A 58,875-nucleotide genomic window follows, 5' to 3' on the forward strand; every position below is an offset into this window, starting at 1 on the left:
TGGTCATGGTATTTCCCCTGGCAACAATATACTATGGAGCCTATTACTCTGCAGTTTATTGCTCCTAGGAAGCTCCTGGATGCATGACTTACAAGGCACACAGTTTACACATGCGCCCAGACCACAGTACACCGAGCCAGGTCACAGTAGCCTTGGCTAACAGGGGCGGGGGGGATCAGCCTACCAGCCCAGGGCTGCTCTGATCAGGTTCAATGTGCTCCAGAGGGGTTGTCTGGGGTATGAGGATGCTTCAGTGCAGTGCTAGCCAGCAGGCATCCCCCCGCACTGAAGCACCGCGGTGCCCCAGCCAGTCAGCTCCAGTGTCTGCACATGCACTAATGTGCATGACAAAACTCCGCAGCAGGGTAGGACTTTTATTTACAAGTCTTACCCTGCTAAGGAGTTTATTAGTTTTGTGTGCCCTAAGAGGGGTGCATGTGTAGATGCTGAGATGTTTACTGTGCAGTTAAATAGTCAACTGCAAAGTAAATGTCTCATGTAGATGTACTTCAGTAGTAATTTAATTTGTGGACTATGGTTCGTCAGTTTGCAGCAATGGAATTTATACTGTGTTCTGCACCCACTTCCACTGAATTGACTAAAAGAACAAAAATGTAACAGAATGTAACACTATCAGCAATGGAATTGTTTAGTATATACTTTCACATCCTGTACATGGTTTATCTACACCAATGTAGCACCATCATTGCAAGCAATTATTATAATTATGCAATTATGATATTGATAAGCATAATTGCTAACAATAGATGGGATAGATTACAGTAAATCAAGAATTTACTATTTTTTCACTGCATGTACCAAAAATAAGTTCTCTCTCTCTTACACACACACACACACACTTTTTAATGACTCTGTTTTGGCAAACAAACAAGTCTAATATTTTATTGGAGTTACCTCAGAATAGCTGCACCTACTGTGGAAAAATTAAACTTAGTAATTAATCCCTAATAGTGAACAAGATTTCAAACAGTGACTTACAATTATAGCAATTTATCTTTCCATTAACCAAATCTGCATAATAGTATAATTAAATATTTAACCATTGCCTGGTATGTTTCATATACACATGCCACAGCATAGATGCTTCTAATAAATAATGATCACGAAAGTTATCCAGCTATTCCTTAACCCCCTCTCCTTGGGGTCCCTAGCCAAATTCCCTCCAATCCCAAGCACAATGTCACAGCCTGCTTCCTTCGTGCTCCATTTTCCAGGCATGATGTGGAGAAATGTAAACTCTCTGAAAAAGCTAGATCTGGAATAGGAGCAAAGCTGCCATGTTAGCATGGTGCTGCATCCTGGCTAATTAACTCCACCTTTCTGTTCCCCATGTTGGAGATAATAGACTTGAAATATTTTTTTTTGTGGGGGTGTTAACTTGTACTTTGGCGGTGAGGGGTGTCAACCAATCCCTCTATACCTGCCTGGGTGGCCCACAGGTTGAGAACCATGGCTTAAACCCACCACTAACATATTAAACACACTTTCTGTACAGATCACTTTGGGAAAAGAATCATAGAAAATGAGGGTTGGAAGGGACCTCAGGAAACCATGTAACCCAACCCCACAAGAGCATGTGAGCAATGTATAACAAAGTCTAACTGTCACTTTTTGCTAGGGCAAAACTTGGGTTTTGTTTTGGTGTAACAGAACCTACCCACACCTAGCCTAAAAACTAAAAGCCTATTTTGTAGCAATGATTCTAGCACTATAAACAGTTACTGCCATTTTAACTCTTGTCCCAAAGCTTTCTTCTAAGATGTTGCCTATACATACCAAGAAATCAGCATCCTGTATAACATCATGTCATCGCACTCTTTATGGTCCCCATGCCAGGCAAGGAGACGTATTACTTTGTGCACTATTATAGACACAATCTGCAGAACTCAGCACTTAAATGAGACATACTTCTTTGCTTCAGTGGACATAACTACCTCCTGTCATAATGTGGAAAGAGTTTTGTTAACTGTCTCTGTCTAATACAGCAACCCCTAACATGGCTGGAGGGCAAACCAATCCTGGAATTCAGGCCTGTAGAACACAACATAGCTTAAGACAACATTGGTTCTTAGCCCTTCTTTACTCTACTATGAACTCTCCTTGTTACCAAACTCCTGCCAGTGGTTATTGTCAGCCCTAGGGAGCAGACTTACAGATGTAATTCAAAACTGATATTACATCTACTAAGACAGCGGTGCCCAATCTTTTGGCTTCATGGGCCAAATACAGACCTTGAGATCAATTTGGCATGTGCCACATCACAGCCACAGCCCTCGCACTAGATTGGGCCTGTCAGCCCAGCCCCAGCCCTGCTTGTGCCAGCTGCCCTGCCCCCAGCCCTGTGCGTGCTAGATCCCGCCTGCCCCTCCCCTGCGGGTCCAGATCCTGCACGGGCTACCGCGACCCGTCACCTGCCCCGCGGGGCTCGGAAATTTGGCGGCGTGGGCTTGTGAATTGCCCTGGCTCCCCCGTAGATGGAACCTTGGGGAGCCCGTCGCGAGCTCCGCGGCCGGATGCGGCCCGGGGGCTTGAGCACCGCTTGCACCAGGAGATGAAGAGAGGTCACGGATCGAGGCAGGGCACGAGGAGAAACCTCCGTCCGGCCAATCCTGCCAGATCCGAGCCGCCAACCTCAGGCCTGAGGCTGGGACAAAGGCGGCGCCGTGACCCGAGGCTGCCCCTCAGCCCAGTCAGCGGCGCTTTCGACCGCAACGAGCTGTCGCGCACTTCCCCTCTACGGGCGGCACTACGTGTCCCGAGCTGCTTCGCGCGCCGGCCAACCAAGCCTGCCGGGAGCGTACGGGGCCGCCCACTCGGCGCGGAACCCGCCAATGGGCGGCGGGGCGGCGCCAGGGGGGTTTGGTTGCGCCGGGTCAGGGATGGCGCGGGCTCATTGAGGAGGAGGAGGAGGGGCCGGGGCCGGGGCCGGGCCAGCGGCGGCGGCGACGGGCGGGGGCACGATGCCGGTCCACTCGCGGGAGAAGAAGGAGAACAACCACGATGAGATGGAGGTGGATTACGGCGAGAACGAGGGCAGCAGCTCGGAGGAGGAGGAGACCGAGAGCTCGTCCGTTTCAGAGGAGGGCGACAGCTCGGGTAGGCGGGCGGCGCCGCGCGCCCCTCCCCCCTGCCCCGCGCGCTGTGGGCGGGGCCGGCCCCTCCAGCCCCAGCACCTCAGCTAGCCGCCCCTCACGGGGGCCCCGCCCCTCCCTGCGCTGGTTTCGGGGCCGTTGACGCTCCTCCCCGTCCTCCCCGAGCCGCTGCGCCGTGCGGGGCCCGCCCCTCCCCGCCTCGCCTCGCCTCGCCTCAGAGTCGGCTGCCGCTGGCTCCTCCCTGACTCGGTGCTTCCGAGGCGGGGACGCGGGGCGAGGGCGGGGTTTCAGCTCGGTTGCCCCGTATGGGGCGCGACCCCGGCTGCTCCGGTGTCCTTCCAGTTGGGTTTGCCTAGTCCCCAGTTAGAAACTATCTCTCTCAGTTTCTGTCCAAGAGGCAGGCAGTTTCTTTCCCTTTTTGCTGGGGCAAAGGGCAGGCTCCAGTCACCTGAGGATGGCTTAGGTGGCCAGTGCTGCTTAACTAAGTTGGGTAGTGAGTTGTTCAGGATGGTGCTGCCTAAATCTCTGGGGCTTGGGAGGTCCAGGGTCTCACCAGTGCAAGATCAGATCCCCAGTCACCAACATCTTAGTGAAAAGTGAGAGCTACTGCAGGACTGGGCACGGGGGTCTGGAGCAGATAGGTAAAGTGATTATTCCTGGCAAGCTCTGTGGAGCAGATATTGTTATAGCCTTGCTACAGTGGGGGATGCAGGTAACAGCCAATTTGCTTGCATGAATGGCAACCCTGGGAAAAGCTGAAGCTATATGATGCTTTCACTGATGTAATACACATTGATGTGGCCTTACTCCAGTTCTTTCAGGGTTAATCATATGCTAGATATTGGGCAAAGTGTACCCTGGGTGTTGAGGTTTCAGCTGTCGTGAAAAAAACAGGAGCAGTTTGTGTAAATAGGTCATTGGTTCAGGTCCTTAAATAACAGCCCCCATCATGGTAGTATTAATACAGTCATTATTGTATTTATCTGCATTACAGTTCTGAGAAATATTGTATATACTTGAATACAAGACAAGGATTTGTTTCCCCAATCAGCATGGGGAAGAAAACACCTCATCTTACATTCATGTACAAAGAAACTGTATTAAGTACATCGCCTACCTTTGAACTGCTACTAAAAGTAGTATGTGCTTTGTACTGGAAACCAACGATGTCATTAATTAAATATAGTCAATACTGAGCATGACTGTAAAACACTTTTTTTTTTTTTTTTTGGTAAAAGTATATGTCTTTATATATACATAAAAGTGTGTGTTTTTGTATGTGTGTACACACACAAACACACACATGTACACATACACACCTTCTAGTCGCTTTTCATCATATACTTGTACCTTCACCTACAAAAGAAAAACCTGTGCACCTATTATATTATGCTTACCTGTGGAACCATGCTCCTGTGCACCCATCCACAAGGCTGCGTCTCCCTTAAACCCACTGTCTCTTAGTCCTCTCCCTGAATATGGGGTTTAAAACTTAGTTCACTCACTCTCACTGGAGGATCAACTGCTGCTGTGCTTGTTGCTGCCTTCCGATCTAGTTGGACAGCGACAGCAAAGAGGATGTCAAGACATTTCCCCACTTGGTGTAAGACTTGGAAGATCCTGTGTCAAGTGTCCCTCTGCCAGGTAGATTTGGCTGTGTCCTCACTGTCCTCTGCTGCCAATTTCTGATAGTAGGACGGGAGTTTGCTTAGGGCCATTTTAACATAGTCTGCCACCTCTAGTTCATGTGTCCGTACATCAGGAGGTTCCTGGATTTCTGCAGGGCGCTCCTGACGCAGGACATAAACTGATCAAAGTAGGCCAATGATCAGGTGCCCATATGACACTGCCTCTCTGGTCAGCTCTCCGACCCCTGTCATTGCTTTGCAGAGCCGCTTTACCTTTTTCCACACCTCCTTGGCATCAGAGCAGAGCCATAGGAGGTGGTCAGTCGTCTCAGTGGCTCCCTGGCAGATTGCCCTTGGGTAGCGGGATCTCCCTGGCTGCCTCTTCCTTTGTGTCCAAACCCTCAGTGGAGGGGCTCGGTGGGATACCAGCCAGTTTGAGGCTCTGTAGTCTTTGCATAGGCCCATGTGGCAGATGCACTCCCACACAGCTTGGCAGGTGTCGCCCAGGAGGAAGTCTACGGTTGACGATATCTCTAAATCTCACCCCCCTCCTGTATCTTCTTGTGGTTGGCCATGGTGGGGCCTGCATTCCGTAGGCCATACATGCTGTGAAGTTCATTCAGGATCTTGTAGAACGGAGGTGGGTCCATGAGCCATAGTCTCCTATTGGTTGGCGCGAGCACCCCACAGTGTCTTGGGAGGTGCTCTGCAAAATATCTCACAAGACAGGCTGTTTTTGACTCTGCCCATTGCCAGTTTACAGATCTGGCTCATGTACTTTGCCCATAGGAACAGGAGGGTGTCTGGCATGGCTGTACCCCTGGCTCGTTTGACCTTATACAGATTCTTTCTGGCTTTCTTTCAGATTCTGTGGGTGATATGCTTAGAAGGGGGAAGACCAGCATAGTGTACAGAAGGAGGAGCAACCCTACCTTCATAAGTGCCATGTGCTCCTCCATAGAGAGGCAGTGAGAGTGCCACAGACCCAACCTGTGTTTTACCTTGGCCTCTGTCTTTTTGCATGCTTTCCTGCTGCTCAGCTTGGGGTTGAATTCCACCCTGAGGATCTTGACCCCCCTCGCAGGGGACCAGAGACACACAGGGATTCCAGGTCACTGAGCTTGCCCACAGGCAGGTGCTCTTGCCCACATTGAGCTTGGCTCCCGCTGCCGCCTTGTAGATATATTTGCCATAGAGTTCTTTTTAATGACCGTTTGCTTCGGCACAGAACGTTCAAATCATTCATATAGACCAGGACCTTCTGTGCTGCTGCCTGGGATGTGAACTCCATAGATCCTGGGGTCCTGCCTGATCCACTGGGCCAGGGGTTCAGTTGCACACACAAATAAGATTGGGGAGAGTGGGCAGGCCTGCCAGACCCCCAGCTCCACTGTGATCTGTGCACTCAGGAACCTGTTGACCTGCACCTTGCTGCTCAGATCCGTGTAGAGGGGTCCTGATTCAATGAACAAAGGTTGGGAAGTTTCCCATCTGCTTCAGCATCTCAAAGAGGAACTGGTGGGATACTCTGTCATAAGCTTTCTCCACGTTCAGTTTCGGGACAGTGACGTTCTGCTTTCTCTCTTTCCAGCTGGAGCGCATCTCTTAGTTGCAGCAGGGCTCTGTGGATCGGGTGCCCCAGATTTTGAAGATGGGTCATGTCTTTACTTGCCCTGGCCTTTCCTGTGAGCCCTGCAGACTACACAATGTGATTCTGCAGGCTGCAAGTTTGATACCCCTGGTCTATGCTATTGGTTTAGGAGAGAGCAGTCAGACCAGCACATTGTATTTTAGGGCAGTGCTGGCAACTTTTTTTTGGTGGCAGGCCACAATAACCTGGCTTGAGTTCAGTGCAGGCCATCGCTGAGACCTTGCCACTTCTCCCCACTACCTTGCTGCAGTATGGGCAAAGCTCTGCCCTACAGAAATGGCATGGAAGTCCCCAAACTCCATGGGTAGGATCCCATAGCTCTGCAGGTTGTAGCTTGCCAATCCCTGCTTTAGAGCACTTCTGCCTAGCCTGGTAAGTTTATGTAGAGCTTGAGTGACATGTATCAAGGTCACACACAAAATTGGACAGAACAGGAAACTGTACTCAAGTCCAAGGCAATTGTCGTAGCTTATGTTGGCTTCTGTCCATGTAAAGGTTCACTTTGGACTTGTTGAATGATGTGGTGCTGATTCTTTAATCAATGGATTGTGTTTTCTTAGATAGAATTGTTTTTAGCTTTAGATCTAAATCAGGGGTGGGCAATTATTTTGGGCAGAGGGCCGCTTACTGAGTTTTGGCAAGCCATTGAGGGCCGCATGACAGGCAACCCAGGGCATATTAATATTAATTTTCTAAGTTTTTTTAGGGGCCCTGTGGGCCAGATAGAATGGCCTGGCAGGCCACATCTGGCCCCCAGGCCACATTTTGTCCACCTCGATCTAAATTTATTGTGTTTATACCCTCTGCTGAGAGCACATCTAAACTGTCCAGAAAATTGTATTTATTGCTACTGCTATGGGCTTAGCAATTCCATTAAATGTTTTGAAATTTTTTTGGGGGGAGGACATAGCCATGTAGTGGTTTGTCAGTTACTTTATCTTCATATTTTTATAAAGAATATAGGAGAGAGCTGGAAGGAGAGGTTGTATGAAATTTATCTGAATGGCTGTTAATTCAGGAGATCATGAATTACTTGATTTGAAGGAGATGAAAGAATGACTATCAAAATATTGAAAACAGAAGTAATTGTGACCTAAAAAACCTGAAATTGCTATATATGAAGAAATGGAGGAGGTGGAAGATAGAATAGGAATAAGATAAATTTTCAGACTGAAAGATTATATAAGGGAAAACACAATTTAAAAAGAATTTAAAGACTGCCCTTAGGCTAAAAATACTTAGCAGACTATGTGTGGCTGTAAGAATGAGAGAATGGGGCTTCAGCAGTTAAATTTGTATTCAGCTGTATATTTGGGGTTTTTTTCAGTGAGGTTCACCTTGACATCAGTACCTTGGTTCAGCATGGCTTAGTTGTGCACATCTCAGATAAGTCCTTGTTCTGCATATCCAGAAATTATTTGCAGCAGTCATCCCATTATCTTTAGTAAAAGGTTTTCCACAAAGGTCTTCCTTCACCTAGGGGAACAGGAAGAAGTGGTAGGGTGCCAAATTTGGGAATAGGACCAAAGATGTGTTTGGTCATTTTGGTCACTAACCTAGAGTAATGCACTGTTTTGGAGAATCGGCACTCCTCAACTCAACTTTCCCTAGGCCCCTGGCAGACCATTAATATAATCACAACATTGGGATATAAGGCATTTTATACCATACCTGATCTAAAAAATTGTGTGTCCTACCATGCCAGATGTACATATTAGGATGTGTGATTTGAGGTACAATACAGATCTGATGTTATAGCTTAAGGTGTTTTAAAAATATTTTCCTAGAATTTATTTTTAAAATTCCAGGTTGTAGTCGTATTGGTCTAGACCAGGTGTCGGCAACCCCTGGCATGCATGCCGAGCATGGCACGCAAGGCCGTTTTGCTTGGCACGCCATGGCCAGCCCCAGCTCTGGGTCGCTGCTGCTGGCGACGGAGCCTGGCTGCTTCCAGCAGGGCTTGCAGCATCCCAGCTGCCTGCTGGGAGCAACCCAGGATCCCGGCTGGCAGTAGCTCCCCAGAGCCGGGGCCGGCTGCATCTGGGAGCCTCCAAACAGCTGGGCTTCGGCATCAGCTCTGCACCGGAGTGTGCAGGTGTGCCTCGGAGCTGGCGGTGGGGGAGGGGGCCTGAGGCAGCACAGCCCTGGTCTCTCCCCTTCCCCTGGCACGGAGGTGATGAGCAGCTGTTTGTAGTCAGCCTGGGCTCTGGGCAGCTGCAGTGGGCAGAGTGCAAACAGCTGTCCTGGGCTGCACAGCTCCGGCATCAGCTCCGCGCTGGCGGTGACTGCATGGGCAGCTTGGGGCAGACAGCAGGGCAGCGAAGCCCGCCCCGAGGTACCCATGCAGTCGCTGCCAGCATGAAGCTGATGCTGGAGCTGTACAGCCGAGCGCAGTTGTTTGTACTCTGCCTGCTGCAGCTGCCCAGAGCCTGGGCTGGCTACAAAGAGCTGTGCCGGGCTCATCACCTCCATGCTGGGAGTGGGGGATAGAGCAGGGCTACACTGCCTCAGGCCCCTCCCCCACCGCCAGCTCTGAGGCACGCCTGCACGCACTGGTGGGGAGCTGATGCCGGAGCCCAGCACAGCGGTTTGGAGGCTCCCGGCTGCAGCCGGCCCCTGCTCTGGGGAGCTGCTGCCAGCTGGGATCCCGGGCTGCTCCCAGCAAGCAGCTGGGATGCTGCAAGCCCTGCTGGGAGTAGCCTGGGCTCCAGCTGCTACCCAGAGCCAGGGTAGCTGCTGGCAGCCACAGAGCCCAGGCTGTGAGGTAGGGGCTTTGGGTGGGGGGAAAGGGGCACAAGCAGGGCATCCTGGCATGTACCCCTTGCCCTCATTTTGTTTTTCTGCCATGCCGGCACTCCGGCACCTTTCGAGGTAGGCATTGTGGTGTTTTTCGGCACTGCAGCCAAAAAACGTTGCCTACCTCTGGTCTACACTCTAGAGGAAAAGACAATCAGGACTCGTAGTAGAGATGATATCTTTTATCAGACTAACAAGATTTTTGCAAAAAAAATGCTTTAATTGCAAGCTTTTGGGCACAAGCCCCCTTCATCAAGCATTGAAGAAAAGATTGTACAGTTTTATAGTTTTTTAAAGATACAGAAGAATCTGGATGATGTCTTAATTTGTACAACCTAAATAATTAACTGCAAAGGGAAAATTTGTGTGATAATCTTCTTCAGTTTTTCATGGCATGTAAAAAAAAAAAGAAAAAAAAAACCTCTTTAAAAATGTGTGTGTGGTTTAAATCTCTCCTGAAATGCTCTGGATAAAGAATTAGGATCATTGTAAACACAAGAGACTGACAGCTGTGAAATTCACAAAGGATTAGGATTTTCTATCATCATTTTTTAAAACTGTTGTTTTTGTTAATATTTGATGAACTTAAATGGCTCTAACTCCTGGAAGAAAGTATATTTCTGTTAGTGTAGTGTCACACATTCAACTTAACACTGTGCAGTTAAAATGTGAGCAAATGCAGATTCGGGCAATTTAATACATGTTAAGTGCCATTGTGCCATTACAAAGTTGCTTTCTTTTAGGGCAGGATTATCTTAACGTACTATATCACAGCATCCCAAAGATTTGCAACTATTGGAAGTGAACTGTGATTATACCCTTAGATTGAGCAGCACTGTCCTTTCCATTTGAGTGGTGAGGACTCATGAAACATTTCTTGGGACACTTTCCTTCTGTCTCCCCAAGTCATCCTCCAATGACTATAGAAAAGATTAATAGAAAGACTCTTGAAGTGGGGAAATTTTTCTTTTTGAGAAACTACTTTTCAGGTTCTGTTGTATATTATGGAAACGATGGGAAGTAAAAACCTCTTTTACTTCAGTCTTCACAAATAGGGACAGCTACCACATGATGGATGCAGTTGACAGCAAAGACAGGGAAGGAGACAGTCTAGAGTAGTAGCAGAAAAGGTTATGGATTACTTAGAGACGCTTGATGCTTTTGAGTTGGTAGGGCCAGATGGGATGCACCCTAGGGTACTGAAGGAATTGGCTGAGGTAATTTTGGAGCCATTGGCTATCGTCTTTGAGAGTTCATGGAGTTTGGGTGAGAACTTGGATGATTGGAAAAGGGGAAATATAGTGCCCATTTTTAAGAAAAGGGAGGAGGAGGATCCAGGGGATTGCAGACCAGTCAGCCTGACTTAAATATCTGGAAAGATCATGGAGCAGGTCCTCAAGGAGTTTATTATGAAGCACCTGGAAGAGAACAAGATGATTAGGAACAGCTGGTGTAGATTCACCAAAAGCAAGTCATGCCTGACCAATTTGTTTTCTGTGATAAGTGGACAGGCTTTGTGGATGTGGGGAGAGCAGTTGATGTGATATAGTTTAACTCAGAGGTTACCAAACTTTTTCTTATTGCATACCCCTTTCCAGATTTACCAGCTGCCCACATACCCCTACCAGCATACGTTTTGTATTTTAACCCCTTAAATGCCAATTATTATTATAATAATGAAAATGAAATCTACCATTAACACAGTTTCCTCTCACCTATCCCCTAGGTATGTCTGGTGTACCCCCAGGGGTATGTGTGTCACAGTTTGGGAACCCCTGCCTTAACTTGAGCAAGGCTTTTGACACTGTCTTCTCCCATGACAGTCTCATTAGCAAGCTTAGGATATACAGATTAGAGGGCTCCTGTAAGGTTGAATCATTGTGCTCACTTCAGTGACTCAGTGTCTAATATCAATGTCTCAGTGTTGGGAGAAGGTATCAAGTAGGGTTGCTCAGGGGTCTGTTCTGGGTTTGGTACTGCTCAACATCTTCATTAATGATATGGATGCTGGGATGAGGACATGCTTAGCAAATTTGTGGATGACACCAAGTTGGGTGGAATTGCAGACACACTGGAGGGCAGAGGGCGGATCTAGAATGACCTGAATAGAATGGAAAAATGGTCTGCAGCCAATCGCATGAGACTTAACAAGGACAAGTGCAAAGCCCTGCACTTTGGACAGAACATTGCATGCAGAAATACAGACCAGGGAATGAATAGCTAGACTTCAGTACTACAGAGAAGGACCTGGGGGTTACAGTAGACCAGTGCTGTCCAACTGGTGGCTTGCAGGCTGCATGTGGCCTGTGAGGGGGTTAGACTGCCACCTTTACTCCCACCCAGCTACTGCTGCCTCAGTTACGACATACTGGAGGAAGCTCTGGGCTCCCCTTCCTTCTGGCTGCTTCTTCTGTAGGCTATGGGCTTTCCCCTCCTCTGGCTCCAGGGGCAGGGTAGGCCAGAGCAGTGTGGCGCAGCTTGTGGTATGGTGGAATCCCATGATATAGGATGCTGGTATGGTGAAACGGAGGAGCCTGTGCCCAAAGAGCTGAAGGTAGGGGTGGGGTGCCTTTGTGCACCTGCATGGTGCTGTGTGGTGGAGGGGGAGGAGTACCCACATGCCCAGTGCAGTGCAGAAAGTAGAAAGTGCCTACGTGCCTGCGCAATAGAGAATGTCCCCGTGCCTGGTGCAATGAGGCATAGGGGGTGCCCACTTGCTTGGTGCAGCAGGGGAGTGCCCAGGGAGCCTGTGTTCTGCCTTGTGTAGCCCCTCCAGTGTGTGGCTTGTGGGATGTGATACCCTGTCCACTAACAGGTTGGGCAGCCCTGCAATAGACCATAAGCTGAATATGAGCCAGTAGTGTGCTCTTGTTTCAAAAAATAGCTAAGAGTATACCGAGTTATATTAAAGGAGTGTCACTTGTAAATCAGGGGAAGTGATTCTTGTGCTCTGGTGAGGCTTCATTTGTAGTACTGTGCTCAGTTTTGGGCCCCACACTTCAAATAGGATGTGAACAGTTTGGAAAGAGTCCAATACAGAGCAACAGAAATTATGAGAGGCCTGGAGAGCAAGACATATGAGGAAAGGCTGAGAGAGAAATGTTATATTTTATTCTGTTACTTTGCAAGGAAATTAACTTTTTTTTATTCATAGAAATGGATGATGAGGACTGTGAAAGAAGAAGAATGGAATGTTTAGATGAAATGTCCAACCTTGAAAAACAGTTTACAGACCTCAAAGATCAGTAAGTAGTTGCGTGTTTTGAAAACGTTTTTCTATTTAAAGATGATTTCAAATGCTGCCATTTTAAGAAGGCTGGTGATTAAAATTAGGAGTAACTTCTTCCTTTGTTTGCTTTATGAGATTTCCAGGTGTAGATCTTCCCCAAATGCCATTAGAGGGGATGGCATGAGTCTGTCTTCCAAAAATGTTGAGGGTATAAAAATATGGAACTGTGTCAAGATCCATTTTATTATTTTCTGAAATAGAATTTGGAGTAGTATACACCAGTATATATTATAACCAAGGCTCCTCTCTGGGGTATTAATTAGATTTATCTAGATGTCTTGCTAGAGCAAAAATCTTTGTACTTCATCTTTAGAAAAGGATAGACAATCCTGGACTTCATATTTGCTTACGCCTTCTAGAAAAAATATGCAAGAGAATTTATTATAAAGCTTGGAAAATTAGTGGCAACAAATACAACTTTATAGGTTTTAATTTTCTGTTATGGAATGATTAGATTAGATATGGGATTGTGCAAAGAATTTTTTCAGAGAAAATTATTTCTGTGATTCTGCTTGTGTTTTTTTCCCCCTTTTACTTAATACTCTCCTTTTACAATTTGAGACTTTACAAAGAGAGATTAAGTCAGGTGGATGCGAAACTGCAGGAAGTCATAGCTGGAAAGGCCCCAGAGTACTTGGAACCGCTGGCAGCTTTGCAAGAAAATATGCAAATCCGAACAAAGGTGGCAGGTAGGAATGTGAAATTATTGCTGCTCTTTAACAGTGTACATTTACTATGTAGATTCCAGGTCAGTATTTCCTTGTTTTAGTGTGGTTCTTACAGATGTGAAGTTTTAGGAAATACTTAACATAGCATAAACCTTTTTAAACAAAAGTTAAAAGTTTATTTGTATCATTTAAAAGAGACTGTGTGGGAGAATTTATTAGAACTCTATATAAGTTAGATGTGCATTTTTTTAAAACTAAGAAATCTCAACTGAACATATAAAACCATAACTAGAAGATACACTATCTACATCTTATTTGCAGTTTTGGGCTCAAACCTGCACTTGTGGGTCACTGGCAGAATAGTAGTGACCTACCTCATGAAAATTGTACTGGTTCTGTTCTGCTGTCTTAGATTCAGAGACGCTTCCATTTCACTATGCAGCCCCCTCCAGTCCCCCCCCAACAAAAAAAAAAAGAGAGAGAGAAATTTGAAATCCAGTTAGAATCCTTTTTCTCAGTACGTCTTCATTTATGCAGCTTGCTTGTTCAGATACTGTTGATTCACAGCAGAGCAGCATTGGATTTTAAACATCTACCATGTAGCTAACTGGATTTCAGGTTTTGTTTTTTAATTATGTGGAGAAGCCAAAGCTGAGGAGATTCTTGTCAATTCCGTGTGCTCTCTTGCTGAAGAATAGTATAGGTCAAGGCTAACTGTATACAGATGGAGCACTGGTATGACAGAAACAGGAAAAAAAAAGATCTGCTTCTCCTGTTCAACCCCCATTGTGAAGTCTGTGGATGGTGACCTCTGCAGCTAAGTTAGTCTGTGGGACTTAAACTGGAAAAGAGCAAAGAATCAGACAATGAGGAGGTCTCTAGCCAGAGGAATGATGCGTACGTCCTCTTAGAATACAAGCGTCAGAAGAAAACTGCTGGAAAAGGATCAAAACTGCCAGTCTTAGCAACATTAGTACTGATGCAGCTGTTCACTCCTTCAGTTACTTCCAAGGAAGGAAGGCAGGTCAGATCCAGAAGCCGAGATCAAAATTACTCAGTACGCTCTTATTCTGGGGTTTGCCCTATTACTCCTTCAACTAAGGATAACTGAGGATTTCTAGGGCTACTAATTCTTAACCTTAGAAGGATTACTTAACAATCTTTTAGTTCTCAATTAGCCTTCTTCTAGTATTGACATAACAGGCTTTTCTGGCTTGTCTGTGGGTTATCTGTTTTAAGTCTTAGATCCTAATGCAGATATTAAGAACAAGATAGTATGAAGAGGCCAAATACCCAATATTCCTCTCACTCACTTAGATCATAAGTGACACTCTCTGAAGGAGAGCACATGTCTAAAGAAGAGAGGCAAAGAGAAGAAAGAGGAACCCTAATTAGGGCAAGTTAAAATAATACACATGATCCAAGTCAGAAAGGCCATCTTTCAAGTTCAGAGAATATTAGTGGTCTTTCCCTCTGAGTGGATTCCAGAGAATTTCAAAAGCTTTCGTTACTTGTTAAAGGAAAGCATCACTTTTTTTTCTTCTAGTCAACAGCTTGATACTTGACCCAAAAATGATAAATTTTGAGAAAGTAGTGGGAGAGAGAAATCATACAAAATCCAACCAGGAGAACTCCTGCTGGGATAAAATTATAGGCTGTTACAACCTAAGAAAGCTTAAAAAAAGACCAATGTTACAAAAATATTTTGAAACCAATGCTGAAGTTCAGGGATGTTCACTGGGTGGTCTGAAGAATGCATGTCACCTACAAGGGGTTAACACACAGCCCTTAGGTTTCTGGCCTGGTCACTGCTCCCCCATTGCTCTCTTGCTGCTACTGTGGTCTTCATGGATCTCTTCTCTCTTCCAGTTTCTGCTGCCTGCCTCCTCCCCTCCCCTCCCTCCCCCCCCTTGAGTTTTATAGTTATTAGGGTCTACCCCCCTTGAGTTTTATAGTTATTAGGGTCTAGAAGGGACCTTACAGATCAAGTCCAGCCCCCCTGCACTTGGGCATGAAAGACTGCTGGGGTCAGATGACCCCAGCAAGGTGGGCATCAAGACACTTGGGCTAGAGTGGAACAGCCTGGGGATTTGGGTGTCTGGGGCTTATGCCCGACACAGTAGGGATTGACCCTTGATTGGGGGAAGGGGGGGCGCTCACCTCACAGGGGGTCTGTGCCATGTGATATATGGCCTGGGGTGGGGGGGGGGATGTGGCTTGTGTGACAGGTGGCCACTTAGATGTTGAACAGTCCTTCTAAAGTAGATAGTAGCAGAACTAAAGTTCCCTCTGATCAAAAGTTCTCTAACTTAGAAGGAAAACTATCAGATTTCTTAAAGCACTCACACCATCCTTAATGAGCTGCTTACAAAAGTGTTTAAAGCCATAGTCATCTTTTTCTCTTGTTACTAGATTTGCTTATCACTTTGGGGTGTGCTCATTTATTAGGGATACATTTTTAGGATCTCTGTAATTCTGTCAACGTGCTGCTTGTGTTACTTGTGTTTGTATATGGAGCTGTATCCGTTCTGCAAGTCTTCACCCCCAGTGGAGCTATCTTGCAGGACTTGGTTTCAGTGGGGCTTGGTTCCTCCAGGCACCACATCAGTCACACACACACACACACACGCACACACACACACACACACACTAATGTGACACGCCTGACCTGGATTGATCAGCATGTACAGGCTGACACCTTCATATGCCAGGAATCAGTTCATTAAGGTAAGAATAAAATGCAGTCAGACACAAACACACAGGTGAACAGAATACCTCTGAATCTGGCTGGGTGTCCAGCTGATACCCTTATGGGCCAGGATTCAGTTCATTAGGGCACGTCTGAGCCAAACTGGGTTAATCAGCCTGTACAAGCTGATCCCCTTATGTGTCTTAAATTCAGCACGTCCCAATCTTTTGCTGTGTCCTAGTAGTGGTAGCCTCTTGATGAGCGGATCCCACAGTATTTTTGGACTTCACAGGGATCTTTTGCTTAGGTAAAAGAAGCGTTTCTGCAGAGCAAGTGGAGAAGGAGCAGGAGAGAAGGAAAATTACACCCAGTTACTACCAGTTTGACTATAAAAGTTAATTATTGCTAAGTATATGAAATTTATAATGGTACTAGTAATAATAGACATGCAAGGGAAAACAGACAAAAATAATTACAATATTATCCTGGTTTCATTGAGTATTTGGGGAAACCTAGTTCAAGCTTAACTAATAAAATTCAGGTTCAGAAAGCTATGCCTGGAGAGAAAAAGAAAGAGAGAGCAAGAGCTGGGACCTCACCGTTCCAAGGTCCTTGGGTGATTTGTTGACAAGCAAGTTCTCAGCACGATCCTTGAAGGGAGATGATCTGTTTTGCCTAGCTTCTTGAGAACAACAGCAGATGGTGTCAGAGAGATTTTTGTCTCTTGAAGCACAGTGTTTGCTGCTTTATAGCTTTCTTATACCTTTAGTCTAGCCTCTTCAAAGCATTTTTTTAATTGTGTAAATCAAGAGGGTCCCAAGCCATAATTAACAAGGAAAATCCTGTTATATAAATTTAAATGAATTACGTTTTTTCAGTGACAAGGGGTTATGTGGTTTGGAACATCTCAAGAAACTGATTAACAACCAGGAAAAACATTAAGTTTTAAGGAGTAACCAGACACCTAGGAGCCAGCTTGAAATTATTATGAATATACTGGAAGGGATTTTCTCAGATGGCCTAGCTATGCTTGCACTGTGAAGTCAGCATCAGTGTTTTGTATTTTATGTGTTGGAAATAAGCCTCAGCTTAGCATGAGTTACAGGTTTTACTGTAGTCTTTTAACAGGTCCGAGGGGATTACTTGGAGTGTTCATAAACTTTGTGGGGAGGACTTCCACCAGTCATCCTGGGGAAAGTATGACATCATTTGTGGTCAGGGCTCCAACAGGCTGGACACTGTGATGAACCCTTAACTATTGTTCAAATGTTGCCTCTACCCCCTCTGACTCGGTGTCTTGCCTCAACATTCCCAACAAGGACCGAGTTTTAGTCAATCAAGTTTAAATAGGCCTCCCGTACTGGGACCAGGGAATGTACGGCCCAAGATGCCTATTAAACTTCTCTTCTGCTTAGTTCTGGTTAGATGAGGGAGGGGGAAGAGGGGGAAATAGAAAAAGTCCTTTGTAAGTCCAGCAAGGTGGGTGCCAGGGCTCCCTCATGAACACAGAGCTGACAGGTAACACACTTCACTTTTGAGTAACTACTTATAGTTTATCAGATTACACATTGATGTAATAAAACAATTTTCAAGTGAAATGTATGTCTGAAAAATGCATCAAGAAGGAAATATCTCAGCTGGGGGCACACGTAGGTACACTGTGGTGTTCCTGGCCGAAGTGTTTCAAAATGTTGAAGGCCTTCTCCAGCATGGACCGGGCAGGGGGGTGTTAAAGTAGGCTGCAGCAACCTGCGGTTGTGCTGTCAGCTGCCTCCTGGCTCTTAGGGGGGGTATGGGAAGGCTATGAGAAATTCTGGCGTGGCTGCAACCCCCCTCCCCCGTAGCCCCCCCCCACAGTGCTGCTGCTGTCTGTCCCAAGTGCAGCCCCGGTCCAGACTTCCTGCAGGGAAGAGCCTGGTGCTGCCTCCAGCCTGCAGCAGCAACCTGCCCTTGCCCTGTGCACAGATCCAGTGTACACACATCCCCCATAGCTCCCCTGGGGTTATACATAGGAGCAGGATCTGCCCTCTGAACAAGCCATGCAACTCTGTCCCATGCCCCACCCCGACTGGGCAGCCCCAGCTCCCTCCCTCCCTCACCACAGGGATCTCAATCTGCTCCTCCCATGCCCCCCCCAACAGACTTACCAGCCAGATGCTGCTCTTCAAGCTGCCAGGCTGCATATTGGCAATCAGATCAGTATTGGCTGATATGACTCATTAATAATTGGCTATCGGTATTGGCACAAAAAAAATCTTTATTGGTGCACCCCTACTTAGATTGTATCTAGAAACATCAACCAAGTTAATCTCCCATTGTATTAGAGCAGGGGTGTCAAAGATACAGCCTCTAGTCCAGTTCTGGCCCATGGACTCCTATCATCTGGCCCTAAGTGCTGCCTGTGGAGCCCTCCATCTAGTCCTGTATGCTGTATGCACTGGCCCCAGCCCCATGCACTGCATGTAGAGTCAGTCTGGAGAACAGGTGAGGTTGTCTGTAGGCCCAATGTATCTCACCAGACCAGTCCCATGCCCTTCAGCTGTCCCATAGGGGCAGATGAGTTTGATGCTTCTCTGTTACTGTATGAACATACAAACCTTGTACTGTGTATGGAGGAGGGCAAGAGTACAGTGTATTAGCTCTTTGTCCATGTGTCCACTCTTAACACTGTGGAAAGTGGAAGTTAAACTTTGCTAGTTAGCCCCCAGGTTAACTTCCATATTCCACGGGAGAAGAGTGAACTCATGGGCATTTATCCTGGGCTAACTGTTGTGGTAAAGCTCTACCCACTGTTATCTTGAGGCCCCATGTATGTTTTTCACACTGTGGTTGTTACTTGAGAAGTCTCTCAGTGCGCCAACCTTGGTCAGCTAGAATTAGGATAGCTGTCGTATAATAGCTTTATCATGTGATGCATTGGTAGAATCTTGTGGGGAGAATAGACTTAAACTTGTTTGCACCCTATATTCATAACAAGAGAAACATTTTATCTTAATAAAAATAGACTGGAACAGAAAATGAAGGGATACTATTTCACCTCCTGAATTTTAAGACAGTTAACTTTCCATAAATTGTTTATACTTGATACTGGCTGAACACTATCCATTTCTAATACAGTATTTCTTTACACATACCTAGTGCTAGGATGAGCAACAGAACTCTGGAAAGAATCCTGAAATTGGTTATCCATCTAAAGAAATAACAAGTCTCTAATTTGTCTGCTTTCAGGTATCTATAGAGAGTTGTGTTTAGAGTCTGTAAAGAACAAATATGAATGTGAAATTCAAGCTTCTCGTCAACACTGTGAGGTACTGCTAACTTGTTAAAACTGACAGTTGATTATCTATCTTTGAACTCTCTTGCATGTTAGTTAATGAGAAGTACATCTTTAGTTGTTGTTATTGCCATCATTTTACTATGGTAAGTAACTTCTAACTGTATTACTGTGAAAGAAACATATTATCAGAAACATCCTGAAAGTACATGTCAGCTTATCATCTTAGCTTTGAATAAGCAAATTTAATATGTTTTCATTAACAGAGTTTGTTAAAGATTAAAAATTATTTTGGAAATTAGAGTTACATACTAGGCATCCAAGGAAATAACTATAGCATTATTCCACCATAAATACAACAATCATACTGCAATTTTTAGAATTGTTTTAATATATAAAGCTTTTAACAACTGATAATACAGCCACTATTCAACAACTAGTACCAGAGGGTTAGACATTTCTCAATTTTTGGATAATTTTTCAATTAATTTATTTAAATCAAAGGTGTCAAATCTCCTTGGGCCTACAGGCTAGATCCAGACTGTGGGGCTCCTCTTGAGCCAGATGTGGACCCACCTGTGGTGGTGTTAATCCACTGGAGGTTTCTGAGCTGCAGGGATTAACATGCTTGTCCCTTGCCCTGATGTAGCTGACACACATCCCCATTGGCTGTCTGTATGCCAGAATTCAATACTGGGCCCTATCCCTGAATTCTCAGCCCCTCTAGAAGCCCTGTGGGCTGGATGATATGGCTCTACTGGCTGGGTTTCATCTAAGTCAAGTAGGAAGTACTTGCATAGACACAGTAATAAAATTGATTCTTTAGGTCTTTGATTGGATGGGGGAAACACATCAAGGCCTACAAATTAAGATATACATTCTACTTGACCAAAAAACCAAGGGGTTTCTCTGAGCTCATGCAGTAATTGAAACATCTGGACAAATATAAATCTATTTATTCTTCAGATAATGTTACCTTTTTATCTAGATGTAATTTGGGTGACCTGGTCCAGTTCCCTGTTGTATGTGACTGGATCCTGTTTCTGAATATGTTCTTTTAAGCTCCTTCCATTCGAGTACTGAAAGTGGTTTTTCAAACTATGTATTTGGCATTTTTGACTGGTGGGACCTTGTTTTCCAACTGTTTAGCCCTCCTCCCATAGTCATCTTAATTACTCAGGTGCTTAGATGTGTTCTTCTGCATCCAAAGACTCACAGGGCTAATTTGTTTTGGTCAGAATCCTTTCATCCAGGGCTATCATGTAGGTTTCAGGGCTTCTTGCGACCTGGAGAACCTAATCCCACAAGCTGGATCTGTCCCATGAGACTTGTTGCTAGAGGTGTTGCATCACAGCAGCTCTAGATCCCAGGGGGATTAATACTCCTGTCAAATTTTGGGAGTTTAGTTGCTCTTGGTGAATGAAATTGGCAGCGGGGGGAAAAGGGAGGGGGTGGTGGCTATGTTAACCCTCTGAGTTCTGGAGCCATGCCTGCAATGTACTGGCACTTGTTGAGATTAATGCCTCTGCTGCTGCTTGCAGATTGTCCAGCTCGTGAGAAGCCCCATGGTCCACATCCAGCCTGTAGGATCAAATGAATTTGACACCACTGCCTTAGGCTGTATCACCATTCTAGCCTTCTTGCCATAAATGGCGTGCTGTGCTTGTAGAGCATTCCTACAACATGGTCTCTTGCTTCCACTGGAAATCTCTTGGGCTTCTATAAAATATCCCAGCCTCATCTGTTTTTGTGAAGATATTTGTTTAAAATCAGCAATAGTGCTGGTGGCAAAACCATTGTTTTGCTGTAATGGGGCCAATCAATAGCCTTGTGTGTGCTATTGAAACTTCTCCATCTAGTCTGTCCTTTTGGTATCAAGTTCTTATTACAAAATTAATTCTCAAAATAATACTAGCTTTTGTATTAAAGAATGAAATGCATTATATTTGTAAAATAAAAATAATTTAATAAATACATTTCTTGTGACATTAGGTTTTCCATGTGACTTATGGAAATTAAAATAGATGTTGGAAAGACATTTCTAACAGGAGTTGTAGGCATTGTGCTCTTCCTCGGAATTTAAATATTTTGTTAGTTTGAAAAAGATGGTAAACATGATAGGATTTAAATACACTCAGTCGCCATTATTGTCTCTTTTCTCCCCCATAAAAATAGGAATGTCCCACCCCCACAAAATTGTAACTAAAGTTTTGGGTTTTTCCCCCCCAGGCTTTTTTGTTTTGTTTTTTTTTTTGTTTTTTTTACACATTAGCACTTTATTCTTAATGAAGACTTGAGTTGTCTTGTTTTCTTTCCTATTTGACTTTCCATAGCTGCTAATCTTGCGTTTCCTTAATACTTTTTCCTTCTTTCCAATTCAGGTATCTCGTAGTATTTGAATCTAATGTACTTTTGTGACTCAGATCAAGCCTCCTTTCTGCATAAAAGAAATACTCCAGTGAAATCTTTAACATGTCTGTTGGAAGCTGACTGGCATAAAATAGTCTCAGGTCATTGAGCTGCCTCAAGTAGTATATAAAATAGGACACAGCTACCAACATAGATCTTAAGTCTTCTTGTAACTGTCTCAGTCCTTCCGGAAATCATTAAATTATCATGCAATTAAAACAAATTAGGCCCCTCCTGAAAACCCAGAAGTTAATTCCCATTTATACTTTGTCTATTTTCAGAAGAAGACTGTCAGCCAGATAAAAGGGTAGCAAATATATTGTTTCAAAGTTCAGATCTCAAAATAATTTACAGTTGAAATACCTGTTCAGTAGGCCATTGTTTCCAGTGCACTTTGTATTCCATATTTGCTTCAGATCTTAAAAACAAGTTAATGGAGTACACCTCTATCCATAGTAGACCTCCTTTACTATTCACCACCGAGTGTTCTGTCACTAGTCATAGCAGAAAAGCATACATTTGTGTCAGAGTAGAGATTGTACTTCTGGAGATCTAGCTTTTTTGCCTTGCATGCTTATCCATCACACTAAGTTATTATCTTTGATCACTGGACATCTTGTATTCAGCCTGATATATCTGTAATAAATATTTGCTTTAAGTACCTAGGCTCTTCCACTGACAAAACCTGTAAATGAGGAACTTAAAGTAAAATGGGAAATGTAGCTCTAAACCATTGATGTAAGTAACATTTAGGTAACATTATACATTCTTGTGTGTTTAATTCTTGCATTTTCCAGAGTGAAAAGCTCTTATTATATGATACTGTACAAAGTGAATTAGAAGAGAAGATCAGAAGACTTGAAGAAGACAGGCATAGTATTGATATTACCTCAGGTAAATAGAATTTGAAAGATTTGTAAGCCCTCGGTTGTAGTCTGTTGTGTAGGTAATCCATCTGTGGACCTTCTTATACTCTAGAATCCTTATTTAGAATTGCATTCTAGATTTAATTCTAAGTCTGACCAAACTTAAACTTATTATATACAATGTTATTTTGGAATGTTCAGCATCCTTTGCCTTTGATTCTGAGGCTGTTAATTTTTCACTGTTGGTAAAAGTGTGTAATGGCCACAAAATTGAGAATACTAGGTCCAAGTCAGAAAGTTATGTCTCCTACTTTTTCTCAGCCAAATAATATTGAAAAAATATTAAAATTTCATGAAAAATATGTACATTATCGCTGGCAAGTTTCCTTTGGGAAATGTGACATCTTTAATTAGACCTACTAAATAGTTGAAAAAATTGTTCTTTGCAAGCTTTTGAGCACAAACACGTGTCTTTAGGCATAGGGAGAGTCTGCTGGTGTTGGTGGGCTCACACAGTCTCCTTCAATGGCCTTTTTGAGCAAGGGCATGTACCCATTATTGTAAAACCCTTGTTCTTGCTGCACAGCCTCCAGCTCATTGTGAAAATTACCTTTGTAGTCCGTTCTTCCTCCACCAGGCTGTATGGAGGATGATGCAGCACAGTCCATCCAAATTATGGGATTGCCTTTGCCTCTGTGTTGTGTAAGCTGCGGTGTGGGCAGGCATTGTGCAGAAACACCATCTCAGACATGTCTCTGTTGGGCTCTTTGCATGCAGTGGTTCAGTTTTTTTTCAAAGTCTTGACAGACCACTGAGTTAACTGTGGCTGTCTTAAATAAGAAAAACACCCTTGATATCCATGGCTTAGAAGATGAAAATCAGGAGGTGTCACTTTGTGGCTCATGAAGCATGACACTGCAGTCTCTGAAGCGTCAAAAAATGATTTGTAGCGTTGTCTCAATTTTTTATTATAAAAACTAAACATGCAAATTCATGGTATCTAAAGAAAAATGTTCAACTAATGGAAGGTTTCTGAATGTATTTCTTTCAGAATTATGGAATGATGAACTACAGTCTAGGAAGAAAAGGAAGGATCCATTTAGTCCAGATAAAAAGAAACCTGTTGTTGTATCAGATATCCTTCCTCTATCATTGTTATTTGATTATACAGTCTTTTTTAAAGCTGATCTTGCCAAACATCATAGTCTATTGCTGTATGACCAGCTGAGGCAATAATACAGTCTTAATGCTATTCACGGTAGGTACATTTTGTTTGATAAGTCACCTTTTATATAATTTTGACAATCCAGAATAAGACTTCTGCTGCCAGAAAACTAGTTCATCTAGTGAAAGTGATTGCCAAAGTTACTGTTTTTAATTCCTTCTAATTTAGCATTTATTTCCAAAAATAGAAGTAGTCATGTATATTAACATTTCAGTTAAGGATATGCTGCCATTTGTTTCAACTGATACATGGTACCAGTTCTAATCAGCAGTTTGGAAAGACATAATTTGGGATCTTGAATTTGACACAGTTGCATATATATTATATAAGATGACAAAGAGTGGATAACATTTTAAAGAGAGTTTGGAGCTATTTTTACGATAATGTTATACATTCTTTTAGTGACTTGACTTTAGAAATGAAGGCTTTAAAAAAATAAATTTAAACTTGTAGGTGATGGTTGCCATGGATACAAAGCTAAGGAAAGAATTAATAGCATGTGGTTGACCTGGTACAGTACTCAGATAGCAAAAGAAGAAAAAGTGAATGATTCATGAGACTGACTTGGGAGACATTTTGATAAAGGGGAAGAAAGAATAAAGGTAGTAGTTTCTTGGTCTTTGCAAATAACGTGAAAGTAAGTAAAGTGATCCAGATAGTGACATGAATAAGAGCAAGTTGATAAGCCTGGAGACTAGAGAAAGAGGCTTCAGAAATGGTTTTCATTTCTGGACCATAGTTTAGAGGTGGGAGTGAAAAGAGACTTGTGCGTGTAAATGTTGCAAACCTGGAACCTTCAAATTGCAAACGTCTGGGACAGACTTGTTCAGTGTTGAGCATACTTTTGATTTCAGACAGAATTTGATATTGAGCTGTACAGGTAGGAAGGCAAGGAATCATAATGTGACAAAAGTTTAATTTAAATGATAGAGGTGAAAGCAGGATAGAAGATTAAAGATGTAACTTTAGGTAGTGTAATTTCTTTATTGTGCTCTTCCTGCATAGGTGTTTTTATGTGGCTTTCAAGTTTCCTCTTCATTTACTTCAGTGTAAGAGTCTTGTGTTACTCTTTAGTTGCATGTTTTAAATTCCTGAAGTCAAGATTGTCAATGTTTAAAATTTAAGGGGTAGGGAAATGTCTTGCTTTTAACTTGGTGGAAGGGCTAAGGGACCTTAGGCATTAGCAAATTGAGCTATAGTTCATGTGTACCCTTTTCCCCCCTTGCATGGAGGAGGTGAGAGGGTCAGGTGACTGAATCCTAAGAGTTAGGCTCAAAGGGCATTTATACACACGCTGTGGGAGTGGGGTGGAGGGAGGAGTGTCTGGAGCATCTCAAGTATCAGCATCCTTGCTCTGAAAAATGGTGAATGAGCTTTAGTTAAAGTGCCCCCACCACCATTTTTCAGAAGGGGATGCTGGTACATGAGATGCTAGAGGCTGCTGGAGCACAGTAATTACCAGGTTCCCACAGACTTGATTAATTGAGTGTGCTCTGCACTGTAATTACAGTGTGTCAGAGCAGCCTCGCTGCTTGTGGATAGGTGCCCAAAGAGTATAAACAGATGTAGGCTGCATGACTAACTGCATATTTCAGATCGAGTCAACATATACCATTATGCACCTGTGTAGCTACCAGGGAAAGGGTTCTATATATTTCTTTCCATTTTTACAAAGCCATGTAAGTAATCACAATTTTTTAGCATTTTCTCCCAGGAGAAAGTCTTCTGTTTTGGGATCCTACAAACATACCAGTCCATTATTCCACTTTAAATACTTGTGGACTATGTGAGAGAGTATGGTGGGGAAGGGGGGAATAATGTTGTGTACCTCTGTTGTTAATAGTGATTTGTTCAAGTTAACTGCCATTCATTTTGGGGACAAGCCTATCAGGCTGTGTGGCCTGCCCCTTTCACTGAACAGCAGTGCCGCTTTGGAAGGGCTACCTGTATGAAGGCCTGTGCCACTTCTCTTTTGTTTCTGGTTTTGACTGAGATCAATCCTGATATAAGATGTTTGTTTACAGTGGTAAGATCCAACAGCAATAATGGTTCTTGGCTTGAAGGCCATCTAACACTGCACCGAACCCAAATGAAAGCCTGACACCAGCAGAGTTCTTTTCCCTGCTTTTGGCTCCCAACTAGTGTTAAAAGAATGTCTGTTTCATTCTTCTGGACATGCTAATCAGTGCTTTAATTGAGGTTCACTGAATTGGGATGGCTGCTTTACTGAAATATTTCCTGGAAAGATGGTTGATCTTAATGATAGTGAATAGCAATGACTGTTCCTAAGTTAAGACAGTATTATAAATGTAACTTAATGGAAATGCTTTCAGCTAGTGGCAGAAAGTTAAATGGCAGACAATCACTTTTTTGAGGTGTAAATTTACTCTGGTCTTTTAATATAGAAATTCCTAAAAGAAATTAAATAGCATGTGAGAAAATATAAGTTTTTTATTCCTCAATGAAGGATGATCAGATGCTGAATGTTTGAGGTGAAAGCTAAATAGTGACAGATTTTGCAGTGAATAAACTACACCGGTGACTTTTGTTTAATATATATTAAAAAAAACTCCATTCAGTAAATTACTAGTGATTTTAATGTTAAGTCTGCACGTGAAGTAGTTGTTTCAGGAAATGAGCAATACCTGAAATTTAATTCAAGACTGAAATATTATTTTAATAATCTCTGGTAGGTCTTCAGGTACCAAAATTGTGTTTACAAAGAGAATGGTAATCAACTAGTCTCTGCATCCATAAATTCTCTCTAGTCGTATATTTGTCAGGTAACACCATTATATGTAATGCTATTTGGAATCTTATACCCTGATTCAGTTGTTCTGTTGATCTTGTCTAGAATAAAAACAAAGTTTTTAAAGAATTAATTAGTAGTGGGTATTAAAAGCATCAGTCCAGATCAGTTTCTTGAACTGTTTTAAAGCTAGTGTGCTTTTAAGCTCAGAAGTAGTTAACTTCAAAATTTAATAATTTTAATATATTTTTTCTTTAAATAGGCATACTTGATAGAACTTTTAGTGACAGAAAGAACTGAAACTTATTGTAAAGTCATCCCAGTAAGGTATTTTTTGCATCATTTGTAGTGTAGTAGGTAAGAATTTATCATCCAAAGCTGATATTTTTTGACACAGCTTTCAGTGTTTAAATCTTTATTTCCTGAGTTTTGGATATTTGTGGGTTTGTTTTTTTTTACCTTACCATTTTTTCTGTAGACTAGTACTTAGGATTAGGGACCTACCTAACTTGTGAATTTTTCAGTTTTTCATGGAAGCTGTGAAATCCAGGTTGTCCAGAATCTGTTAAAACAAAAAATAAGGGGAAGGTGCCAGCTGGTAAGGCAGCACAAAAGGGACAACAGATAGGATGACGACTGCCCCTCCTCCCTCCTCTGATCCCCCCAGGACCTCTCTGCCAATCAGTGCTAAGGGATGGGGCTGGATGAAGGGCAACCAGCAGTCAAGATAGCAACTTCCCCTTCATCCCTCCTGGGACCTCTCCACCAATCAGCATCAAGGGGCGGGGCCTCCACAAAATGCCCATGAAATGGGCTCTTTATGCCAGGACAAATCTGCAAAAATAGTTTTGTCTTGGTAAGAGTTAAATGAATCCCTGTTTATTATGCTTAATGCTGCACTAGGGGCGCTAAGTTAGATTCCTGCTGTCCATTCATCACGACGTATTCTTTTTTCTTTTGCCATACAAGAAACAAAGATTATCTTGGTTTTTTCAAGTACAGACTGTATACATCAGAAAAATATCTAATCCACCCCCTTCTCCTCCCCCTCACCCAGCTCGATGTAAAAACATTCTGCCTAAATCATCCCAAACAAATGTTGGAAGGTTTTTAAGGACAGGTTAGACTATGATGGAGATTCCAAAACCAATTCTAGTACTTAACTTGTCTTATAGTTACAGAGTCTTCCAAATATCTAACCTAAGGGACTTTTTGCAATGTGAGCCCATTATTGCTTGTTCTGTTCCCTGGGCACAGAACAATTGATCGCCATGCCCTTTATAACAAAACTGTTTTTGTATTTCAAGACTTAAACCCCTGCCTCAGTCTTCTTGTCTTCAAACTAAATAACTCCCAGTTTTTTCAAGTTTTCCTTACACATCATGTTTTCTAGACCTTTAATCATTTCTGTTGCCCTCTGCTGGACTCTTTCCAATTTTCTGTCTATTTTGAAGTTTGGTGTCTAAAACTGGACAGAGTTCTCTGTGAGGCTTCACTAGAACTGGGTAGATTGGAAGGATCACTTTTTGTAGCTTGCATGCAGCACTTCTGTTAATACATTCTATTAGACTATTAGCTTTTTTCTTTTTTTTTATGTTAACTTGTTCACTGCTAATAAGTTAACATTAAACTGTTAATGTTAGTTTATTATTACAAATGCACTGTTGACTTGTTCAACTTGCAGTCCATATCAGCTCCTAAATCCTTTTCTTCATTGTTGCAACCTTGAAAATCACTCCCCAAATGTCATTTGTGCATTTGATTATTCTGTCCTAAGTGCAGGATTTTATACTTTTCTTTATTGAATTTCATCCAGTTTTATTTCAGACCATTTTCCTAATTTATCAAGGTGATTTTTTTTTAATATCCGATTCTTTAAAATGTCTGCTACCCCAGCATTTTGGCATCATCTGCAGATGTAATTAACATGCACTCAATTCCATCCTCCCACTTATTAATGAAGATATTGAACAGTAACAGACTCCAGGGGAAACCCCCTTTGATAGCTCCTCCCAGTTAGATCTTGAGCACTAACTATTCTTCCACCATGATGATCCAATAAGTTACTCCTATAGGGAATGTCATTGGAAAGCCTTGCTAACTTTGAAGCAGGTCATATCTACTGCTGTGCTACCCACAAAGCCAGAAACCTTTTCACAGAGGGAAATCAAGTTGACTTAAGTATAGAGCCATACTCATTTCTGGTTGTTGTTGAGTTACTTTGTACATATTGTATGCTAGTTTCACTATTAGTAAAGGAATTTCCTTAACTTTTCAACGCCCCTATATAGTTTATATGTTACAGGACCTCGATATACTTGAAGACTGGACAACAATAAGGAAGGTATGACTGAAGGATGAATGTCAACAGCATTGTTCCCAATTGTTATGGATTTTACAAATATATAAATGTATTTCCAATAAATATAAGAACCAAAATATTGCAAGGCAGTATTCCTAATGTGGGTCTACTACAGTTCTTCCCAGCCTATTCCTCAGGAGGTGGCAGCTGCTGTGGCTGGAGCAGAACACGGAGTATAGCTTCCCCCGCTCCCGTCCCCCCAACCCTGTGGGCAGCACAGCCAAAGTGGAGCCCAGTGGTGGCAGGGAGGATGTGAGTTGCCCACTGCAAGCTTGGGGCTCCCTGCCCTATTGCCCTTCCCCTGAGGGCCTCTACAGCCCAGCAGGGGGGACCTGGCACAGGAGGCCAAGGAGGCTTGGTGCTATTGCTGGGAATCTCATGCCAGCTGCATTGCCATGGTGGGGCGCCCCCTGCCAACCCAACAGTAGTAGTGGTGATGGCATGGAGTTGTACCCCCTCGTTACTGTTGGACAGGCAGGGGGTGCCTTGCCATGGTGGCGCATCCAGCACGCGGCTTCTGGCAGGGACATGGAGCCTCCCTGCCCAGCACTGCTGTGGAGGCCCTGGTGGGGAGGGTCCCGAGAGAGAGAGAGAGTCCCAAGCCTGCAGCAGGCAGCCTGCATCTGCCTCCATCCCATGCATATGTCTCCCCTCCGTGGGAGTGCGCAACCCCATTTTTTATCATTGCGACCCCAAGTGGGGTTGCGACCCCAGGGTTAGGAACTACTGGTCTAGTAGCTAGAGCATGGAAATAGGGTTCCAGTTCTAAACTAGATCTGAGGTAGATGTATCTGGTCTTGGCTATGTTGCTTAGCCTATGGACCTTAGTTTCCATATCTCTAAAATGAGTAATTCATATTTTGGCAAATTCAGTAATAAACTAAACCTACATCTGGATTCTGTGGCATTCTGCAGTAGTCACGAGGAAGTACTGTAGAATTTCACTTGCATTAAAAAAAAATGATATGAAAGCCTGTCTATAAATCAGCATAGTAACTTCTCTTTAATAGTAAAATCAGCTTATTTACTGTTTGCCTATGCTTTAATCATGCCATAGTTCTGTCACAAACTCTCTGTAAGCCAGTGATTCTCAACCAGAGTGCCATGGCCCTCGTGTGCCTTGAGATCCTTTCAAGGGTGCTGCAGGGTGCCACGTAATGTTAGCAGTGTTAGGTTTGCCAATGCGATTCACAAGATAAACCAAGACATTTAAAAAAGAAATCCATAGTTGTGGTCTGTCTGGGTTGTTTCCAACAGAAAAACTGCTCTATTTTTTTTTCTGTAGTCAAAAATAGAGTAAAAACTAGGAGCTGGCATTTGCCAAGGTTGCCTTGAATTTTGTCCAGGGGTGTCTCAGATATAAAAAATTTAATAACCATCGCTGTAAGCAAAATTCCATTCTTTCTACATCTCTTGGTGGCCAAATCTCCCTCCTGCTTAGTACCATGAATGAAACCTAGGAAGTAGCAGGTCACTAGGATGTAAAAGAAGTGCTTTCTAATCTGTAGTGTGCCAGATTACTTCAAGGAGATGTGAGTGAAGGAAAAGTTTTGATGTGGAGAAAGCTTCATGATGCTGAATCCATACTTCTTACTGTAAACAGGTTGCTTTAAACTGCATGTAAAACTGGTTGTGTTTGACTGCACACCTGCCTTCTTGCCTTTCCTATGGAACCAAAGAAGGGAAAGCAAAATAAACAGATAAAAACAAAAGGTAGGAAAATGCTGAGAAACATGGAGAAAAAAACACTGGGTAGAGGGAGAGAGAGGAAGATAGGTGTATGAAGATGAACAAAGCAAAAAAGTGGTACAGTTGCAACTGGTACAATATAGGCAAAAACAGCACAGGTCAGGCTTCAGCAAAAGCAGGTTGGAGACTGCTTTGCTTTACTTACCATAGGAACTGAGCAGAATAGACACCTGCTCATAGAAAAGATTTCACCCTTAAGTGCATATATAGTCATAGATTTCATAGACATTAGGGCCGGAAGTGACCTCAGAAGATCATCGAGTCCAGCCCCCTGCCCGAAGGGCAGGAAATCAGCAGGGGTCATAGGATCCCAGCAAGATAAGCATCCAATTTACTCTTGAAGGTGTTCAGTGTAGGTGCTTGAACCACCTCTGATGACAGGCTATTCCAGACCTTGGGGGCTCAGACAGTAAAGAAATTCTTATGTCCAGCCTGAAACGGTCTTGCAGTAGTTTATAACTATTTGACCTTGTCATCCCTTGGGGCGCTCTGGTGAACAAACATTCCCCCAGATACTGGTGATCACCCCTGATAAACTTATAGGTGGCCATCAGATCACCCCTGAGCCTGTGCTTTTCCAGGCTAAAGAGCCCCATGGCTCAGCCTGTCATCGTAAGGTGTGTTTTCCTGACCTCTGATCATGCATGTGGCTCTTCTCTGGACTCTCTCAAGCTTCTCCACATCCTTTTTGAATGGTGAAGCCCAAAACTGGACGCAGTACTCCAGCTGCGGCCTCACTGAGGTCAAGTACAAGGGGAGAATGACGTCCCGGGATTTGCCTGAGAAGCATCTATGGATGCAAGCCAGCGTTTTGGTCGCTTTACTAGCCGCAGCACGGCATTGCAGGCTCATGTTCATCTTGTGGTCAATGATGACCCCCAAGTCTTTCTTCCATAGTGCTAGCCAGCGTAGCACTGCCAAGCCTATAAAGATGCTGCAGGTTTTTCCTCCCAAGGTGGAGAACGTTGCATTTTTCGGTGTTAAACACCATCAGGTTCTCATCCACCTGTTTGCTGAGCCTGTTCAGGTCAGCCTGGATCACCCGTCTGTGTTCTGGTGTGGATGCTTTGCCCCAAAGTTTGGTGTCATCAGCGAACTTGACCAGTCTGCTTCTGACTCCAATGTCCACATCATTAATGAAGATGTTGAACAATGTGGCTCTAAAGACAGAATTTTGGGGGACCCCACTGGTCACAGGACACCATCATGATTGATTTCCATCAGTTACTTCCCTCTGGGTCAGACCAGCATAGGTGAAGCAGATTACGCAAAGAAACTTATAGAACACAGTGGGATACAATTATAAGAATATTTTAAGAACCTAAATAACAGCTTGCTTCTACTGCATTTTATTTTTTTGCAATCTTTGCATCTTTTGCAATTATAACATGGCTTTAGTCATTTTATGTAATTCTGGATTCAGTTGGCATAGATATAAAATCAGTTATAAATTTTTGAATAAAATGTCTTCTTGCTTTATTTACAATACAAGCTAATTAAGAGATAATAGTTTTTTGTACATTTTCTGTGTATGCTTTTATTCAGCTATTTAGTCAGTGCTTTGCAGTGTTTGTGTAGACCCTGCTCTGATACATATAAATGCAGGTATTTTAAAATATATTATACTGAAATGAAGGAGTTTTACAAAAAGCTGTACTTGCTGAAGAAGTAACTAACTTGATTTCTTCCTTTGTATTTCAAGGCAATGGCTACGTTGGGGCCCCACAGAGTAAAGTCAGAACGTAAGTCACAAAAACACTTCAGTATTGCCTAGCTTTGCGAAATAATATTTAAACACAACAGCACACATTTCCTCTGGAGACTACGTGTGTATTTGTAGAGTGCAATAATGGAGGAAGAGGGCAGAGGGCTCTAGCCTGCCACCTTTCCTCTCCGATCTTGATGAAGCACATGCTTTTGCACCAGGGCTGCTGACTTAAATTTACATCCTATGCTTTTATTAGTTTTACAGCATGTACAAGATGGGAAAAGATGTTTTTTAATGTTATTATCAACTGAAATGGTAGAAAAATACTCACAGAAGGAATGGGCCTTTGGTGAATGCATATATCAGGGATTGTCAACCAGGGGTACTTGCGAAGGCCCTAGGGTATATGCATGGGGATAGAGCACCGCCACACACTGTCCTGTGCTGCCACATAGGCACTGTCTGCTTGGCCAGATGTGGAGGGTGGGGGAGGTGTTCAGCTGCCTGCCTTCCCCACCCCCAGCTCTGCATCTAGTGTGTGCTACTGTGTGTTCAGCTGTGCACACTCCTCCCCAGCTCTGCATCCGGCCATGCACCACCACCCGTCTCTGCTGTGTCCAGCTGCTGGAGGTACACTGATCCAAAAAGGTTGAAAACCCCTGGCATATATGTATTAATACAGCATTATCAATGTGGCCTCAGCAGAAGCACAGAGCAGGACATTGAATTCAGAGCTTGGGGTAACATTTGGAAAGTTTGATTTTTTTACTATGCTTTGTTAATTTGAGCAAATCAAAGGTAATGCCAAGGTGACAGGCATGAAAATGTCTGTGCTAGGTGAAAAAGGAAACCAAAAAAGGTATGAAGGAATAGTAGGGAAACTACACAGAAGGCAGGCAAGGATGTTCTCTTTATTTGGGAGGGTTTTATTAATGCCAGTGTATAGGGAAGGAAAGGAAACAAGCAGCAAAAGAGCCAACAATGTGGTTCAGTGCCTGCCATTTAAAATCCTACCACAAATATATCAGCTTCTCTTATGTTTTCCAGATTTCTCGTTCTGTATAAAAGAGCTGCAGATCTGATGATGTCTTTTGCTTTCTGAAAATACAAACAGTGTTTTTCATGAAAACAAATACAACAGGAAATAAAAAAACAAAACAAAAACAAACACACCTTTCCTCTTCGCTTTCTTAACTTTCATTGCCCAAAGGACAGATGTACATAGTATGTGGATAATTTATTTGTGAACCTAACTTATGCTGGTTCAGTATTAATGGTGTCTCTGTTCATTGCTTTAGCACCTGTCAAATTAGAAAAACATATGCACAGTGCTAGGTCTGAAGAAGGAAGACTGTATTATGATGGAGAATGGTATGGCCGTGGACAGACAATATGTATTGATAAGAAAGATGAATGCCCTGCAAGGTAAAGGTCATTTTGTTGCCTTCTCTCATTTACAGTAATATGTGTGTACATGGAGTAGAGAGTACATGTTTTAGTCGAGTGTTATTGCCTTCTCAATTACTTGTTACTGGTTTATTTCAGAAAATAAAATGCCTGCTTCAGGACATCTGTTTGTTTTCCCTAACTATGTAAATGCTGCCTAATGGAACACACAGAGATCTTTGATAACCAATGCATAAATAATAGTATAAACCAAGGCAACCTGTGGCCTGTGAGTCAGATCCAGAGCAAAGCAAAGCCTGGATATTGACAGCAGTGGGGTGGGAAGCACCAGCCTGCCACAGAATAAGCAGTATTACTTTGGCCCACTGCTCTTAACAAGGTTGCTGACCCCTGGTTAAAAAAAATACTGTGTCTCTTAAATCTAGACTTTTATACCATATTTAAGATGGTAGAGGTATGTCTACATAGCACTTTGTGCTGCTGTGCAGACATAGCATATTTATAATTGGTGGTATCTTATGTACCAGAAATCTATACAGCATAAGGTAGTGCTGTGCAGAGAGGTCTGAGCTACCTCTGCACATGTTATTTCTGCTTCCAGTACCATGAGTGAAATTGCTTTCATATAGTGAGTGAAATTGCTGTCCTTATATTTGAAGAGCTCAGCACCGTGTGAATTTGCTCTGAAGCTGAAACTTAAGGGGCATTTTCCTTCCTGTACTGGATCCTGACACTTTAAATTGGGCTTGTCCAACTGGTGGCCTTGAGGCCACATGTGGCCTGCTGAGGGTTAATTTGCAGCCCCAGCCCTATACCCTCCCTCACCGTGGGGGCCTTGATCTGCCCCCCCGCGTCCCTCCCCTTCCTCTTCCACTATACCAGACTTACCAGCTGCCAGCTCTGCTTCTCACTGCCTTTGTTCTGTGCTGCAGCTGTGCGCCTATACAGGCATTTATTGGACAAATTATCGGCCGCATTGGGCCTATTTCTGATACAGAAAATTTTCTTTATATCAGTGCCCATCTGATATAGAGACCGATACAGTTCTGTTTGGCTTACTTGTTTGTCAAAGTAATAACGACCAAGCCTGCATGCCACAGACAATCAAGTTCCATGTTTTGTTTCAGTCCTTTATGCAAAAGGTCCAAAGAAGAGAATAGAGCATGCCTGAAAACTTAGAAAAGCTACAGCTCCAGAATATATTCTTACTAATGTTTAACCAAGGAAACCATGCAAGGAGAAATAGTTCATGTAAAAGAGTTGGTTAGCCAGGTGGTTCAGTGGGGTTTTTTTGTTTTTGTTTTTGTTTTGTTCTTTCCTGTTTAGCTATACTGGCTAATGGTTAAAAACTTAAGTTTTTCGTAACTTCTTCTCTACTGAAAAGCATCTTGGCTTTGACCTGTTAGGTTTTTGTGAAGGAATACACTATAAGCTGGTGGACAGTGACAATAATTTTACAAGGATTTCAGAGGCAAGCATATATTTTTTACTCTGAATGGTCTTTAAGGCAAAAGATGCATTTCCTTTTGACAAATGAAAATAAAAATCCATTATACTGCACAAAGACACTTAAGTGAAAAGTTATTACTAAAGATGTAGTGAGTTGGATATATGCATGTCTTTAGTTGAATGCAAAAACGGAGAAAGTATGAAGGAGGCAGTCAGTATTTTTTTCGGAGCCTGGCATTTCTGAATGTAAGCAATTATATGCTATGATACTCAGCAATGAGATTGATCCATTGGTTTATAGTATAGTTGATTTTAAGTCTGAATGCTGAAATCTAATTTTTCCTTTTAGTGCTATCATTACAACAATTAACCACGATGAAGTTTGGTTTAAGAGGCCGGATGGAAGCAAGTCCAAACTGTATATTTCCCAGCTGCAGAAAGGAAAGTATTCAATAAAACATAATCATAATTGACCATTTCTAACCACACATGTAATAAGTGGTGTTACTATGCTTGATGTGCCATGGGATGAAAGCTGTATTTAATAATGTTTTGTATTCTCCTAATTTTATGGCAATATCCAATGTGTACTTGTAGTGCTGTATGTAAAGCTTCATATGGATGTCGTTTAATAGGTGGTGACATTTAATCATGTTGACAGACATTTTACCTCTTAAATTGGGTCCAGTGCCTAAGATATGAAGTATGTCCTTCAAATATAATGGCTAAGAACTCCTCATTAAATACTGTATATTTAAAATACAAAACATTTGGTTTTATTATTAGTGGCTAGATTGTGTTTGGTAACTGTGCAATTATCACTTTTACTAGCAATTTATTTTCATATGTTCAGTGAACTTGTCATATTTGTCTTGTGGGTGTTGGTGGGTGTTCTCAGATATTGCTTCTGAATAGTCTGCAATGGTATAAGTATTCTTTTATCTGATGTGAACAGAATTTCTTAAACTTGAGACCCTGAACAGCTTTGCTAGTGTTGGTGTGTAACCTTTTGTAAGTTTTCCCATACTACTTGTAAAAAATAAAGGCAATATTTTAAGATAAATTTTTGAGGAGCACTTTCTTAGTCTAGGAACCTAGTTTATAGTAACCAAACTCATGGTTTTCTTTTTCAGGTTACTTTAAAATTCTAGCATAAAGTCAATGTAAAGGAGACAGCATTGTTTTTACTTATATTTTATGTCAACCACAGAGGGCACAGGTGCCTGGGGTTATGATGTAAATGGTAAACAATTAGCTAAAAGTACTATTACATACTGGACTTGTCTGATCTCTAGTCTTATGAAACAAATATTATTATATTTTTTCAGAAGTAAAACTTATTCCCAGAAATGGTATTTCTGGGAGAAACGAACACAGCTCTCAAATGGCATGTTTCATATTTTTAGTAGTTTAGTTCCATTAGAATGATTTAATGCAGTTCAGAAAGTTTGATGTCTGTTAAAGCTTACCTTCAAGGTGTCAAGGGCAGAATCCCTGAAAACCTTAGTGTTACAATACATATTTAGAGCATAGAAAATAAACAGGTGGGATTATAGAAAAATAGTTTTCCTGGTGGCCTAGTGCACTTTACTATCCATTGTTCTGAGATTCTTTTTGGAGAAAGGAAGAATGATACATTTTGTTTTAATTTATCATGGCAAAGATAGTTTTCATTGTCCCACCATTAATAGTTAGATGTTTTACTCCTAACTGAAATATCTGTTGTTGTAGGGTGGTAATTATTTACAGTTGCCAAAATATTATGCCATTCTAGTTTATCTTGAGCGATGCTTTTCTATCACTGTCACGTTACTATTAATTAATTGTACATTGACATGTTGGCTATTGACAATACTACTGTATGTACACAGTTGTTTGATAATTTTTTGTAATAAAATATTTGTATTTTTTAACTTGGTATATAAATAAACGATGTGTGGTAATGGACATTTTACAGTTGCATTTTTCCCCTTCATGGTTGCAGATGTAACCGGTCTTGCAGAGAAAAAATATTTTAAAGTCACCTAAAAATGTGTATTTTTTATAGAACCTAAAAGAGGGAAAACAGGTATTTAAGTATGGAAAATTTCCTTCTAATAAACCTGTATTTTATTGTTGTAGTTTATCTGTGGACTTACTTTAATATTACATCAAAAATTATGTCTCCTTTAATTAAAAAAATAAATCCATTAAACCAGAAAAAAGATTTGAACTATGGCATGACAGACTTGGTAGAAAATCTAGTTATTTAAGTTAGTCAAGAGCAGGGTATAGTGAGCTTTAGACATGGGATCTAACCAAGTTAGGTGAATGAGCAGCTTGATTTCAAATAAAATTCTGTGCTGCAAAAGCTAGGCAACACCTAACATTGGGAAGAATAATTCTAACTACTCTTACATATTAGTGAGTTCCACATCTAAACTGCAGCTTCTTGAGGAAAACATCTGAACATTATTGTCAGCAATATTAACCTGTCAAATATGGAGTCCAGGTTTAAAGCAGCATTTCTTAACCTGAGGGTTGCAATCCAAAAGTGGGATGCAAGAAGATTTCAGAGGGTTGTGAGCCACAGGTTGAAAAATGCTGATCCCAGGAAATCACAGAAACTGTGGCAGAGCAGAGTGGCAGTGGAAAGGTGCTTGCCCCTTCCAGAGGGGGACGGGTGGGGGGGAGGTTTGAAGCTGGGCAGGGTGCTCACAGGGGCAGGGCAGCTGGGAGGTGCTGCTCAGGAGGTAGAAGGGGCTGTGACATGTTTTGGTGTGGCACAGCAGCCCCAGCCTAGGGTGGGAACTGGCACAGGCCTCCCTTCCTCCTCCCTCCAGCCCACACTGGGGCTAGCTTTGCTCCGCTGCTGCCTTCATGAGCCAGAGCCACCACAGCCACCATGCTGTGGCCCAAGCTGGGGGCCCCCCTTGCAGGGGTGGGTGTGGAGGGCAGTGAACTGTGGATTGGGAGTGAGGGACACCAGCATGGGGACTGTGGGCCATGCACCAGCAGGGCCAGGGGCTTGTGGGTCGGGACAGGCCATGAACCTTTGCAAATGGGTCCTGGTAGGAAGAAGGTTGAGAACCACTGGTTTAAAGTATACAGTATTATGCTGTGTCAATGGAAAATGATACTAAAATGTCATTAAATCAAGGGTATACCCCCCCCGGAGCATTATATCTTAAAAGCAGAAACAGGTGCTTTAGAGCAGTGATAAGATTGTTTACAGACATGGAAATAACTTCAGTATGAAGAGAGATTTAAAAGATTCTGGCTGCTTATATTAAAGAGGAGAAATGGTAAGTTAGACAGTGGTATACTGCAGGCGGAGCAGGCAATTGTTCGTCCTTTCTTATACTGAAAGTACGTGGGGGCATGCAATGAAAAGGCAGCAGTTTTTAATAAGGCATGTAGGGCATCAATAGTCTGCAGTGTTTGTTATCAGAAGTTATTGAGAACACCGTTTAGAAGCTTATGAAAAGGATTTCAATGCCAATGTATCTTTTTTACTTTAAGTATAAAAAAGTTTCCATGCAAAGGTTAGAACTCCCTATTAGTTGACGAGGAGAAAATGCATCAAGTAGCTTAGCGCTTTTCAGTCGGTGTGCCACAGCACACCAGCGTGCCATGAAGAGCTCCCTGGTGTGCTGCAAGAATTTTGGAGTAATGAGAAGAAAGCTCTCCAGCTGCCTAGCACTAATGAATCAGCTACATCAGTGAGATATTTACAGAAGACTTGCATATGTGTTGGCTGTGGGGGAGAGAGAGAGAACCAGCTGAGCAGAAGGAAATTCATCTACTTTGCATGTGTTGGCTATGGGGGATGCATAGTTCGAGAGCCTCTGAACAGGTATGCCATGGGATTTTGCTGCGGCAATGAGCTACTCATAAGTATGGGCATGGGGAATACTTTAACAGGTGTGCCACAGAAATTTTTTATTAATGTAAGTGTGTCTTGGGCTGGACAGGATTGAGAAACATTAAAGTAGCTGGCTCCATCTAGGAAGCAGCAGCTAATAATGAAATCCTAATATCTCCATTCATTTTTAAATCTCAACAGTAGCAGTACTTCTGCCTCCATCCACTACTTTACTTTGCTTTATTCTAAGATACACTTATGTCCATTTGAAAATCAAAACCTTATGTATAACAAATTGAAAGTAGTCACAGAGTAGTTATCTTTCAGTGAACTCTATTTTAAAATTGTGTATATATGGTAATTTATAGGGAGGCATGCAAGTTACTCCCTTTTTTTAATTTTCATTTTTATTGAGCATGTGAGACTGTCCTGTTATGAAAAATATTTTAAACCACCTAAACCTTCAGTTATGTTCCCCCCCAACACACTGAGAAATTTAAAAAAACCCATACTTAAAAGCTGTAGTTTGAAGAAGTAATAAAGTAAAACTAGAGTAAGATATTTAAACTGATTTATTGTTGGTTAAACTATAATGTAAATGTGATAACACTTGAATCAAATTACTGGTTCTGAAATGCATATAGCTCCTTTGGTACTAACACAAATATGCTACTGCAAGCCCCACATGTCTTCCCAAATAGTGTATTAATTTTTAAAGGAAATTCATTTTAAATGTTAAGGTCCTGCTTCAGACACAGCTCTTCCCTTCTGATTTGTGTAGGTCACTCTGAATCCTAGCCCTACCCTCCAGCATATCAACTACTGCCCCCACCTTGGTGTCATCTGCAGACTTGCTGAGGGTGCACGCTATGCCATCTTCCAGGCCACTGATGAAGACATTGAACAAAAACAGCCCCAGGACCCACCCCTGGGGCACTTCACTTGATACCCGCTGCCAACTAGACATCAAGCCATTGATTTCTATTCTCCAAACTGTGCTGCCTGCTGCAGTAGTCTGGGAGCTGACCTTGCCCGTGAAGGCCGAGGCAAAAGGCATCGAGCACTTCAGCCTTTTCTGCATCCTGTCACAAGGTCACATCCCCCATTCAATAAGAGACCCACGCTTTCCCTGATCCTCCTCTTGCTACTGACATACCCTTCACATCCGGTGCTAGCTGCAACTCCAGTTGTGCTTTGGCCTTCCTGACTTCACCCCTTGCATGCCTGAGCAATGCTCTTATATTCTTCCCTAGTTATTTGTCCAATTTTCTACTTCTTATAAGCTTCCTTTTTGTGACTTAGTTTACTGAAGAGTTCTGTAAGCCAAGCTTACTAGTCTTTCTGCATATTGGGATGGTTTGTTTGTTCCTGCACTCAGTAAGGCTTCTTTAAAATACAGCCAGCTCTTATGGACTCCTCTTCCTCTCAGACTGGCTTTCCAGGGGATCCTGCCCATGAGTTCCTGAGAGAGTCAAAGTCTGCTTTTCTGAAGATCTAGGGTCCTTACTCTGCTGCTCTCCATCCTTCCTTTCCTCAGCATCCTGAACTCAATCATCTTGTGGTCACTGCTGTCCAAGTTGCCATCCACTACTACATTCCCCACCAATTCACTCCTGTAACATCTCTGATAGAAGTCAGTTTACTCGATACAGAAATGAAAAAGTCTGTCAAACAAATGTTACTATTTAGAAAAATTGGTATTAAAATTCTTTAAAACCTCGGCATAGTGAAAAATGTGCATCTTTCTTGTATTTTAGCATTACTTGCTGAAGCTACAATAGGTGAAAAAAGTAAAATAAGAGGATAGACATTCAAGACAAGGTAAAGGATTTGAAATTTTATTGATGATCAAATCTTTCAATGGCAGTCAAGCTTTATGTGTATGATTTACTTGGATTTCACAGTACTAGAAATCTGTATTCATTCCATCCAGGAAGAGCACACACCAACTGCAGATGCTTCCTTAGCCTGACAAAGGGTTTGTAAACCCAAAAAGCTTGCAACTACTTAAGTTGGTCTAATAAAAAATATCAGATTCACCCAAAGAACCTTGTCTGCTTATGTCCTTAGAACAGCACAGCTACAACCTATACCCAAGTGCAAAGTCCTGCACTTAGGATGGAACAATGCCATGCATCAGTACAGGCTGGGCAACAGCTCTGCCAAAAATGACCTGGGGGTTGCAGTGGACAATAACATGAATATGAGCCAACAGTGTGCCCTTGTTGCCAAGAAGGCTAATGGCATATGGGGCTGCATTGGTAGGTATGTTGCCAGCAGGTCAAAGAAAGTGATTATTCCCCTCTCTATTCAGGACTGGTGAGGTCACATCTGGAGTACTGTGCTCAGTTTTGGGCCCCCCACTAGAGAAAGGATGTAGACAAATTGGAGGGAGTCCAGTGGAGGGCAGCAAAAATAGTGAAGGGTCTAGGGGACATGACTTGTGAGGAAAGACTGAGGAAATTGGGCTTATTAAGTCTAGAGAAGTGGAGACTGGGAGGGGACTTAATTAGCAGCCTTCAGCTACCTGAAGGTGCGTTTGTAAGAGGCTGGAGCTAGACTGTTCTTAGAGGTGGCAAATGACAAACAAGGAGCACAATCTTAAGTTGCAGCAAGGAAAGTTTAGGATAGATATTGGGAAGAATTTTCTCACTAGGAGGGTTCAATGGAACAGGTTACCCAGAGGTGGTGGTGGAATCTCCATCCTTGGAGGTTTTTAAGACCAGGCTAAACAAAGCTGTGGTGGGGATGATCCTTCTTTGAGCAAGGGGTTGGAGTAGATGACTTCCTGAGGTCCCTTCCAACCCTAACTTTCTATGATTCTGTGTGAATCTTCTTCCTAGTTTGAGCAGCATAGCTGCTTTCTAGGTCTTCCTAGTTTGAGCAGGTTGCTAGTAATTTGAGAAGCTGAGGATAATTGACTTTTGAGATACTTTGATGACAAAAATGAAATGGAGCCAACTACAACACTATGTGTGTTTTGTTCAAGTATGGAGTATGGCCATAAACTGAAGGAGAGCAGATTTAGATTGGACATCAGGAAGAAATTCTTTATAGTGAGGGTTGCCAGTATATGGGATGGGCTTCCAAGGGAGGTGGTGCTTTCCCCTACGTTGGAGGTGTTCAAAAAGAGATTAGACAAGCACCTGGCTGGGGTTACTTGACCCCACCACTCTCTTGGCCAGAATAGGGGGTTGGACTCGATGATCTAATACAGGGGCGGGCAATTATTTTGGGCAGAGGGCTGCTTACTGAGTTTTGGCAGCCATCAAGGGCTGCATGACAGACAGCCCAGGGCAGATTAAGATTTTCTAAAAATTTTAGGGACCCCGCAGGCCGGATAGAATGGCTTGGCAGGCTGCATCTGGCCTGTGGGCTGCATTTTGCCCACCCCTGATCTAATAGGTCCCTTCCAACCCTAGAAATCTATGAACCTGATTTCCAAGTGTCCTAACTCAACTGTCCATCTTTTGTGTAATATAAGCTGTGATATATTTTCCAATTACCCACTTTCTTTGGCCTCAAAATGTTCCCCTTATGCCTGTGCAAAAAGTAATTAACTTGTCTAAGATTATAAAAAGCTCACTGAAAGTTTAGTTTGTTACCATCCAACCTCTTAGAAATAAAATAATAAATGTTATAAGCAACCCTTTAAGGCAGGTACCATAGCTAAGACAAGGTAAGAATACCTGCATATGGTAGGCTGAAAGAAATAGTGTCTGAGCTCAGCAGCTGTGCAGTTGTTTGGTATATTGTTATCCAGAACAGCTCATTTATATTAGACGATTGGACAATAGAATCCCTTCCATTTTTGGAACCCACCTGAAAATATTTCTATTTCATAGGTGTTTTATGATATGGAGACCAAGTCAATTTTACAGATATTCCTAGTTCTTTATAATAGGCTGCAGAACCTTATGATGGAGTCAGTCTTCTTAGTGGAGTGTACAATGGACTGGAAATCATGTTAGCTGAGACCTGGCTCCGATCCTGTCCCTGCTTTGCTGTGGGAACTTGTGGGGGAACCTCCTCTCAACCCCCTACCCAAACCATTTTGAGATCTGTGGGTGAAAAGTGCTATAGAGCAGGGTTTTTCAACCTTTTTTAAAAAGTGTATCCTTTCTCTCTCAAAGTTTCAGCTCATGTACCCCTTTATATTTCATTATTTTTCTTAAAGGAGGGAGCAGATCAAGGGGCAGTGAGGGAAGGGGCTGGGTTTGGGGCTGGGCCCAGGGCTGCACAGGTGGGGCAAAGCACAGAATGAACCCACAAACAGCTCGTCCGGGGGGGGGGGCGCTCCCGCCGCTGTATATACCCCAGGAGGGCATGGGGGACATGCTCTAGATCTGCATGTGGAGTGGGGTTGGCTGGCCTAGCACTGGGGGAGGGAGTGGGGCTGGGGCAGGGGCTGCCCAGCTAGTGTGGCTCCTGCTGCTACGCGCACCCCTAGAAGGATATAGGGGAGGGCTGTGCCCCCACATCTGTGTGTAGGGTGGGGCAGACTGCTGCTGTGGGCTGGGGTCAGTGCTGGACTCTTCCTGGTGGGGGACTTAGCCAGGGCTGTGCTTGGGGTGGGTGGTGGCGGCACTGAGAGAGGGGGTTGGGGGGGCTACAGTGAGTTCTCGAGTGGTTGTAGTCCCCCCACCATAGCCCACATCCTAGCACTGCCACTGCCTGCCCTGAGTGCAGCCCAGACCAGTCCAGTCCTGTCCCCTGCTAGGAAGAGCCCAGCACTGCCCTGGCCCCAGCCTGCAGCAGCAGCCTGCACTTGCCATGCACACAGATCTGGGGTACACACTCCGCATGCTTCCCAGGGCCCACGTAATGGCAGGAGCTGTCATTTCCTCTCACAGCTCTGTCCCAGCTGTGCAGCATGTGACTTTGCCCGAGCCCCACTCCCTCCCTCCCCCACTGTGGGGGCCTCACTTGTGGCTGTGAGTGGCTTGTCCAGGGGGCATGGGGAGGAGGCGGTGGCTTCCACTGATGCACACACCCTGGGAGGGCACAGGGCATGTGCTGTCGGATCTGCGTGCAGGGTGAAGGCAGGCTGCCACTGCAGGCTGCGTCCAGGATTGCGCCAGGCTGGGGTTGCACTCGAGGTGGGCTATGGTGATGCTGGGAGAGGGTGTTGGGGGGGGCTACAGCAAAATTTGGGGTGGCTGTGGTCACCCCCGTAGCCCCCCTCCCAGTACTGCTGCCGCCTGCGCCAAGCGCAGCCTGGCTCAACCGCCTGCCAGGAAGAGCTCGGCACCACTGCAGCCACAGCCCCTTCTGCTTCGCACGCAGATGCGTGCAGCGGTGGGAACCATCCCCCACGCAGCTCAGTCTGGTGTTTCACCCTGGCTGGGCAGCCCCAGCCCCAGCTCCATTCCCTCCATTCCCTCCCCCACCACTGGGGCCTCGATCTGCACCGGCCCCTTCCTTCACAAAACACTTACCAATCAGACCCAGCTGCTGTGCTGGCCACTTGCGTGCTGTGCTGCGGTTGCATGCATGCACGTGGCATTTGGTGGCCACATTAATTCTGTGTACCCTCTAGGACTTTTCTAAGTACCTTATGGGTATACATACCTCGGGTTGACAACCACTGCTACAGAGAATTAGGCATTTGGGGAGATAAAGACAGATTGGGGTAGAGGCAGGAGTTTTAATAGTCTATAAGTATATTTTACAGAAGTTGCTTATGTTTAAAGTCTGTGCAGTCATGTGGGAATGTATTCTGCTAATAAACAGTATCTCTATTTGTATTGGATTGATTTGAATAAGGGTAGATTCTGCCACCTTTATTTACTCACATAGGGTAACAGGCTCTTAACAGGAACTACTGATAGAATGAAATGTTCCATTTGTGTAAATGTGACAAAATCTTGATTTACTGGGTGTCGGGTTGTGGGTAATCTATGGGCCTGATTCAAAACCTGCTAAAATGAGTGGAGACCATCTCTTTGTTAGCACACCTTGGGCATGTCCTAGCTGCAGCAAGGAAGTTGGGAGATGAGTCAGAGACTGTGGGACTGTTCCCACAGTCACTCAAATGTTACAAGCAGGTGATAATAGCCGAGCAAAAGAAGCTTCACATTAAAACCATTTGAAGCTTGGAGGTTTAGCTATTGTAGTAATTTCTGGAAGAGTAGCAATGCTACCTCAGAACTGCAGTTTCAAAGCCCTGATATAACAATCCATTTCTACTATCAAAACACAGGAAAATATATTTGCCCTTAATCTTTGCTTAATTCCTATTGATTTTTGTGTCAGTTAAGTATGTGCTTAAGTGACCAATGGAACAAGAATGGACTGAACCATGTATTTAAATGCTTTGGTGAGCTGGAGTGTAAATGAGGCGTTACGCTAAACTGGGGAAATGAAATACTTAAACTTCATTCTTTTTTTCTAATTGTGGGAAATGTGAATACTTTATTCAATAATAAAACTTAATATTGTATAAGTTAGAAGGCTTCTGACTATATTTTTAAGACACATCATCAATGATAAATGTAAAATACTTCAATAAAGTGCAACAATTTGTTTTTTATCAGAACATGCAAGAAAATCCACTGTTGTAGTTACAGACTTCTATCATCATTTGGTTTTTGATCGCTGCTAATAATTTTATTAGTGACTGCATACACATGTTTTACTAAACAATAGGGCACGTGCTATAAAAACATTTTTGTTTGGCTTGTTTTATAAACTGGATGGGTAAAACTGTTCAGTGGGCAGGAGCATATAAGGAGGGTATTGCAGCTCTGCCTCATGCCTGAGCCCCATTATTACAACCCCACAATCCTGATCCCAATCCTGGCTCCAACCACCCATCCCACTCCCAGATGCTGCTCCCTGTCCACCCGCAGCCCCATCCCATCTTCCCAGTGGTGGGCCCCCTACCCACATGGGTCCTGGGCCAGTCTCCATGGAGACCCCAGGATCTCTGGGTGGCCACAGTGTGGGACTGGGGCCTGGGGCAAAGCCATGATCCACTCGCTGAATGCTCCTGCCTGCAGAACCAACACCCATTGCGGGGATGTGAAGGGAATGGATCATGGCTCTGCCCTGGGCCCTGGACCTGCACTGTCATGGCCCCACAATCCTGATCCCAGCGCAGTGCTGACATGTAGGGGGTGCACGTGCACCCCCTGAAAGTGCTGGTGCACCCCGTGAGAGCCAGCATTCCCTGCTTAGGCGACAGGTGGGGAGGCAGGCAGGAGCTCTGGTGTCCCTCCGAGAGTGCCAGCTGGGGAGTGGGACTGGGCACACCCCTGGCACTTCCAGGTCAGCACAATTCGCCACAGGGGGACTACCTTTGCTAACCTATAGGAAATGCTAAGGAAAGGGGCTAGGTTGGTTCCCCAGCCTCTAAGGGACTTTAAGCCAAAATGTACTTATGGTATAGGAATACAAAACAGGTGCCACAAAATAAAGACAGGGATTTAATTTGTATCAGCTGCTTTGCTGTAACAGCCTGAATGCACCCTTACCCAAGGGTGGATAGCGCAGTAGCTTATCCCACAGGGTAAGAGTGTATACACAGGCTGTTACTGCAGAGCATCTGACATGGTAAACCCTGCTGCCTTTGACCAGGAACATAGGTGGATTCAGTAGTAATTTTGAATTCAGAGCAACATCTGAATAGCATGCAATAAACAAGATGTGGACCCTACTTTGAACAATGATGATAAAATCTTGAATGCTATTAAAATAAAACAAAATATTAAATAATACATGATCGCATCACTAAAGACTTTGTCATAATGTGTATGTGTAGAGGGCCCAAATAAAGGGTGTAATACCAACATGAAATGTGACCCTCCCTAACTTTCAAATGTTTCACTTTGCAAATTCAGCATGATTCCTTTAATGTAGTTTGTACATCTGCTAATCAGAGATAGCAAAGTCAGGAACACTGAAGTAGTCTGGTAAAGACTGTATTATTCCAGTTCTACTCTTAAATATCCTAATGACATTTTTTAAAACATTTTTGTATTGAGCTTAAGACATTTTCTGCTTTAAAAATAAATAAAACTTGAAAGTTACTGTGGAATATCCATGAAAGTAGAGTCTGCAGATAGTAACTTAATCATTCTTACTCTAAAAACTGACTTTCTGAGTTAAGTTTTGGTTAAATTTTAAAAGCCTTTAGCTATGCAATTAGTGCTGTCTCAAAAGGAAAAAGATACAGCATGTGCACAATATTTAGCATTTACTTCTGGTTAGCTGGAATGGAGTTTGTGTTATTGTTTAATATAATTCTGTAATGAGAAAAGTCTTTAAACAATAAATACCTTTTTATTTTTTCAATGCATCAGTGACAAAGAACAGGAGAACGAAGAGACAGAAGTTAAGTTTATGAAGAATGTATGGAATTTTCCATTTGCAAATTAAACTAGGTTGCCTACTTAGCTATTTACTGTAAACAGTTAATGAAATACCTTGAAAAGTTAAATCTGCCGCCCAAGGCAAATAATATGATTAGAAGAAACATGGAGACTATATTAGAGATATTTTGATAAAAGCCTGCAGGTGGCAGTAAATTCATGCAGGAGTTATTTAGCAATAGTTTTAGAATTTTCTATTTTAGTATCGTATTAGTTATATTATTCAATGTCTTGTAGTTGCAACAATACTACAATTGGATTTAATCCTAGTGCATACTAATTAAGGGATATTCAAAAAGAACAGATAGTGTCCAGAGTTCTAAAGAAGGATTATTTTTTACTACTGTATGCTGAAAGAAAATCACTGCATAAAGACTCAGGAACAGAAACTGATTATATGCTTGCTCGTTGCTATAGAAACAAAGTATGTAATTAAACAAAAGGAAACATATTACAACTGTTACACTGATGAAAGTACTTAGAAAAGATTGGACAATGAATTGGGTTTTTTTTTATTGGAACATTAAACCAGTAACTAGGCCAAGGTTTTTTTAGTAAAAATTCACCCACTGAATTTTTGGCTCTGAAGTTGACTAAACAATTGTTTTTCCTCAGATGGATATTTTATTTATCAAATAATAACAATAATTTAAAAACCCAGAAGTGGTAAGTACCACTGTGATAACTCACTTCACTACTCTTACAAATTAATAATATATTAAATATAATACATTTATCTTGGGATGGAAATAAATTTTAAGTGAACTTAAACATCTGGAGAAAAGTTGAAGAAATATATTCCTTTATAAATATAAAGTGTTTATATTAGTTTCAAAGCACCAATTTTAGTCTAAGACAATTACTTCAATCTTTCTTACTTATTTTAGACAAGTGCAGTATTATTTGCAGTTTCAAATGCTTGCTGTGATTTTTTCACTTGGTGGTTATAGAGTCAGTTTGCTGTAGGATTAATTAAAAAGAGATTTGTTTATAACATCCATGGCCCTACATAGCAATTTCCCACTGATGCAAATCAACATTTTAAATATATATATATTAATATTAAAGTCATATTAGTTAAACCTTAGGCCAAGCTGTTTTGAGATAATGTGAGGACAGAAATATAATGTCAGCAAATATGCATCAAAATCATGTTAGAGAAATACTGTGGTTTTAACAAGTGTTTCAAATTAACTAAGTGTTAGAAGTAGTTGCCAAAAGAGGGCGCTTTGAGTTTTCTTATTAAATGCTATTCCCGTTCAAATTTCAATTCAGTTCCCAGAACTTTCATTTTCCTTAAAACAAGAGTCAATTAAAAATCTGTTTTGATCAAAAAAGCATCTACTATAGATATTTTTTAGAAATGCTTTCACAGATACTCTTGGTAATTTGAGAGATCTTTGTTAGAAAGGGAATGATGATTGTATTATTGTAGTTCTGTTCATATTGTCTCAAAACCTCTTCATCATTGGATGCTGGCATTGACTACATTTGTGACTTACAATAAATCCAGGACAGAGACTTCTAGTAAAGACTCTTTTGCTTTCCACTTGCTTCACAGCATCTATTCCTCCTGGGGGCCTGGTGTTTCCTCCTTCTGCCCCCTCGTCTCCCTGTCCCACACTGGGATAGGGACCTGGGTCCAGTGTCTTCCCCTCCTAGTCCCCCATGTGCCAGGATTAGGCTCTGGTACCTGGCAATGCCCCTACCTGGGGCTCCCTATGAATTCAGAAATTTAGTGATGAGGGAGCAAGTGCCACAGTGCTCCTGCTGCCAAATTTCCAGACCTGCAGGGAGCCATGCAGGTCAGATGACATTGCAGTGCAGTGCAGGCCAGATCTGGGTTGATCACCCCTGACCTAGCTCATCCACTTCCTTTCCTGGATGGTATGATTTCTGATGGGGGAGTGGAGTAGTTAAATCTCTGTCTTGGATCATTCCCCACAATTTAGCATAGATCCAGGTAAAAAGAAGCAGCCAAACAGCAGGTAGTTTTAAGACCTGCCAGAGATGGCAAGTCCTGTTAAAGCAGGTAAGTGTCTAGGGCTTAGCTTTGCCCATTGAAGGTAAAAAGCCAATTTAGGGGAAAAAGTGAGATGAAGCAAACCTTGACTCAGAGTTCTGTGAGAATTGAAGCCATTGAAGCCATTTCAGACCTTTTTGTTGACCAACTTCTCAACCAGTCATTTGATCTTTTGGGTTAAGCTTCAATTATTTTTGCACTGATTCATAAACGGCCTTTGTACATTAGACCAGGTATCCAACTACATCAGTACAAACATATCTGAAGAAACATTAAACAGAAAGAGTGACTGCTCCCCACTCTTTTCTCTTAAAGTCATTTAAGTCCTCCACATCTTTAGCTTTTTTCCACTGTTTCTTAAATCTTTTAAGAAATCAAAGCCTTTGCTTACAGTTCTCAGATATGAATTGTTCTTGTCTTGTTGTATTATTCTCACTACACAACAAAGGGTGATGTGTGACTGATAAACCCGACCAGATAAAAAACAATCGTTTTCTTGGGAAAATTTTTGTTTTATCATCAAAAAATACAAAGTTCGGTTTTAAAAATATTGTCAAAGTTTTCTGTTTTCAGTAAAATATTTCAGATTTTGAAAACAGAACTACTTTACCAGAAACTTAACTGAAAACAAGAAACTTGACTGAAAACTAAAAATGTTTGCCCCCAAAAAAGCAGGTTTGTTGTTTTATGTACATGGCCTTTTCATTAAGAAACATGCTTTGATAAAAAAAAAAAATCGGTTGGTTTTGTTCATTTAGAAATAAGGCTCTTGCCTTAAGAGATTAAATATGGTCCTTTGTTACCACTTGGATGTTGAAGTAAAAACTTGTCGGTCTAGTCTATCTAGGGCTGGTGAAACCCCCCCTCATATATAGATAGATATATTTGTAGGTATATGATTTTTCAACAAAAAATGAGGTTTTCAATTAAACTCTTTTTTGGGAGGTGGAGAGAGTGAAAACTGTCTCTTCCTATGGGAAAAAATGTCCTTTAACTGAAAACAGCTGAATTCGTACAAAGAAACATACAAAAATATTCAAAAAGAAGATGGTAGTATGATGTCATATGGTTTCTTCACCAGATCCTCAGTGTTATACTATGGTGAAAGATTCTAGTAATCTTGCATGGTGGCTCAACAAAAGTGATGACATCACAGGAAATGTAGTCTGGCCATTGAATCCAGAACAGAAATTAGAATGGGGGTTTCAGACACCTGCTTTACAATTCCCATAAATTCTTGTTAAATAAAAAAAAGTTTCAAGAAAAAATTGACATTTTGCATGCAAAGATTTAACAAATACAATTTTCTTCTCTTCATTTTTCTTGAGGAAAAGACATTATTTTAATAAGTTTTAATTAGCTATATTGTGTAGCTAAAATATGTTTTTTTTTAAAGGTGGGTGACTGGTACTAGTTATTTTTAAAATATAGTAGATAATTAAAACATGCATAAGAACTTAAATCTTACAGATCAGCCACTTGTATGTAGTGGAAGTAAAATGATTCTCCTGCCCACAAATTGTAAATAAAAGCCTGCCACTTAACATTTTGAGCTCTGTTTTGTTCTTCATCTTGTGCACAGCTGTGTTTAAAAGCAAACACAAAAACTGTAAAACACAGATGTGGAAAGTTCTCACATGACCCTAGAACTTAGATTCTTCTACTCTCTCTGAAACATGTTAAAATTATCACAAATAGGTTTTAACTTTAAATACTATTATATAAGGACTTAGGAAAGTAATTTAAGTGGATGGTAGCTAATTGTAAATAGCCAATAATTGGACATAACATTCCCTCCCCCCTGAGGCCCACCTGTGTGTGAGCCTGGGCATCTTCCAGAAGCATAAGCCAATTCTATTTGGGTAAGCATTAGTAGATGGGGTTAAGTTCATGGGTGTTGCCGGTGGTATTATTTGGGGAGTTATTTATTACTTATTATTTTATTTTAATATTTTACTGTTTTTACAGATTATCTTCTTTTTATTGTAAGCTACCCTGAGCCTTTTTTGGCAAGGATGGAACATAAATTAAATATGTTAGTAGTAAAGATGTTCCTACCTGGAAGATTTAGATGATTAAGGATTTGTCAGATGTATTTAACATATGGAGTTGGGTATCTTGGCTTGCACACTCTCAGAAGCAAGTACAGCTACTGGAAGGGGAGGTGGGATTTGATTAGTAGAGAAGCTGTTATATGATGGGCAAATTCAACCTGAAAAGAGGTGGTGTTGTTGCCTCTTCAGCAGAGATAGAAGAACATGGGAGCAAATAAAGGAGGGAGTTCTATAGGAACATATAAGAAAGATAAGAATTTTATTCATACTGCAGTACAAGAAAACTGAAAATAAATTAGATAGTCTTCCATGGACTCCTGAACTCTCTGCTAGTATGTTTTACTGTCATGGAGTCCCAAGGGGCCTAGCCAGACGAATCGCTTATTCCATCTAATCATTTGCATATTTGTGCAGCTTTGCATTAGTGCCACGTAACCAGTGTCCCGGGACGCAAGGGATGCAAGAATACTCACCGGCAGCTCAGGAAACAGCACTTGGAGGATGGGAGACAAAATCCACGCGGCTCATCAGCCACCTGTTTGTACAGCTGCAGCCAGCCGGTGATGTCAGCGCTGAATGCCGGCTGGCATGAATAAAAATGGCGGTGCATGCTGCGGGGCCGGTGGAGAGGGAGAGGATACAGCAACCGATGTCCCCGCAGCAGAGGCAAGCTGGTACACTGGGTCAGAAGAGCAGGAATGCCCGGGACTGGAGTAAGAAGGAAGAAGAGGGTTATCTGGACGATGCTGCGGCTGCGGCTGCGGCTGCAGCGGGACGTCAGGATCGCCTCGTGAGGACAACGGGGTATCCCTGAAGAGATCAGCCCCGGGAGAGAGGGACAGCGAGGGATCCAGGAAAGAGGTGCAGCAAAAGAGAGCATCGCTGCTGGACCAAGAGGTGCCTTGGAGTAGGCAGGGAACTGAGTGCCTAGGTATAAGGCAGCCAGTGTCCCATTGAAGTGTGGAGGAGTAGTTAAAGGGGCAGTGCGCCCGGTTTTGTGTTGGAGCTTCTTTTTTCTGTTTCTTGTGGTTTTGTTCTTCCCTGAGCTCTAGGGGTATCTGAGGGTAGCAGACCCGCACTGTAGGCTAGACAGTGTTGGGTGGGGGGCCCGAGTAGGACCCAGTCCAGGGTCCCAAGACTGAGACGCTGACCAGCTTGATACCACTACACAGGAGGTGTGAGGCAGGGGGGTAGGGTTGGCAGAGCCCCAAGAGTAACCGCCGGGAGGAACCTTGGGGCCAACGAGCACGCCCGATGAATGACCCCGGACACTGAGGTCATCAAGTCATGGCAGGCGAGCATGGGGTCAAGGAGTCGGGCACAAGTCACCAGCTCAGGCAGAGGCGCGAGCCCAAGAGGTGCGTAACATCAATCATGCACGCGCGAGTGGCACGAGAGCAACTAGTTGAGTCCCTGTGGCAACAACCAGAAAAAGAGATTTGTAAGAATGTGTTAACAGCTAATCTTTTTCAGAATTGCCAATTTGAGTGATAAATTCATATGTGTCTTTGATTATGGTATCCTCCAATACAAGATTGTTTGCTCCCCAGAGTGACATTTTGCCCTGGTAACACAAAAAGGGAAGCATTTCTTTTCATGACAAGTAATAAGTTCACTGTTATTAGGAGAACTTATCGGTATTATCTCAAGATAATGGAGAAGTGCCATTAATTGTCTGCCCTTTTCATTTATTAATTGCATTTTTGCGTTATGCCCTTACAGAATGAGGCTTATGAAACAGTGAATCTCAAGTATAGTAGCAAATCCTAGGAAGGAAGTTAGTAGTATCCTACCTGAGGACTAGGTGTTTGGATGCAGAAGGGACCTTGTATTAAACGGAAACAGTACAGATCAAGAATTCCAGTGGCTACAACCCCTACATATTCTGAGACAGGAAGAGACGAACAGGGAAATGGGCACCAAGGGTGTGTCCACACGTGCAGGCACGTGCGCTTGCAGCAGCTCAAATAACAGTGGCACAAATTTGTGTTGAGTTTTGCCTCAGTGCACGTGCCTGAACTGGCTGCCCTGGAGGAGTGTGTGGTGGGGAAAAGTGCACTGGAGGAGCCTGCTGGCATCACTGAGTGAGCTGAGAGCTGGCCAGGTAAGCAGAAGAGATGCTGTGTCATTATGGTTGGTGACTCACTGCTGAGAGGAACAGGGACCCATCTGTCATCTGGATCCCATGACACATGAGGTTTGCTGCCCGCCTGGAGCTCGGATTCGGGACATCATGGTGATGATCCCAGGCCTCATTTGGCCCCCTGATCATCACCCCTTAGTCCTCATCCATGTGGGCACTAATGACATGGCCAGGAGTAGTCTGGACCATGTCAAGGGAGACTACAAAGCTCTGGGAGCCAAGTTAGGGAGATGGGAGCACAGGGGATTTTCTTATCTGTTCTTTCTATGAGCAGACACAGACAGTGCCATGAAGCCTCCATTGGAGATGTCAACCAGTGGCTTCAGAGCTGGTGTTACTGGGCGGGCTTTGGATTTTTTGACCGTGATTCACACTTCTGTGCAGAAGACATGCTAGGGTGGGACAGACTACATCTCTCCCCGAAAGGTAAGTGTGTTTTCTCTTCCAGGTTGGCTGATCTTGTACAGTGAGCTTTAAACTAGGTTTGTCGGGGGATGGGGATGCAGAGGTGCAGGAGGACACTTTGACATCAAGCCAGGTGACGTGAGCAAGAACAACCCAGGTAAGTAACAAGGGCCTGGGCATGCTTGGGAAAAGAGGGCAGCATGAACACTCATAGGTCTCAATTGCCTCTACACAAATGCTAGAAGTATGGGGAATAAACAGGAGGAACACAGTCTCCTGCTAGCTAGCAAAAACCCAGACCTGGTTGGGCTTACAGAAACCTGGTGGGATTCTACCCACGACTGAGTAGTAGACATTGAGGGTGCGCTGGAGGGGAAGGACAGAATCCAACTAGATCTAGACAGGTTACAGAGGTGGGCAGATGAGAATAGAATGAAATTCATCACAGACAAGTGTGAGGAGCTGTATCTAGGGAGAAGCAACCTGCAACACACCTATAGGCTGGGGAACACCCTTCTCAACAACACAGTGGCTGAAACGGATCTTGGAGTCATTATTGACTCCAAGATGGACATGAGTCTCCAATGCAAGGAAGTGGTCAGTAAGGCTAACTGCACCTTGTTGTGCATCTACAGATGCATCACAAGCAGGTCCAGGAAGGTGATCGTTCTCCTCTGTATGGCGCCAGTCAGGCTGCAGTTGGAGTAATGTGTCCAGTTCTGGGTGCTACACTTCAAGAGGGATGTGGCTACCTTGAGAGAGTCCCAGAGGAGGGCCTCACATAGTCAGGAGGCAGTAGGCCAGGCCCTATGAAGATAGACTAAAGGGCCTGGATTTATTCAGCCTCCACAAGAGAAGACTGAGAGAGGATCTGGTGGCCGTCTATAAACTCATCAGGAGGACCAACGGAAAATAGGTGAGGCTCTGTTTCCCTGGCCATCACCTGGGATAACAAGGAATAATGGCCACAAATTGATTGAAAGTAGGTTCAGGCTTGATATCAGGAGGCATTACTTTACAGTTAAAGCTGCCAGGCTCTGGAATGGGCTCCCAAGGGAGGTGGTGCTCTTCTATACCTTGGGGGTCTTCAAGAGGAGGTTGGATAGATATCTGGCTGGGGTATTATGATACCAGCACTCATTCCTGCCCAGGGCAGGGGGTCAGACGTAATCTGTTCAGGTCCCTTGCAACACTAGAAACTATGAACATGCACTTTGGTGTGGGGCAAGTTATGCCACTTGGGGCAAAAACCTTGCCCAGCTTCTCCCAGATGTGCAGCCAGGGGGAGCTGGAGGCTTGGGCTGGCACCTGTGCTGACTCCAGCAGTATAAAATGCCCTGGCAAGCAGCTCAGGGTTATTTGCTCTCAGGAGCTTCTGGGGGGAAGTTGGCCATGCCCTTTCCTGCCTCAGGTGGATGCTGCTGCTGTTGCCAGCCCCCCTTCACCTTCATTTTTACCGTTACCCTCTCCCCTCTGTGAAGCAGTGGCAGAGCAGGAGCCTCTGGGGGGGACAGATGCCCCCACAGAACTTCCTGAAGTCCCTGCTGTGAGGGCAGATTCCAGCCAGGCGCCTGATGGGGTGCATGTCCCTACAATGCCCACCCTGTGGGCAGAGTCCAGTCGACTCCCTCCAGGGGTAGACAAGCCTGTAACCCCCACTGAAGGGGCAGGCAGGACTCTAATGGGGAGCCAGTGGGTCTTCCCCAGCTAGGCCCCTCCCAGAGGGGCTCCTAAGCCCCCTTCCCCCGTCATCAGGGAGTGAGGGAAGGGCTCCTTTTCAGCCTCCTCCGCAACTCGGGGTGGGAAGGGCAAGGGCCCCACCCCCAAGCCTAGACTACTAGTGCCTGAGGGGACCAGGTGCACTACACCGGCAAGCACACCCAGTCAGCCTGTCTCTGACCATAGCCCTGGCCCCACCTAGGCAGCCCCCCAGTGAGGGAACTGCAGCTATGTACAGGCAGCTGCAGGGAGACTGCAACTATGGGGCCTGGACCCTTCACCACTGGACCTTCCAGCTTGGGTGGCAGGGCCCCCTTTCTGGCAGTCACCCACAGGCACAGGGTGAAGTGCCAACTACCCATGCAGGAGAACCTGCAGTTTGAGACCTGGGTGCAGGCCCTGGCTTGGGTGGTGGGGACCCACAAGATTGTGGCGGCCTCCCGCTTTCATGGCAAGGGGTTTTTTTTCCTTGCCTTGTGCAGAAGCTGGAGGAGAGGGGGCTTATGGTGGAGGGTGAGTACATCCCCCTCGAGCCCCTAGATGAGTTGAGGACCCAGGTGGTCCTCAGCTCTGTCCCACCCTTTATCATTAATTGGGCCCTGCTCCCCCAGCTTCAAGCCCTAGGTAGGGTTATCTCCCTGGTGGTGGCCCTCTCACTGGGGTCCTGAGACCCCAGCCTCCGCCACATGCTCTCATTCCACCACCAGGTCATGATCCAGCTGGCAGTCATGAGTGCCCCATGGGCCAGGCGGGGAGGACATCTGCGGGTCCCACTGGTGAGACGGGTACCCCCCCACTGGTGCCCTCCCCCCCTCAGGCCTCACTGGCACCCAAGACAACACCCAGCCCCCCTGTGCGCTCAGGGGACTCCACCCCCCCAACCAAGTTTGACGGAGTCCCAGGGAAGGAGGTAGCAGCCAAGGGGAGAGGGAGAGCAGGGTCCCCATGCCCCAGCCATATCCCCACTGTAACTGTCCCACCCCCCCAACTCCCACCTTCTACCAGAGCTTGTCCACTTGAGGACCACCCCATGGCCAAGTGGGTGCAGGTCCCCACTGGGTGCAAAGCCAAGCAGCAGGCCTAGGTGCAGGTGGAGCCCTCTGAGGTAGAGGAACCCCTCCCACTCCCAGGACCACCATGCAGAGGGAGGGAGTGGCCCAGCTTCTGCAGGCCTCCCCAGCTGTGCCCAACACCCCACCCCTGGGAAAGATAGAACATAGCCTCAGTGGAGAAGGCTTTGGGACTACTGGACAGTCCCAAGCAGCAGCCCATGGAGGAAACAGTTTGTTCTGCTGGCCAGGGCCTATTCCCCCAAAACCACAGGCTGAGGCCTCGGCTGACCCAACGGTAGGTCCAGCAGTGAAGCCATCCCCCTCCAACAATTTGGGGGAGACAGGGGCCCTGGGACTCATGCTGGCGAGTCCTGAGGGGGAAAGTCCTCTCTCCCAGGACCCCAAGGCAGGCACTGACTTCCCCAGTGCCTGATGGGTCTCCTCCCCCCCTCCCAGAAAAACTTTGCTACCAGCCCAGCCTATGGTCCCACACCAGAGGGGATTGAGGTGGGGTCCCTGATCGACAGGCTGATCTTGTCAGGGACTCCGCACAGACCGCCCCCCCAGGGTTCCAGTTCTGTCCTACCATCTTGTAAGGGAGTCTCACCCACACCGTTACCCCCACCACCGTCTCAAGGGTTGCAGAGCTGTCCCAATCCCAACCAGAATCCAGGGTCTTAGCGGATCAAGGGGTTCAGACGGTGCCTAAGGAGCCCACTGAGCCCCAGGACCAGGAGAAGAACACCCAAGAACTGGTGGGCTCCATGGAGCCTACATACCTCTTGGCCTGGGCGGTCCCCAGTGGTAAGCTACTTGCATTTCTTGACTGCAAGTAAACCCAGTGGTCCTTCAGTAAGCTGCAGCTTGCCTTGCACCACAAGCATTGCAACCTCCAGAACTATAGGGGGACCCACAGTTTCGTAGATGCTTTCTATGCTTATGGGAGGGCGCTGCACAAGCTGGTGAACCCCACACCAAGCATTGAGGTGTCCAAGGTCCCTGCCAAACCATCTATTCCACCCCCATCCAGCCATGAGTTTGTTTAATATTGTGACCCTCGATGTCCACAGCTGCAAGAAGAGTCTCCAGAAATGCTGTATGCTCTCCTTCCTACAGGAGGGGGTTACCCCATAGTATCCTTGCAGAAGACCCTGACGACTCCGGCTGACAAGCCTAACTGTCTGTTGGAATAGGAAGGCAGGGTCTCGAGCTGGTTTACTCAGCCATGCAACAGACACCAGGGCACTTATTGTATTAAGCAATTTGTTCTCCTGCTTAACGCAAATAATTATGATGTCATAGGGATAACGGAGACCTGGTGGGACTCCAGCCATGACTGGACCATGGGTATTGATGGCTATATCCTGTACAGGAGGGATCAAGTAGATAAAAGGGGCAGGGGTGTAGCTCTCTATGTGAAGGAAAGCTAAGCGTCCCTGCAAGCTGATGTTGGTGACCAGGGTTGATGACTGGAGACCCTCTGGGTTAAAATCCATGGGGAACACAGCACAGGGGACACAACAGTGGGAGTCTACTACAGACCTCCCACCCGAAGTCAAGAGCTTGACCAGGAGTTCACCCGGGAACTGGCTGAGGCCGCATGCCATGGTTATCATGGGTGACTTCAATTACCCAGACATCTCATGGGAAGATCACTCAGCATAATCCGAGCGGTCTCAAGGCTTCCTATCATGAGTGGATGACCTCTACCTGACTCAAGAAGTCTATGGGCCAATGAGAAGTAAAGCGTTGCTCCACCTGGTACTGGCTACTGGGGATGACCTAAATTGGCGACCTAGTGATCGATGGGCAGCTGGGTGACAGCGACCATGAAGTGATCACCTTAACCATCCGCCGTAAAGCTGGCAAGTCAGTCAGCAACACTGAAGTCCTTGACTTCAGGAAAGCCAACTTTGACAGGCTCAGGAGGCTTGTCAGTGAGGCCCTAAGGGACCATGACCCCAGGGGGAAGGGAGTTCAGGGAGAGTAGTTGCTGCTCAAGGGAGCGATCCTCAATGCACAAGCTAATTCTATTCCATCTCGTAGGAAAGGCAGCAAGAAGGCACAGCAGCCCGCCTGGCAGACCTCCTGAGGCTAAAAGGAAAGGCCTACAAAGGATGGAGGATGGGATTCACTTCCCAGGAGGAATATTCTGCACTGGTCCGGTCCTGCAGGGAGCAAACCAGGAAAGCCAAGGCTGCAACTGAACTCCAACTAGCTTCAAGCATCAA

The 58,875-nt window shown here is 43.9% G+C and overlaps 1 protein-coding gene across 2 annotated transcripts; it reads left to right on the plus strand.

Moving 5' to 3' along the window:
- Nucleotides 1–2,867: 2,867 nt before the first annotated feature.
- On the plus strand, nucleotides 2,868–36,979 carry BRMS1L (breast cancer metastasis-suppressor 1-like). 2 transcript variants are annotated; one of them, XM_019551953.1, is made up of 10 exons: nucleotides 2,868–3,117; nucleotides 12,343–12,433; nucleotides 13,039–13,166; nucleotides 19,063–19,142; nucleotides 22,315–22,411; nucleotides 23,435–23,518; nucleotides 28,637–28,701; nucleotides 32,171–32,210; nucleotides 33,475–33,601; nucleotides 35,382–36,979. In XM_019551953.1, the coding sequence occupies exons 1-10, from the start codon at nucleotides 2,982–2,984 to the stop codon at nucleotides 35,503–35,505; spliced, it is 972 nt and encodes a 323-aa protein (XP_019407498.1). In that variant the 5' UTR covers nucleotides 2,868–2,981; the 3' UTR covers nucleotides 35,506–36,979. The 2 variants fall into 2 exon arrangements, with proteins under 2 accessions (XP_019407498.1, XP_019407499.1); XM_019551954.1 differs by lacking the exon at nucleotides 2,868–3,117 and adding an exon at nucleotides 3,537–3,709.
- The last annotated feature ends 21,896 nt before the right edge of the window (nucleotides 36,980–58,875 follow it).

Source organism: Crocodylus porosus, unplaced genomic scaffold, assembly GCF_001723895.1.
Source record: "Crocodylus porosus isolate Cpor-Errol unplaced genomic scaffold, CroPor_comp1, whole genome shotgun sequence".
Classification (NCBI taxonomy): Eukaryota; Metazoa; Chordata; order Crocodylia; family Crocodylidae; genus Crocodylus; species Crocodylus porosus.

Bases quoted from the DNA above. Each gene is read 5' to 3' on its own strand.
- BRMS1L (XM_019551953.1), top strand. From the start codon at position 2,982: ATGCCGGTCCACTCGCGGGAGAAGAAGGAGAACAACCACGATGAGATG. The intron at 12,434-13,038 runs GTAAGTAGTTGC...TTACAATTTGAG, and splicing joins TTTACAGACCTCAAAGATCA to ACTTTACAAAGAGAGATTAA. The intron at 23,519-28,636 runs ATATCCTTCCTC...TAACTTTTCAAC, and splicing joins GAAACCTGTTGTTGTATCAG to GCCCCTATATAGTTTATATG.